Source organism: Vigna unguiculata, chromosome 6 (genome assembly GCF_004118075.2).
Source record: "Vigna unguiculata cultivar IT97K-499-35 chromosome 6, ASM411807v1, whole genome shotgun sequence".
NCBI lineage: Eukaryota > Viridiplantae > Streptophyta > Magnoliopsida > Fabales > Fabaceae > Vigna > Vigna unguiculata.
In genome coordinates, this window is record NC_040284.1 from 2,412,792 (window position 1) to 2,484,880 (window position 72,089).

Sequence of the window (72,089 nt, forward strand, 5' to 3'; positions counted from 1 at the left end):
TTTTGTCGCATAAATTCAATAAGCCCAATTATCACAAATCTTGACTAAATCAATCTTTTAAGCACTAAAATTCAATTAAATCTCAAAATTTAAACATTAAATGAAGGTCAAAATATGCAGTCATCAATAAGGAAAATATTGCACACGCAAATTTGTATTGGACCTCACACCTTAAGACTACGTCTAGTCTCTTAAGCATCACGCTTAAGATATTCCACTAATCAACACCTTTGACTAGCACAAGTATCAACCTCTCCATGTTACAACAAGTATAATCCTCACCACGCAATAATGAGTATCAACCTCTCCAAGTAAAACAAGTTCCAACTTCTTCAAGTATCATTACTATTAACTCTTTAGGTTACAAGTATCATGCTCTCCAGGTATCATTCTCAATCTCCCCTTGAGATTAAAAACTTTCAAATACAATGAACAAAATGTCTATCACACAAGAGAGTACAATCAAATGCACAATGTATACTTCAATATGTGAAGGATATTATAGTTGTTACCACACAACCCAATTTAACTCTACAAAATATGGATTTTACTTTATGCACTCATAGTATTTTTTTTCTATGAATGATTTGATAATTTTGTAGAACTTTTGTATATCTCTCATATTATTTTTTTTTCTTCATCTAGGTCTTGGTATTTATAATCACATTGTGCCATTTGATTATTGATGCATATTCAATTCTTCATATCTTCAATATCTTTTTCTTTCTTCATCTGTGAATTATCGCTTCTTTCCTTTTAGACATTCAATAATTTGAGTTTCAAATATTATGCATTGTGGCTTCAATCTTGATAGCCTCCTTCTCAAGCAAGGTTGGGACAATGCTAGAAGATGGTGGCTATGAAGGTGGATGTTGTGTAGAAGCTAGGATGGTGGTGGTATAAGCTCTCAATTTTATGGTTTTGGTGGTGGGATAAAGGTGGTTGATGGTGCTCTTAGAGAGGTTGGGCCAACTCTAGAGAAGGGTGGCTAGAGGCACCTCATGGGATGCTTTAGCAATGACTAAGATACAAGGTTGTGGCTTAAAATAAATTTTAGCAACATAACATTATACATCTCAAAACGAAAAATACATGGGGGAGACATCTCTATTTATAGGAAAATGTGTCTCCAAAGTGGACAAAGACCCTAAAATGCTATCTTGCACCAAAATTTAAAAATTCCATCTTGGTAAAGAAGAGCATGACATGTGGCACTCTTACTTTTAGGAAAACTCTCCACTTCTGGAATGCCATATGGAAAACTACTTTAGAAAATTTCTCCACTAGGAAAATGGCACATGGTCACTACCTTTGTAAGAAAACTCTTCACTAAGGGCTTTATATTTGTTCAATCATATATTCAATCATCTACGATATTCTTTAGAATCACTTAAAATAATTTTGAGACGTATATCGAAATCTACATAGCTTGATAATCTCTTGATCAATTTTAATGTTTAGATTTTTCTGACGAATTCAAACTTTATCTTTACATCACTTTGTGATTTGATATTTCTCTTTTGCATTATTTCAACTTGACTAGTCTAATGCTTGCATATGCTAACTTGTGTAGTCATTTTTCCATAGGAGTTGTCCACTGGAAGTACTTATCTAATAGGGATATTCAACATTCAACTTAGTGAGTTGACTTTGACTCTACTAACAATGATACTTGTCTAGTATCTTTGTCTTCGTGTGTTGACTCATCTAACATTTTTCTTTGACTCATCTACTGCTTGTAAAAGTCTAATGCATTGCCATATTATGTTGACTCATTTGATCAATAATCTTGTCAACTAAGTTTATTGTTTGAGTTGTCTGGTGACCTTAGTTGTCTAACACCATAGTACTCTTAGGTCGTTTGACACCTTGAGTCGTGTGGTCCATCTTGTGACTCGTATATTCAACACTTCTGATTTAGCTTGTTTAAGCTTTACTTTCTTTAGTGTTTGGTTCAAACTACAATAATCTTTTGCTTTATCTTATTCATTTTTACTATTCTTAGCTTGCACTCAATGAACAAACATTATTTGAACTAAGACATATATTCACAATAAATAACATGGTCGTCTAATGGTCATTTGTGAACGTCTATCATGTCTTTGACCTAGCTAGCCTTTTCTATGTCCAATTCTTATCTAAATATGTAGTCTAATTTTTCTTAGCTATCCTGGAACATTACTATACTAACTTATCTTTCTTGTTTCAGTATAGATTTTGCTATCATCAAAACCCACTTATAATCAAGCTCGTCTAATGGGGTTTTCCAATGTCTAATGTAAGACCCGTAGAATTTAATTAATTAAATAAATAATTAATTAATAAATACGGGAGGGGTAATAATTATGACATTAAATTATGGTTGGTATGACGTGGAAAAGTGCTAGCTCATATGGTTGAGAGCACTTGGATTGTGTGAGAGGACTTGGGTTCGAGTCCTATGCATGATACTTTTTGTGTATTATTATTATTTCAATCTTTGAAAGCATGTTCTATTATGATATGATGCTTGAATTGTGATGGTTAGCATGAAACATGATTGGTTGAAATGGTTATGCACTTGAGTGGTAACAAAGGGGTCATGGGTTCAAACCTTGGAAATGCTAAATGGAAATTATGCTTGTTTTTATTTTGCTAATGGTGACTTTAGAGGGAAATGGGAAAGGTTAACAGAGGCCATGGGAAGCAGTACGGCCAAGGGGGGGCTGCATTCCCATTCATGATGAGAGATAGAGAGTTATTAAAAGGTAAATGAAATTAAATTCGTTTTAATATTTTAAGTAACCTAAAGTACTAGTTTAAAAGGAAAAAGTTGGAGTTTAGGCAAGGTTTTGGAAGGCTGAACTTAGACTTAGAAAAACAGAGGCAAGAGTGAGTGAGAGGGGCTGACGTGAGGGAGTTGAAGGCAGAATTGAGGGAAACCAAGGTTGGCCATTGGTGATCAAGGGAGAACTTCATCAATTGTGCAAATTTAAGCTAAGGAACCAGGTTAGGGGAGCTGGTCTCTGATTTTATTTATTCGTAATTATAATTGCATGATTAGCATGATAATTGGATGTGTGATTCTGTTAAATTCTGCGTTTTTTTCTGGTTTCTGGGAATTTTCCAGAAACCGCCTGGCGGACTACACATAGCCGCCAGGCGACTCATGTTATATTAGAGGGTTTCTGGGTTACCTCGAGGGACCGCCTGGCGGTGATGCCTTATACCGCCAGGCGACGCAAACTGATAATGATTTCTGGGTTTTTCCTGATGAACTGCTTGGCGGGGATGAATACCCGCCAGGCGACACGAGTGGAATGGGCTCGATTTTGGTGTTCTCTGTGTTCTGGAATGATTCTGATCGGGAGAAAATGTAGTTGCAACGAAGGAACGAGGAATTGAGTCATTATATCGTAAGGATCCATAGGGCAGAATGCCAATATGATAAAGGGCTATGAAATCCTTGTTTGGTCGAACGCTGTGATATCCTGTGGTATGATGGAACGCGGAGTGTTATGAACTGTCGTAGGAACTGATGATTTATAGGACTAGATTTCGGTTGCTCTGAACGTGGTTGGAACCTGAATGGAGAATGAAGAGAATCATCAAAGTAGGGTAATTGGCAAGGGCGTGGGTTCTGGAAAAGAACCTGGAATTGGCAGATGGGGTGTACAGCCTGGCGGCACGAACCTTGCCGCCAGGCGCTAACGCGGAAGTTTCCTCACCGTGTTGATGAGAAGAATGCTGAGGGGTTGGAGAATTGGTCTGGGAAGAATTAGTTCATTAAGAGGAAATTGGGGTCGAGAAACTAGGAGGTCATGCGTTGTTTTATTATGTTGCGGTCAAGCATGTTTGACTAGGTCACATGAATAATCGAGTACGAGAGTTGTTCATAACCAGAAGAAAGCTTAAGTCAGGATAAATCAGATGATTTGATTATTGATAGGTGAGTGGATTGGGATAGTGAGTATAAGGATTTAAATTGTTAGGGGCATGGGAGGAAGCGTTGGATTAATATACTCGCAAGCCTTGAAGAAAGAACCGTGAGCAAGTTACTAATAGTACATGGTTAGGGCTTAGAGTACTGAACATAATACTTAAATTGGCATTAGTCACTCTGTTAAGTCTAAGGTTTCAGGCACGACTCATAATTACGTGTTAGAGTAGGGATTGTTGGGATTGAGGACATAGATGGTTGGAGTACATTATTACTGACTGGACTATTGAAACACAATATGGTAAGGTAATATGGTAAGTTTTACATTTAGTGTCTGAAACTCATTGGTATTGAGATAAATCTGAGATAGAGAACCTAAACCAGTAGAGGTCAGCTGTACTGATACAGCGCCTGGCGGCGGGAATGGGTAGCGCCAGGCGATGGTAAGGACTCAGTGGGGTTCTGGATTGATTGGCGCCTGGCGGTGGGATGGGCTCCGCCAGGCGGCGGCGATACGAACAGTGGCTCCTGGACCAGCGTCCGCCTGGCGGTGTAGACTGTTCCGCCAGGCGGTGGTTGCAGACTTTGTGAGTTTGAGGCGCTTGGCGCCTGGCGGTACGTGTCCCCCACCAGGCGGTCTGGAAGCTGTGGCGCCTAGCGGTACGTGTCCCCCGCTAGGCGATTTAGCTGCTGTGAGTCCTAGTTGATGGACTTCGTAGGGTGTTCTACAAGGTTTCTGGTAGTGCTTCAGAGGTGAGGTTGCTGGAGTTCCTTGAGTTGTGGCTCGGAACGTATCCCTTGAGTTGTGGCTCGGGATAGGGGTTAAGCACGTGGTATTCCTTGAGTTGTGGCTCGGAATAGCATCTCTTGAGTTGTGGCTCGGGATGGCGGATGAACACGAGAAACCTTTGAGTTGTGGCTCGGGTTGGCGAGTGTGGCCGGTATGAGTGTGCTGGTTGTGGCCAGTACGGATGGGTCCAGATAGATTGCCCTCCTCAGTTGTTGGCTGACGAGTTTGGTAGTCTTGGGACGATACGGGCTTTGTTCGTATATGGGAACTCTACCTGGCGTTGCGGTGTATGATCCGTAGCATGTATTCCCGCACGTGCTCTATCGGTTGTGGCCGATAGGTATGGCAGCAAGTCACTTTGAAGTAATTAGCAGACTAAGTAGAACACGAATAAACTTATTGGAGATCGAACTGAGGGAATAAAAATATAGGGCAATGTGGAAAGTTAATTTAAGTGGTGTTATGTGTATGTATACTGATTTATATATATGTTTATGGCTTTGTATTTATGTGTGTTTTATCTGCTAAGCTCACCCTATCTGCGTGTGTGTGGCGATGATCGTGTACGCGGTACACGGGAGCAGATGTTGGTGATGCAGGTGGCTCTGGTGTAGCTTAGTCGCGGAGAGGGGATTGACTTGGGGAACTTTTACTTGTATTACTTTGTTTTGGAAACATTTGTAAACCCGGATGGGTGACTTAACAACATTGTGGTTTTAATTATGTAATCGATGCTCTAAACTTTATCCGCTCAATTAATAAAGCTTTAAATTTTCCCGCGTTTTGGGAAAATGAGGTATTATCAAATGCGCTGTTATATTTATTTGTTTTATTTATTTATAAATCAGTAATATCCTGACGGGATGTTACATCTAATGCTCACATGAATTATGTCGACAAGATATTTAGAAGGAGGACGTCTCGGTATCTGTGCTACTTAAATGGGTGAGTTGAAGGTAGAAAGAGGTGATCGACCTAGTTAATCGAGCGAGGATAGCAAAGTCTAACTTCCTGTGGCGATGAGAATTATAGTGGTTATTGGAGTAGCAATTGTGATTGGAGCACCAAACGAGGGACATTAGTATCAAGCTCAAAAGTGATGTCTATAGGCATCGACGAGCTTATGACTGCATATTTATGCCCTCATATAACCTTTAATCTTTGTTTATTAATTGGTTTATATGCTTAAAATGTTGTTTTAATTAGGATTTATTTTAAGATAGCTAAATAACCTTGAGATATAAAAATATGTTAAAAATAAGTTTTTAGTTGCATAAATGTTCTTTGGATCTTTTGAGGTGTTTTCATACAAATGAAACAAAGTTTAAGTTCATGGATTAGCTAAGCTACAAGAAATCAAGCCAACCATTGCATGAAAAAGCAAGAAAAGCATGAAAAAGTGATGAAATTGTGTTTGCTGAAAAACTAGTTTGGCTAAGCTAAATGGAATTTGGCTTGGGCAGAAAGGGGGAAAAGGCAACAAAAATTGGACCTTGCAATTTTCTCTGCTGTTTTTCACAAAAAATGATTTGATGATACAATAATTTAAATGATAAAAGATAATTTCAGGCAAATATATCCTAAGATATTTTATTTGATATTTTTAAATAATTATCTTATTTAATTATATCAAAAGATAATTATCTTAAATATATTGGATTTATTTAGAAGATAATTGGTGGAGATTACGTTAGCAAGAAGAAGATTACGTGTCCATTTTCTCTATAAAAAGAAAAGAAAACAAATTGAGAGAGAGTTTAGGAACCCTTGGGAGACAAGTACGATGGCACAAAATATTTTGGCAGCATAACATTACAAATCTCCAAGTTTTGAAAACATGTTACGCCTTCTTGAAAGAGCATAGGCTACAAAATTTGTTTTTCCTTTCTTGTATTTGATCATAGATGGGAATTTCTCAAAATACTCCATCCATTTTGTATGTCTCTTGTTCAACTTATGTTGTCCCCTCAAATACTTAAGTGACTCATGGTCACTATGAATGACAAACTCTTTGGAGACTAGATAGTGCTCCTAAGTTTGAAGAGACCTTATAAGGGCATACAAATCTTTGTCATAGGTAGGATAGTTGAGAATGAAACCATTGAGTTTTTCACTAAATAGGCAATGGGGTGCCTTTCTTGGATTTCTTATTACGCTTGGCATATCTCTCAGTTTGGTGTTGTATTTAAGACTTCACCCTCTCAGTCATTTTCTTCACAAATTTGGACCTTGATACCCCTTCCTTATGAATGAAATCACTAGGATTTGGTATAGGTATAAGATCTAAAGTAGTGAGAGACTTTGGTGGTCTTGTGAACCACCCTGTTGTATGCAAACTCAATGTAAGGATAGTACTCATCCCAAGATTTATGGCTTTCCTTTAGGATTTCCCTTAGCATGGTCCTTAGAGATCTATTCACAACCTTGGTTTGGCCATCCATTTGAGGATGACTAGAGGTAAAAAAATTGAAGCTTGGTTCCTTGTCTTGACCAAAAAGTTCTCTAAAAATGGCTAAGGAACTTAGTATCTCTATTGAACACAATGGTCATTTGAAAACCATGGAGTTTAACCACAACTTTAAAGAAGAGTCTAGTTATATTACTTGCATTATCTACCTTGTGGAATGGTATGAATGAAGCCATCTTGCTAAACATAAAAAAGATAGAGTCAAATCCCTTTTGGGTCTTGGGTAAACCTAAGATAAAATCCATGCTAACGTCTTCCCAAGGGGATGAAGCAATAGGGAGAGGAGTTTATAAACCATGACGTATAGTCTTAGCCTTATCTTGTAAGCATGCAATGCACTCATGACAATGCCTTTGTACTTCCTTTCTCATATGAGGCCAATGGAATCTCTCTTAGAGAATGCTAGAGTCTTGTCAACTCTAAAGTGGCCTATGAGACCTACTTCATATGATTTCTTGATAAGGAGTTTCTGTTGGTATCGCGCAGCGGAATGTTTGGGCGTGTGGACAAAAACCAAGAGGAGGGTGAATTGGGTTCTTAATAAAAATTATGCTTTTAATATTTTCCCTTTTAATATCAAAGATCAAGTAAAATTCTTTCCTTTATTTTCTAATAAACACAATAAAATAAAGAGAGTAGAGAAGAGAAAATTGCACAAAGTATTTATACTGGTTCGGATCAAAAGACCCTACGTCCAGTTGTTAATCTTTTAAAAACGAGATTAACTAAATCACTAAAATAAACCAAACTTACAATCAATGATAAGAAAGATTAGGGTTTAGAAAACACCTCTCTTGAATCACACAAGAGATGAAGACACCTCCCTTGAAATCCACAAGGGATGAAAACACCTTCCTTGAATCACACAAGGAATGAACACCTCCTTTGAATCACACAAAGGATGATCGGCTTCTCCTAGCAACAGCAGCAGCACTCAATCCCTCAAGATCCACTTGATGAAAGTTATCGCTCTACCCACACTAGGTTTTTCAAAGCCTTCCCACAGAGAGTTCTCAAGTGCTCAGACTTCTCTAACTTCTGTGTTTGATAATGAAAGCCTACCACTCTATTTATAGAAGCCTATTTAGAAATTAGGTTAAGAATATGAAAAGTTAAGTCGCAACTGCCATAAATAATCGATTATCATAAGTGATAATCGATTATCACAGAAACTTTTATGAAAATATTTTTCTTGCTGTGATAATCTATTATCAGTCAGGATAATCTATTATCAGCAGGTGATAATCGATTATCAGCAGTGATAATCGATTATTCCAGAGGCTTTTCTCAAAAATCAGTTTTAATTGAGATAATCAATTATCACTAAGAATAATCGATTATTCTAGTGAATTTTGCAAATATATAAAATCCTCTTAGTGTTCTACTACATGGGTTTTGCCTTTTGACTCTTGACATACTAATTTAACTATTTCAAAATAACATACACATATTACAAAACCTAAATAACTAAACCCATAAGTCTTCAATGTATCTCTTGAATCGAAGCATTCTTTTAAGTCTTCAACATTTTTCCATGCATCATCATCAAGTCTTCCATACTTCTTCATAAGTCATCATCATCATCAAAACTCCTTATTGGAGGAAGATGTTCATCTTCTTCTTTTTGTCAACAATCTCCCCCTTTTTGATGATGATCAAAATTTGCTGAAGACTTGTGATCTGTCCTGTTCTTAATAAATAACTTAAGAGAATAGAGTAGTTAGTCTAAATAAAAGATAATTAATTTTTCTCTCCTTTTTAAAACATAAGGTATTACAAGATATCAATAAACACATATCTTCTCCTTATATAGGTACAACTTATCACAAGATAATAACACAAATATATCTCCCCTTTTTTGATCATAATCAAAAATGAATTCTTTAGACAACTCCCCCTAAATCAGATAACTTAAGTTCCCCTTAAAAAAATTGTTTAAGATATAAAACTCCTCCTACATGTAATATTTCTCCTTTTTGATACAAACATTTCAAGAACAAATACTCCCCCTTAATCAAAGACTCCCCCTAAATGAAAGAGAGACTCTAAAGATTAAAAAATATGGGTTCAAAGAAGGAAATGTTATATTAACAAAATGAACTCCAACGTTTAATTTGCATTTATGAAGTACCTAGTGGTTGCTCATGGTCTAAATTTTTGAAAAGCTCACTCAAACGGTAAAAAAATTTGAAAATATGCGTCCTACTATGCAAGATAATCTATTATCAACTTAAGATAATCGATTATTGGTTCATACCCATGAACAAAAATTTCCAGATTTGCTGATAATCGATTATTACCTGAGATAATCGATTACTGATAATCGATTATCACCTGAGATAATCAATTATCATAGCGGAGTTTTTTGGAAAACACTGAAATTAATGATTTTTACCACTTTTTCACATATCTAATATTCTCAAACCCATTATAAAATCATATAACTCACCAGGATACCAAAAGTTTGATAAATATACTAGATCTTTGAACATCCAAAGGGACTTTCTTGATTTTTTTTTTAAATAACCTGTGAGATAGAGAACAATAAAATTTTGGTCCCCAATAAACTTCTTTTGGTCCTTTGAGGTTAGAAACATGTTACTTTATAATAGGAATCCAAGCATATCTTCCATTAGGGACATCAAAATGTTTGATTCTACATTTATTTGAAATGTGCCCCTTTAGCATACAATAAAAACATGTTACACAATTTATATTCCTAGAATAAGGTTTACCTTTTTCTACCCATACCCTATGGGCTCTTTTATTCTTATTCTTAGGAGCTTGCTTATTGTTACTTAAATCATTTTTCTTAAAATTAGGCTTTTTAACACTTTTAATTTCTAATGCATCTTCAAGTTGTTTTTCTAGAATATTTAAATCAAACATATAGCTTTTACAAGATGCACATTCAATAATTTCAGTCTCTTTATTTTCTAAAATTGAAATTTTATTTTTCAAAATTTCTTCTTCAAGAGAGATTTTTCAAACTTACTTTGTAACTCCTTAAAATCATATTTTAATTTCTTGTGAGAAGCATCTAACTTACTAGATTTATGAAGTAGTTGTTGAAATGCATCATACAAAGAATCATAATCATTGTCATTACTACAAGAACTTACCTCACTGTCAGAAGAGTCATGTTCAGCAATCAAACATAGATTTGCTTCCTCATCAGATTCATTAGAGCTGGATGAGCTTGAAGAAGAACTTGAAGAAGAACTTGAATCGTTATCCTCCCATTTCTTTTTCTTGAAAACCTTTTTCCCCTTCTTTTCTTTACCCTTTTTAGCATTTGGGCAGTCCGCTTTTATGTGACCTGTTTCACCACATCCATAGCAATTTAAATTTGAAACAAAGTTTTCGTTTTCGTTTTTATACCTTTTGTGATGACCTTTGCCATTACTCTTCATAAAATTTGTGAACTTCTTTATCATTAGACTCATATTCTTATCATCAGAGTCATCATCTTCTTTGAGGCTTTTGCTTTTTACAATCTCAGATTTGAAAGCTATGTTCTTTTTCCTTCTTTGGTCCTCTTCTTCATTTAAACGCCCAAGTTCAAGTTCATGCTCTCTCAATTTACCAAAAAGAGTCGCCATGGACATTGTTGTAAGATTTTGAGATTCAGTGATCGCTGTAACCTTTGGCTGCCATGTCCTGTTCAAAGATTTCAAAATTTTAATATTTAATTCATCTATATCAAAAATTTTACCTATCCTAGAGAGATGATTAACGATGTGGGTGAATCTCTCATATTCGAAACATCATAATGGTTTCGCCTTGTTGCATTCGAAACATCTCATATTCTTGAATTAATGAGTTCTTCCTTGCATGCTTAACATCATCTGTTCCTTCATGGGTTACTCGTAAAATCTCCCACATTTCCTGGGCACTTGTACAAACTGAAATTCTATAAAATTCATCAAGAGTTAGTGCAGATGATATTATATTTCTGGCCCTAACATCATATTGGGCCCTTCTATTTTCTTCCACAGTCCATTGGGAAACAGGCTTAGGTTCCTGCAAATTATTAACAGTAATAGTAGGAACAAAAGGACCATTTAAAATAGCATCCCAAATACCTCTATCAATAGACTCCAAAAAGATTTGCATCCTGATTTTCCAGAAAGGATAATTTTCACCAGTAAAAAGTGGAGGTCTGTCAATACACGCACCCTCAGCAAAAGTTTGATTTTGTCCAACCATTTTCGAAAAATTTGAATAACTATCAAAGCAAGCTCTGATACCAATTGTTGGTTTTGCACAGCGAAATGTTTGGGCGTGTGGACAAAAACCAAGAGGAGGGTGAATTGGGTTCTTAATAAAAATTGTGCTTTTAATATTTTCCCTTTTAATATCAAAGATCAATTAAAATTCTTTCCTTTATTTTGTAATAAACACAATAAAATAAAGAGAGTAGAGAAGAGAAAATTGCACAAAGTATTTATACTGGTTCGGATCAAAAGACCCTACGTCCAGTTGTTAATCTTTTAAAAACGAGATTAACTAAATCACTAAAATAAACCAAACTTACAATCAATGATAAGAAAGATTAGGGTTTAGAAAACACCTCTCTTGAATCACACAAGAGATGAAGACACCTCCCTTGAAATCCACAAGGGATGAAAACACCTTCCTTGAATCACACAAGGAATGAACACCTCCTTTGAATCACACAAAGGATGATCGGCTTCTCCTAGCAACAGCAGCAGCACTCAATCCCTCAAGATCCACTTGATGAAAGTTATCGCTCTACCCACACTAGGTTTTTCAAAGCCTTCCCACAGAGAGTTCTCAAGTGCTCAGACTTCTCTAACTTCTGTGTTTGATAATGAAAGCCTACCACTCTATTTATAGAAGCCTATTTAGAAATTAGGTTAAGAATATGAAAAGTTAAGTCGCAACTGCCATAAATAATCGATTATCATAAGTGATAATCGATTATCACAGAAACTTTTATGAAAATATTTTTCTTATTGTGATAATCTATTATCAGTCAGGATAATCTATTATCAGCAGGTGATAATCGATTATCAACAGTGATAATCGATTATTCCAGAGGCTTTTCTAAAAACTCAGTTTTAATTGAGATAATCGATTATCACTAAGAATAATCGATTATTCTAGTGAATTTTGCAAATATATAAAATTCTCTTAGTGTTCTACTACATGGGTTTTGCCTTTTGACTCTTGACATACTAATTTAACTATTTCAAAATAACATACACATATTACAAAACCTAAATAACTAAACCCATAAGTCTTCAATGTATCTCTTGAATCGAAGCATTCTTTTAAGTCTTCAACATTTTTCCATGCATCATCATCAAATCTTCCATACTTCTTCATAAGTCATCATCATCATCAAAACTCCTTATTGGAGGAAGATGTTCATCTTCTTCTTTTTGTCAACAGTTTCCTATGGGAACCTTGAGGCACACACAACTTTCCTTCTTTAAACAAGTACCCCTTGGACACATAGTAACCCTCTTGTGCTCTCTTTTGGCACTTAGCAAACATGAACGAGAAGAAATCATCTTGTTCATGCAACACTCCCATGTGATCAAACCTTAGAATTTGAGCACCCAATTTTGAAAAGAGGTAGTGATTAACAAAAGTCAACACTTATAGCTAACCCAATTTGTAACAAAAGTCAAAACTTTTAACTTGATTTAAATTACATTGTTTAAAACGACACTTGGTCAAAAAGATTCAAATGACAATTGCGAACAAAAGAAAATTACATATATTTGAATATTTGTTTTAAAACAACTAATTAAATTATAAAATCTCCCGAGTTCACCCCAGCCTCTCGTCGATCCACTCCATGCCAAAAGCATATGCATTATCATTTGCTCCCGTATAACACACACGTTATACAATCATCACACATACAACAAACACACAAACAAACAAATAAGGGTAAGCTAACTGTAAACAATGATATTCATAAAAGAAATTCATAAAAAAATATGTCCAATAATACTCAACGTCACATTCAAGTAACACGGAAACATTATGATCACAATCCATCCTTGGTTTGAACACATAAATCCCAAATCCAAACAATCATACTAAACCAAACATAGCATCACATTCATAAAAAAATCTTCAAACATAGTGATGATAATCAAGCTTTGTTTTTCTGCGGCCTTTCACCCCACAACATCTAGTTTCCTAGAATAGATGGTTCAATGTGTCCCACTATCGCGGCCAGACTGTCTCCCTTATTCCTCAAGGAATTATGAGTAAAAAGGTCGATGCATCACACACTGGGCATTATACTCGCAACGAGCCAAAATAAGGTGAAACATTTTTCCCCTCCCCACTGCTTCACACAGGAGATAGGGTACAACACTCAAACCAATCCTCTACCACTGCTTCACACAGGCAAAGATGACCCATTTCCACTGCTTCACACAAGCGAAAGAGTCTTCACTGGGTTCCTAGGTACGAAAAACCTCACACAATATTTTATTCCACCAAGAGCTCTTCAAGCAAGGCAAACACTTCCAACATACAACACAAGAGAGTTACCGATTGCCAATAACACACCACCACATCATGCATAAAAATAGTTCCATAACAAATACACACGACCACATCATGCTTGAAAATATAAAGTTCCATAACATAAACCCGTCAACTTATCAAATAATACATTCAAGCAATGAACTCAACGAATGACATTCATTCCAACACAGGCATAACATCATACTCAAGAAATTATCCTCAAATCAACACTTAAACTCCATACCATGCAACCCATACAAACCAAGAAAAAGCACCAATCACATAACCCATTTATTCACGTCACTCTCCAACCACGAATCACAGCCTTGCACACCTTCATGCCTCAACATCCTCACTTACATCTCTCCCTCTCTTAGAAAATAACTAATTCTTATAATTTTTATCCAATCCAACTTAACAACACATTATGCAAACGATTTGGGTTTTTTAGAAATAAAACTGCAGCTTGTGTAAAACTCCAAAATTTTTGTATTTATATTCAAATTAAAGATGATTGAATCAAGAATCAAATGCAACAATAACCAACTTAATTGAATAACTATAGAGAAAGTTATGCACTAAACAAGCAACAAAGGTCAATGTTGTCAACAACTAAACTACAAGGACCTTGCGATAAAAAATGCTCTCACTACAGAGCTCCAATTCAAGGACCAACCGGTCAAAAAAAGAACTATGTGCTAAGGATCAACTGTTAAACTTTCAGCTTAATCCAACGGTTACGAAGTAGTAACCTTCATTTTACGAAAAGTGTGCAGTCTAGAAAAATGGATAGTGCCTCAAAACGAGATAAAGAAAAGGAAAGGTGGTTGCACCAAAATAAATAGCTCACGTACAAGCATGTGTTCAATCAATCCTTGGCCTCATTGAAATATAAAATCATGTACTGCACCCACATCAATACGCATGATATCAAAAAGAAGAAAGATGAAAGTTAATAACTTTGCACCACATTCACATAAATAAAAAAGGAGAGGTAAAAGAGTTAATCTCATGCAATAAACTTACTCCAGCAGCGTGAATGAAGAGAAAACAATCACATATGCAGGCCCTATATTCATTAAAACCTCATGCACCAATCAACAAAATAAAGAGAAAAAATAAGGTAAAGCTTCAAACAACACAGAAAGCAAACTCAACTTCCCCTACACCACACATGAATACTTTTCAAGTTTCATTCATCAAGCAAACAAAAAGAAAACAAGAGAAGAAAGCAAGGTTGGCTTCCCCTACCTGGACTTGGTTCTTCACTAAGCGTTTCTCCCACAACCTCCTCTTTCACTCTCCATGTTTCTCCAACTCTCCTCTCCCTCTCATCTTTTCTCACATTTTAGAAACACTAAAACTATTACATCTCCTATTATAAAATCTTATCTTTTTGTCTATAATTAACATCTTTAATCTTTTCTATTAATATTCTAGAAGATAAATATAATATTCTTGGCAATTTATTTTATGACAGCACATATTTCCAAAAGATAAAAATGGATTTTGTAACAAAGAGATTAAAAAAAACAACAACCATATATATCTGCTATATCCAATGTGAATGGAGTGGCTTTTATAATAGCATGAAACTACACTTTCACTCTCCATGTTTCTCCAAAACTCCTCTCCCTCTCATCTTTTCTCACATTTTAGAAACACTAAAACTGTTACATCTCCTCTTCTAAAATCTTATCTTTTTGTCTATAATTAACATCTTTAATCTTTTCTATTAATATTCTAGAAGATAAATATAATATTCTTGGCAATTTATTTTATGACAGCACATATTTCCAAAAGATAAAAATGGATTTTGTAACAAAGAGATTAAAAAAAAAACAACCATATATATCTTCTATATCCAACGTGAATGGAGTGGATTTTATAATAGCATGCAACTACACGTGAATTTTAATTATACAGAAGAGAGAGAAAACTAATTGAAAATAAGCGAGCCCCATAACTTAAATGAGAAAGAAAAAAAATATATATATATATATAGAGAGAGAGAGAAAGAGAAAACTAATTGAAAATAAGCGGACCCCACAACTTAAATGAGAAAGAAAAAAAAATATATATATATATATTAAAGAAAATACTTAATTTAAATAAATCCATAATCTCAAACAAGCCATGAATTAACATAAGTAAAATATTATTCATAAAATAAAATAATCTAACATACAACCTTTCTTTTCTTTCCACACAGAGCTTTATACCTTGTGCATTTTCACAACATTTTTTAACTGAAATTATAATTCGTAAATAATAAAAAAAATCAGAATCCATACCATTGTTAAACATTATCAAAACAAAACAACCACCAAATAATTATATAACAACATGAAATTATTTCATACCTTTAACACAAACAGTCCCATATAGAAAAACAACATTATATTACCCACACATAAAACTCACCTCGCCTGAATCCAACATATGCATAACTCATCAAAGATAGATACCAGAAACATGTTCTCAAACCAAAACATGAAATCAACAACATATTACCAATAAGTACTATCTAACGATATGTCATCCTCTCATAACTAACCACTCTACCTTTCTTGCGCAATAATGCCTCGTGGAGAGAACAAGCCACAACCTTTACCTGGTCACCAAAACCCGGTAAGAGCACTACTTTCCTTAAGACTTACAAGCAACCACCCTTGCCTGCTCACTAAAACCCAACAAGAGCACAACCCTTACCTGCTCACCAAAACCCAATAAGAGCTTTGCTTTCCCTAAGACCCACAAGCAACAACCCTTGCCTGATCACCAAAACCCAGCAAGATCACTGTGATTAAGCTTAGAACAAAGTCTTACAGTAGAACAAAAGCCTCCTTTTACCCGACTCACCAAAGTTCTATGGATAAAAGTGCAACCTGATTTTACAGATGTGAGAGAATTCATACTACACATGACACACACAATCAAGCATAACATGCTTCATGACCATAGCACTCACTAAACATAGCATCTCACCCAAGCATGTATCACACTAACATTACCAATCATACCTTACATACCGTGTAAATATCACCAAACAAGGCCCAATACCAAAACAAGGCGCAAGCCCAAATAAAGGCCCAATCACTAGAGGAATGTTTAAGAAGATTCAAAATGCTAGTGATGGTCAAGATCCTTCAAGGCCCAATGGAATCAAGCTAACTTTCAAATGGGCTAAGGAAGATACTAAAATCTAGATGAACATTTGAGTGCATGTTCAACTTTGGCCAATGTAATTGGGCTATCCTTTGTAAATATTTGTTGCTTTGAATAATTGGATCAAATATTCACCAAAGCATTATTTAATTGGGCTCACGACGTCATTAAAAAAGCTTTGGTTGAATAGATGTCTAGAAATCATGTCACACTTAACACATTGAGCACATGTTGAAATGGGGAAGGTGTGACTTGCCACATGACACTTGATCCACCAAATAATGAGATCTAGATCTAGATCTAGAAAGAATTCAACACATGTCATAAACTTAGCCTAGCTGAATTCTTCCTTCTCCTTAAGCTATACAAGAGAGCTCTTATGCATTATGTAAAGGTTACTCTTAATTTGAATGGTAATTGTTTTGATGTTGAGAGCACTTCATATATTTGCCTTATTGAGAGTCATGAGAGCTAAGAATCTCCTTAGATCTCCTCTAGCCTCCTTCCTCTAGGACAGCGTCTCCTTCCTAGTACTTCATCTCCACCACACCATACCATAGCTCAAGGGCCTTCAACCTTGCTTCCATTCCATTTCTGTTGAATGCTCATGGTGTCTCTTCATCAATTTCACGTCCAAGGAGCTCCATCAAGTCGTATCAAGAGCCTCTCAAGCCACATATGTCTTGGGTTTGAATGAGTTCATCAATTTTTTATGTTTTCCGTGTTGCTTCTCTTAACACTAGAGGAACATAGATAGTGCACTAAATGGATACATAAAGGTTTTATTCAACTCACTATTATTACAGAAATGAGGTGCATATATATAGCAACACACTCAGAAAAACAAATACAACAAAACTAACAAACTCGTTAAAACTAATAACCCTGTCGTATTGTTTGACTTAACACCTAACACTCTTCCTTAAGTAAGAGAAACTTTGTTGTTAACAATTCCAACTACATCTCTTTACCAGCTAAACTGCTATGCTCTTAAAGCTTTTGTGAATAAGTATGATAACTGCAACTTAGATTTTTAGTGTTCAATATCGAGTTTTCCGTTGCACACTTGATCACGTATAAAATGGACCATGTCTTAATGTGCTTACTTCTCCCATGCGATGTTGCGTGCTTTGCCAAGTTAATTGCAGATTTGTTATCCACTACCAACCTAGTTCTGCTTGAGAGTTTCACCTGCAACTCACGTAGCATTGTTTCCAACCGGACTGCTTGACAACAAGCTCCTGACGCTGCTATATACTCTACTTCGTAGGAAGACAAGGCCACCATTGATTCCTTAGTTGAGTTCCATGAAATTGGAGCTCCTCAAAGGAAAAAGATATACCTTGTAGTGCTTATCCTATCACTCTTATCCCCACACCAATCTGAATCAAAATATCCAACCAATTCCAATTCTGAATCAGATTTTCCTTTTGGAAACAAGATACCATAGCTAATGGTTCCTTGTAGATATTTTAGGTTCCTTTTGGCAACATACATGTGTGATTCCTTTGGATCTTGCATGTACCTACTTATCAACCCAACACTATAACTCAAATCAGGCCTAGAGTTACACAAATATCTCACACTGCCAATAATCCTCTTATAATATGTTGCATCTACATATTGTCCATCAGTTTCCACTTGTAGTTTATGCCGAACCTCTACAGGTGTAACAACATAATTGCTTTTCTATATTTTGTAACGTTTCAACAGGTCTTGAGTATACATGGTTTGGTGCATCATAGTTCGATGCTTGGCCTTAGTAAACTTAACTCCAAGAAAATAATTGAGTTCACCTAGATCACTCATTTCAAAATCATTTAGCATTTGAGTCTTGAATTGAGCAATTAATTCACTAATGTTCCCAGTTACCAACAGATCATCCACGGACAACCATACAATCAACTTGTTTGTGTCAACCTTACCATTCAAACTCTTAACATACACACCATATTCAAAGCTTCACCTTCCAAAACAAATATGTTTTGGAAAACTATCTATTCATTGGTTCCAAGCTCTAGGAGCCTGCTTCAAACCATATAAGGTTTTCCTAAGCTTATAAATCTTCTCCTTCTGACCTTTTACCACAAACCCAATAGGGTATTGCACGTACACATCCTCCTCGAGAGAGATTCATTTAAGAAAGTTGCTTTTACATCAAATTGGTGCATTAGCCAATTGGATGAAATGGAAAAAATGACCACAACACGCATAGTATCTATTTTGGCCATTTGATGGAGGATTAGCCTCAACCAAGGATAGAGGCACTTGCTTAAGAAGACTAAGCATCTTTAGAAAGGAAGTTAACTAATCCTTCCTCCATGTTCATTGCTTTCATTATGTTTGAAATTCCCTAAGTTGACTTAGTTGAATCAACCTTAGTTGACTTGTTGACCTTTGATTGGGTTTGACTTGTTGGCTAGATTTGACTTGACTTAAGCCAACATGCTAATCCTTATTTATGTGTTTTATAGGTTTAAGTAATGTTGATTATGGTGGATGATGTGGTGCAACACTAGTGGAGATGAGATGGACCATAGGTGAAGAAAGAGAAAGGGCAAAAAACATAAAGTAAAAGGCATAAAGCAAGTGTACCTATGTACCTTTTGTCTCCTCTGTTCTTAGCATACTTTGGCCACTTTTGGAGACATACGAGACACCTTCTTGTTCTCCTTTAGTACTAGTACGAAATTAGCCTTGCACACACCATAGTTAGCTCTTTTGTCTCTCATTTTGTAACCTTATTTGACCTAGTTTCTAGAAGCTAGGGTTAGGTTTTTGTAGAGATATCCTTATGTATCTTTTATTTGCTTAGAGGCCCCTAAACTCTTCTATTTAAGGGGTGCTCTACAACTTGTACAAGGGTTGAACATTTTGAAGTAAAAACACTCATGTGTCTCCACTATTTGTGAGAGTTTCCTCCCTAGGGAGTGAATACTTTTAAGCCTTATCTTGCATAGCAAGTGGCGGCACACATACACTCATCTTCAAGGATGCCATGGCTTCTAACCTAGCCTTGTGGTGGCATGCTTCTCACATTTTTTACCATTCCTTTCCTTTCCATTTTATGTTTTCTTCTTCCTTTAATTATTCTTGGTTTTCTATGGTTTATGTGCATTCCATTTCCTTTTTGTTTAGAATCAATGCATCATCTTCTTCTCTTGAGCTTTGCGAATGGAACCTTCACATCTAGATATCATGCTATCTTAATATCCAGTGGGGATTTCACTTACATTGTGTTTGGATGAAGCATTTCAACAATGCTGAGAAATTGAAATGCATTGTATTTGAATTTTTTGCAATTAAATTCCCTTCATTTTCTAAATAACTTGTTTGGATAAAAATATTAAAATACCTTACATTTCAATTTCTTATTTGGATAAAATAATTGAATATCTTGTGAGATAAAATTTCATTTTAACAATATTTATTTTAGACTTAATTATGAACAGGCTCGACGACCCAAATGGGTCGGTCGACCGACGACTCAAATGGCCCGGAAACCCAAATGGGATAGGTTGGGTCGGCTCCACGGTCCAGGCAAGCCTGGTGAGCTTGATAGCCCATACGGGCCGGTCATGCCCGTCAAGTTCGTCGACCCAGCCTGACCCAACCTGTCTAGGTTGTTGGCCCAACTTGGCCCTACTAGGTCGTCGGGCCTGTCCAACCCATATGGGTTTTTGGGTCATTTATGTCAACGGGCACACCCAGCAAGTTTATGTTGTCGGGCTGGTCGGTATCACCTAGGTCATCAAACCGATTGGGCTCGTCTAGGTCGTCAGGCTAGTCGGGCCTAACTTGCTCATCGGGTCGGTCAGGCTTGTCGGGTCAATGGGCCGGTCGGGTCGTTGGGCCTGCCCAACACGTCTGGGCCATTAGACCCGCCCGACACCTTTAGGTCGTCTGGCCCACCAAACTCATGTGGTGTCATTGGACACGCTGCCCCGTCTTGGTTGTCAGGTCGATTTGGTCTGTCTTTGTCTTCGAGCCCAGCTAACTTGTCTAGGTCGTCAGTTTCGTTTGGGTTATTGGGCCCGCCCAACCCATCTGGGTCTTTGGGCTTGCTCAACTCGTTTGTGTCGTCAGGTCAGTTTGATTCGTCTTGATCGTTTGGCCAGCCCAGCCTGTCATGGTTGTCGGGTTTGTCGGGTATGTTTGGGGTTGATTCTAGAGTGTGAGGTTGAGTGAGAAGAATTTCAAATTCCACCTTTTTAAGGGTATTTGAATTTCTTCTAATTTAGCTAATAGAAATACTTCAAAAAAATGCATGCATTTTAAATGCTTTTTAATTTCTCTATCCAAATAAAGCATTTCATTACAAAGAATTTTAAATTCTCCAAATAAATGAATTACTCTCTTGAATTACCTCATCCGAACACATCATTAGCTTTCTTAATCAAGTCACACCATATTCAATAATCTTAAAAAGGAACAAGATAATCCTTCATCATTTGGTATCTAGAGCCTTGGTTATCTTGAATATGGTGTTTTTCATGTGTCAACTAACCTTGTCTTGTTGTAGCTATCTTGGTATGGTTCAAATCCACTTCCATTATACATAAAACAGGGCTAGCAGAAAACGTGACGATTTTAAAACATTAAACTGCACCAGCTTTGTGGTCCAAAAATTGTGTTTTAGGTGTTAAAAGAAAGCTCTTTGAGTCTAATTTCCAGCAAAAAAAAAAAACCAATGCATTTGGAGCTTTGTGGAGAGAGTTAAGATCTAATGAATGAGCAAAGGTCAGATCTGCCAAGAATACGTCAATCAGCATTTTCAGGTTGTGTTATGGCAGTTTGGCTACAAATTTTGCACCTCTTTAAGCTCCTAAATGTTGTTGGATAACATGTCTTTTGGATGCTTAGTCATTGAGCCTCAAATTCATGAGTTTAAATGCATGATAGGTACATGTTTATGTCTTTGTGTATGTCATGAGTCTTTAAATGTACCTAACTTTTGCTTAAGTCATATCTCATATGTTAACTTGAAGTTTTCTTGTTCTTGTTTTTCCAAGTATTTGAATCTTGCATTCACTTTATGTCTTGCTTGATGTATGCTCCATGAAATTGATTTTGCCTAAAACTTGAGGAACTAAGTGTCCAAGCCACCTAAAACCTTTGTGGAAAGAAGAAAATTTTGCACCAATTTTTGCCTAAATATCGAGAGCAACCTTGCTCCTTGGTGAACTAAAAGTGTTTTTTTTTCACTAGTTGTTATGCTACTAGTTTTCATACTTGAGAATTGGGTGATATTGGCTTGGTTATGATCTTTCTTGGTGTATGCATTACTTGAGAGTTAGTAGTGCATGTTCAAGAATTTTCCATAGAGTCTTTAAACATGTGATTTTCTTGTTTTTGTCTTGTTAAAGTTTTGTCACATAATTTTCCCATCTTAGAGTTAGTTTTCCTTGTTTTTGTGCTTTTCTTGCTTGTCAATAGGTGTTCTTTGTTTTGTCTTAGTAGTTTTATTTTCTTGAAACTCTTGGGGTGTTGTTACCGAATCACTTGTCTTGCATTTGAAGGGTTTTGAACAAGTTTTTAAAAGTGTTTTCTTCACTCCTTTGGAGGATTTTGAGTACTAGCCTTGCATTGTTACTTTGGGGGTGTGATTTAAACACTTGGGTTGCATTTTGGGTTGGATTTGGTCTCGGTTTTCATATTCTCCAACTCCTAATCCATTTATTTTGTCTTGGCTTTGAGTGTTTTGTTATAGGATCATGGCAAGTTCATCAACTGCAATTACACCAAACAAAAACAATATATTGATGAGATTGCTTCGGGATTTGGAGTTGTCTAGGAATGAGGCCTTTGAACAATTGAGAAAAGACAAGGAGTAAAGTGACATAAGAATCCAAAAACACATTCAAAAGCTTGAAGCTAGAAAGCAAGAAAGAGAGGCTAGGAAAAGAGCGCATTCTAAGCGCAATCCATCACAAAATAAGCAAACTCCAAAGATTCCTAAGTTTTATGGAGGAAGTGATCCCAAAATCTTCCTTGAATTGGAAGCTAAAGTTGAGCAAATTTTCAATGAAAATCATGTAAAGGATCAAGCACAAGTTGATCTAGTAGTTTTAGGATTTTTGGAGTATGCCAACACTTTGTGGCATAAAGTTTGTAAGAATTATGACCAAGGGTCACCCACGACTTCTTGGATGGACATTAAAACTCTTATGGGTGCTAGATTTATTCCTCCCTCCTATAGGAAGGAACTTCTTTTGAAGTCCAAAGGCTTCACCAAGGTCCTATGAGTGTGAGTGAGTACTTTAAAGAATTAGAGTCTCAAATGCGTAGGGTTGAAATAAAAGAAACTAACAAAGAGAAAATAAAAAGATTTGTGAGTGGTCTTAGGAGAGACATACAAGACCAAGTACAATTGTGTGAGTACTCCACTCTTGAAAATGTTTTCACACTTGCCCTTGGAATTGAAGTTCAATTGAAAAGAAAAAGAAGGGCAAAGAAGAGTTACTCACCCAGCCACTACTTTAGTCACTCATGGAAGGGAAAGGATAAAAAGAAATATGATAAGTTCCCTTCTAACTCTCATCAAGAACCACCAAGAAAAAGTAAGTCACCAAGTGATCACATTCACCATTCCCCTTCTCCAAGATCAAGTTCCATTAAATGTTTTAAATGTTTAGCTTATAACCACATTGCTTTAAATTGCCCAACCAAGAGGACCATGGTCTTAAAGAAGAGTAATGATGTAGAGAGTGAACATTATTCTCCCCCTTCCCCCAAAAGTACTTCTTCCCGCACTTCTTCTTCAAATGAAAGGATTAAACCCATAGAAGGTGGATTGTTAATGATAAGGCACCAACTAGTACAAGTTTCCAAAGAACTTGACCCTTCTCAAGGACAAAACCTTTTTCATCCAAGGTGCCATATCAATGACAAACTATGTCCCCTCGTCATAGATAATGGAAGTTGTGTAAATGTGGCTAGCACAAGGGTTGTGGACAAGCTTTACTTGAAAACTATCCCTCATGCCAAGCCCTACAAGCTATCATGGCTTAAGGAAGAAGGCATCAAAGTAACTCAACAAGTCCTCATTAACTTTTCAATTGGACATTTTAAAGATGAGGTGTTATGTGATGTTGTGCCTATGGAAGCAACTCATGTTTTGCTAGGTAGTCCATGGCAATTTGATAGAAAAGCCTTTTATGATGGCCATGCTAACACTTATGCTTTCTCCTTCTGAGGAAAGAAGTTCACACTCCTACCTCTCTCACGCAAACAAGTAAATGAGGACCAAAATAAAAGGAAAGATAAACAAAAGATGACAAAGAAAAAAAGAGCAAGTTACCTCCAAAGTGTTACTTGCCTCCAAAAACATTTTTCCAAAGCAAGATGGACATCACCATTCTTTCTTCTCTCCCAAAGATAAAAAAGAAGACCTAATACGCAAGCAAGAGAGGAAGAGTGGTTTAGAAAATAGGGATGGCCTAAACAAAGCTAGGGGTAATACCCTTAGAAAGGATGGAACAAGAGCTCATGAAAGGGAGGTGCAAATCCTCCCCCAAATCAAGTCAAGCTTCATCTACAAAGGCTTACAAAATTTGTGGTCAAATTCGCTCCAAGGAGGGGAGGATGATGAAGAATTGACCCTAACAAAGGATGGAGGCACATTCTTAAGAAGACTATGCATGTTTAGCAAGGAGGTTCACTAATCTTTCATCCATGTTCATTGTTTTCAATAAGTTTGAAATTCCCTAAGTTGACTTAGTTGAATCAACCTTAGTTGACTTGTTGACCTTTGATTGGGTTTGACTTGTTGGCTAGAGTTGACTTGACTTAAGCCAACATGTTAATCCTTATTTATGTGTTTTGTAGGTTTAAGTAAGGTTGATTATGGTGGGTGATGTGGCCCAACACTAGTGTGGAAGTGGAGATGAGATGGAGCATATGTGAAGAGAGAGAAAAGGAAAAAAGCATAAAGTAAAAGGCATAAAGCAAGTGTACCTATGTATCTTTGGTCCCCTTTGTTTTTAAAACACTCTGCCCACTTTTGGAGACATATGTGACACCTTCTTGGTCTCTTTTAGTGCTAGAACGAAATTAGCCTTTCACACACTATAGTTAGCTCTTTTGTCTCTCATTTTGTAACCTTATTTGACCTAGTTTCTTGAAGCTAAGGTTAGGTTTTTGTAGAGACATCCTTATGTATCTTTTATTTTCTTAGAGGCCCTAAACTCTTCTATTTAAGGGGTGCTCTACCACTTGTACAAGGGTTGAACATTTTGAAGTAAAAACACTTTTGTTTCTTAACCATTTGTGAGAGTTTCCTCCCTAGGGAGTGAATACTTTTAAGCCTTATCTTGCATAGCAAATGGCGGCACACATTCACTCATCTTCAAGGTTGCCATGGTTTCTAGCCTAACCTTGTAGTGGTGTGCTTCTCATATTTTTTACCATTCCTTTCCTTTCCATTTTATGTTTTCTTCTTCCTTTAATTGTTCTGCTTTTCTATGGTTTATGTGCATTCCATTTCTTTTTTGTTTTGAATAAATCCATCATCTTCTTCTCCTGAGCTTTGTGAAAGGAACCTTCACATCTAGATAGCATGATATCTTAATGTCTAGTGTGGATTTCACTTAGCTTTCTTAATCAACTCACACCATATTCAATAATCTTAAAAAGGAAGAAGATAATCCTTCATCATCATTGGTGAGAAAATCTCTCCATAATCAACCCCAACTTTCTACAAAATCCCTTTCATAACCAATCTTGCTTTGTATCTCACTATCTCCCCTTTTGGATTTACTTTCACCTTGTAAACCCATTTCAAAGCAATTGGTTTCTTTCCACAAGGAGGATCAACTAAATCTAAGGTGTGATTCTTTTTTATAGAAGTTATTTCTTCTTCCATGGCTTCCCAACCATTTGCATATGTGGCAGCTTCATCAAAATTCATCAAAATTAAGGTACTATAAGCAAGATCGCCTTCTGGTGTGACATCAGTATCATGAAGTAGCTCGTAATCGTTCAGACGAGATTGTTTCTGTACTGTCCTGGATGATCTCCTTACGTGAATATCTTGGTCAATAGACCCCACTTTATTAGCAACATTATCTTCCTCAAGCACAATCATAGGTTGGGTATTTTGTTTTTGTGTCCATTGCCATGTAGAGGTTTCATCAATCACCACATCTCTGCTGATGTGAACCTGATTGGTTACTGGATCCAATAGTTTGTACCCACTTATAGAATGAAAGCCAATTAGAATTAATTTATCCCCTTGTCATCGAGTTTACTTAGTTGCTGATCAGCGACGTGCTTGAAGTAGAGCGACCCAAAAACTCTCAAATGTGCAACGCTAGGTTTTGTCCCACTCCACGCCTCTTTTGGTGTGATGCCTTTGAGGCTCTTCGTAGGGGATCGATTGAGCACATACAAGGTTGTGAGGGTTACCTTTCCCTACAATTCTTTTGGAAGATCTTTCCACTTGAGCATGCGCCTGACCATATTAGAAAGAGTCCTATTTTTCCTTTCGGCCACACCATTGTGTTGGGATGTGTGTGGAGGTGTGATTTCATGCTCAATCCCAATTTCTTCACAAAAATTTATAAACTCCTTTGAAGTGTACTCCCCACACCTCAAGCAAGAAATGATTCTCCAGTGCATGGCCCTCACCCTTCAACCCGGCCCCTTCGCCAACAACGTCTACCTTCATCCACCTGCCTCTATGCACAAGTTAAAGTTGTGTGTCGTCGACTACGTTCGTATGGAGGAAATGCAAACCCTCCATACTAAATTCTGCAATGATTACGCAGCCACCACTACCAACCCCACCCCACAACCCTCCCGTCCTGATCCGAGACCGCGAGAACCCCAACAACCCCGCTTCACCAGATACGCTCCCCTCAATGTCCCTAGATCCTGCCTCCTTGATGAGGCCTTACAAGCCGACCTCATCCCATCGCCGCGCAAGACAACTACCCCCCACCCCCAACGCCGACATGACCAAATATTGTCACTATCACCGCAACCATGGCCATACTACAGAAGACTGTAAAGTACTCTGGGATAAAATCGAAGAACTGATGCGTGCTGGCCACTTTCGCCGCTTTATCCGCAGATAAGATCACTCCTCTTGATCCTGCCATCCTCCTTGTCCCGACCACAGACGCCCTCCTATGACTCTCGTCATGATAAACGCCCCAACCAATCCACCAACCAAGACCTCCAACTGGCTCGCACCGATGTCACCCCCGCCGATCCTCCCCTACGCGGCACTATCAACACCATCTCCTGTGGTTTCACTAGTGGAGGATCTACCTCTTCTGCCAAAAAGAAACACCTCCGCCATATCCAATCCATCAACCACATTACCCATTCCCATCACAGACGCCGCATGCCTCCCATCACCTTCACGGACGACGACTTCCACGGCCTCGACCACCAACAAGACGACCCTATGGTCATCACTGTTGAAATAGAAAACTACGCAGTTAAAAAAGTCCTCGTCGACCAAGGCAGTTCGGTCGACATCCTCTATTGGGCAACATACCAGAAGCTTCAACTCCCAGACACAGCCATGGTCCCATATGATGAACCAATTTATGGCTTTTCTAGAGAACAAGTTTCCACTAGCAGCTACATTAACCTCCACACCGTCTTCCGTGATGGAGCCCAAACCAAGACCATTCTTATCTGCTTCTTCATCGTTGATGCACCCACATCTTATAATGTCCTCCTTGGCCGCCCCTCGCTCAACACCCTTGGCGCTATCATCTCCACCCCTCATCTGTCCATGAAGTTTCCCTCCCCATCTGGCGACATCCTCACCATCCATTGCGACCAACACCTTGCACGCGAATGCTACATGGCCAGCCTAAGCCCGCAACTCCTATCCAGCAAACTAATCACATCAATCAGCCACCCGGCTCTGGGATCACTCTGTCGGATGAGGATCTAGACTGCAGAGTGGGCCGAGATGTTTGCCTCGAACCTGTTGAAGAGACCACCCCCTAGAGCTCCTAAATGGCCACTTCATCAAACTTGGCACCGGATTGGAATCTGAAGAGCGTGCCATCATCACACCCGTTTTAGTCGGCAACACAGACCTTTTTGCTTGGTCAACTGCCGACTTACCTGGAGTGGACCCTCAAGTAGCATCCCACAAGTTATCCATCTACAAAGAAGCCCGGTATATCTCCCAGAAAAAACGCAAACTCGGCGAGGAGCGACGCCTAGCGGCCAAAGCTGAGGCTGATAAATTACTGAGTGCAGGGTTCATTGAGAAGCTCACTACACCACTTGGCTTTCTAACGTAGTCCTGGTTAAGAAAGCCAACGGCAAGTGGCAGATGTGTGTCGATTACACGGATCTTAATAAAGCCTGTCCTCGAGATGCCTACCCCTTACCCAATATTGACCGACTTGTTGACGGCACGGCTGGGAACAAGGTCCTCAGCTTTCTTGACGCATACTTTGGTTACAATCAAATCCCCATGGCCGCATCCGACATGAACAAAACCGCTTTCATCACAAAAGACGCCAATTACTGTTACAGAGTTATGCCATTTGGCCTCAAAAACACCAGAGCAACCTACCAACGATTGATGGACAAAGTCTTCAGTCATTTGATGGGCAAATGCGTTGAAGTATACGTCGATGACATGGTTGTCAAATCTCCGAGCCATCACCAGCATGCTTAGGACCTCTCAGCAGTCTTCTCTGCATTACGACAATACAACCTTCGCCTCAACGCCGATAAGTGCGTATTCGGCGTCGACCGCGGTAAATTCCTCAGATTCATGCTAACCCAGCGCGGCATAGAAGCCAACCCCGAATGTCGTCCTTGGCCGTTGAGTTGTCCGAATTCAACATCCGTTATGAATCTCATGGCCCCATTAAAGCTCAATGCCTCCTAGACTTTGTCAACGGCCTCCAACAAACACCCACAAAGGACCAGTGGACACTTTACGTGGATGGTTCTTCAAATCCGAAAGGTGCAGGTGTCGGCATCGTGTTGGAAGGCCCCAACGATATCCTCATTGAGAAATCCCTCCACTTCTCCTTCAAGACATCCAACAACCAAGCCGAATACGAAGCCATCCTCGCCGGCCTATCCTTGGCCCGCGAGGTTGGCGTCAAAACTTTAACATGCAAAACCGATTCCAAGCTCACTGTAGGCCATCTGAATGACAAGTTCCAGATCAAGGACCCTACCCTTTTACAATATTACCATCTAGTCTGAACAGTCATCCAATCTGCCTTCGACCAAGTCCACATCCAACACCTTCCTAATTCCGAAAACATCAAAGCCGACATCTTATCCAAACTAGCCAACACCAAGTTAAAAAGCCTTCACCGCTCCTTCCATCACAAATACTTGCCATAACCTAACCCAATCCCAAGCCGACAATTGGACCACTCCTTACATCCAGTATCTCCAAACCGATAACCCCCCACCAAATGCTGACAAAACTTGGATAGTTAAAGCCGCCAGATATACCATGATAGGTGATGATCTGTACAAACGCGGATACAGCCAACCACTTCTCAAATGCGTCACTGCAGAACAAGCCCAGTACATCATTAAGGAATTACACGAAGGCATATGCAACTACCATTCCGGCTCATGCACCATGACTACTAGAATCCTTCGCGCTAGTTACTTCTGGCCGACTTTGGAAGTAGATTGCCAAGACTTTGTCAAAAAATGCAAACCATGCCAAAAACATGGCAACCTCATTCATCAGAAACAAGAACAGCTCCATTCTATACTATCCCCGTGGCCCTTCGCAAAGTAGGGGATGGACATCCTCAGCCCCTTCTCCCCCGACAAAGGCCAAGTAAAGTTTATGATAGTAGTCGTCGATTACTTCACCAAGTGGATAGAGGCCAAACCATTAACCACCATCACAGTCCAGCAAGTCCAACAATTTGTTTGGAAGGATATTATATGCCGATATGGTGTCCCACATACCATCGTCACTGACAATGGTCGATAGTTTATAGATAAGGAACTCGCCAAATTCTACACCGATCTAGGCATCAAACACATAACCATATATGTTGAACACCCACAGACCAATGGATAGGCCGAGGCGGCAAACAAGGTTATCCTAGTAGAGCTACGCAAGCGGTTGGACAACACCAAAGGCCGATGGCCAAAAGAACTAGTAGAAGTGTTCTGGGCCTACAGGTGCACCCCTCAATCAGTAACAAACAAGTCTTTGTTTAGCCTAGTATACGGTGCAGACGCCATGATACCCGTTGAAATTGGTGAACCATCCCTGCGTCGAGAACTATATGACTCAGCCCACAATCATCAAAACATGGCCACCCACCTCGACCTCCTACCCGAGCTAAGAGAAAAAGCTCAAATACGCAACTTAGCTGCCAAACAAAGAGCTGCCAGGAAATATAACGCCAACTTATGCCCAAGATCGTTCATAAAAGGAGACTTAGTTTGGAGAATGGCCAACAGTGCAAGAAAGAAGGATGGCAAGTTCTCTGCAAATTGGGACGGCCCATACCGAATACGTGAAGACGTTGGAGGAGGAGCATATAGGCTTAAGCAACTATCTGGGGAGGAAATACCTAACACATGGAATGTATCACATCTAAAGTTCTACTTTAGTTAAAGACATACTTTGTACCAAACACTTGTAACCCTCGGTGTACTCTTTTTCCTCACCTGGTCTTTTTTCCCTAAGGAAGGTTTTGGCCGGGGAGGCACCCCAGATTCAATGAATAAACAAAGGGTTCCCAACTTTACGACCATTCTTTATTTAACTTCTTGCATTCGTTTAAGTTCCCCACCCTTACCACAAGTAAGCGGCCTGGGTCGAACACCCTTAACTTGTTGTTAATTCGTTTAAGTTCCCCACCCTTACCACAAGTAGGCGGCCTGGGTCGAACACCCTTAACTTGTTGTTAATTCGTTTAAGTTCCTCACCCTTACCACCAGTAAGCGGCCTGGGTCGAACACCCTTAGTTTGTTAATTCGTTTAAGTTTCCCACCCTTACCACAAGTAGGCGGCCTGGGCCAAACACCCTTAACTTGTTGTTAATTCATTTAAGTTCCCCACCTTTACCACAAGTAGGCGGCCTGGGTCGAACACCATTAACTTGTTGTTAATTCGTTTAAGTTCCCCACCCTTACCACAAGTAAGCGGCCTGGGTCGAACACCCATAACTTGTTGTTAATTCGTTTAAGTTCCCCACCCTTACCACAAGTAAGCGGCCTGGGTCGAACACCCTTAACTTGTTGTTAATTCATTTAAGTTCCCCACCCTTACCACAAGTAGGCGGCCTGGGTCGAACACCCTTAACTTGTTGTTAATTCGTTTAAGTTCCCCACCCTTACCACAAGTAGGCGGCCTGGGTCGAACACCCTTAACTTGTTGTTAATTCGTTTAAGTTCCCCACCCTTACCACCAGTAAGCGGCCTGGGTCGAACACCCTTAGCTTGTTAATTCGTTTAAGTTCCCCACCCTTACCACAAGTAGGCGGCCTAGGTCAAACACCCTTAACTTGTTGTTAATTCATTTAAGTTCCCCACCTTTACCACAAGTAGGAGGCCTGGATCGAACACCATTAACTTATTGTTAATTCGTTTAAGTTCCCCACTCTTACCACAAGTAAGCTGCTTGGGTCGAACACCCTTAGCTTGTTAATTCGTTTAAGTTCCCAATGATGTGATCCCAAGAAGTTAATACATGGCCCATATGAACCTTCAAGCCCAAGTCCATCAAGAGGCCCAATAACAAGGAGCATGCTCAAAAAGATCCAATTGGACTTCATTCAAGATGGCCCAAACCCACATGGGCTTTTAACACTCTTCACATGGGCCAAAGAAGATGTGAAGATTTGAAGAGGTGTCTCAAAGAGCAATAGAATAGCAATAATACTGGCTCATTGTTTAAGCTTTGCTTTCTAGAATAATAAGTCAAACAATGAGTAGTTGAATTGATAAAATTGGGCTTGACTAAGCCCAATAGGAGATTTGGCCATGAGCTATCAAAAGAGCCAAGGTGGACTAAGTGGAAGTCAACACTTCTTCCTACACCTCATGGATCCAAAGCATCCAAGGGTTAGGAATGCTTCCTCCTTTTCCAAGGCATCATCCAATGGCCAAGATCAAACCTTCTTCTCTAAGCTAGCATCAAAGGCCAAGATGCTTTCTCCTTCTCATCCAAGGGTCAAGATTCCTCATATGTAATGGCTTGAGTATAAAAGCCTTAATTTTTCAGCATTGTACTCACTCTTGAATTTTTTGCTGCAATAGACACTTTGAGTTGAGAACACTCCTCACTATTGCCACTTGAGAGTCATCTTTTAGAGAGCTTACTCTTTTTACCTCTTGCCCCCTTCCTCGGCTAGAACCACCTCTAAATCATTCATCCTTTCACCTATCCATTGCAAGCAAGAGCCTACAAACTTGCCTTCCATTTTTCCATGCTTCCTCCATCATTTTCGCTGCACTTGGAGCTCCAGCACCAAGCTCCATCATAGTGGTATCTAGAGCCATCCAAGCCTTTGGTGCATCCATCCTCTTAGTTTGGGTAAGGTTCTTTGTCCATATTTGTGTCTTGTTTCAATTTTCGTTTTGTCTCTTCTTCTCCACTGTTTTCTTCAATTTTTCTACTGTTTTTTCATGTTCTTGCTGCTCTCCACCGTTTGACATTAAGGCTACATGAATCTCCATTGATTCATCTTGTAGTACTCCTTGTTTCATTGGTGCAAATTTGTTTTAGGTTCCATTTTCGTTTTCCAGCACTTGTTCTTTTCTTCCTTGTTGTTTTTCTTCATTTTAATCGGTGCAGCTTTTAACTTTCAGTTCCTTATGTTGTGTTTTGTCTCAAGTCATGTTTTAGCACTTTCATACATCTTAATTTTCGTTCATATGGCTGAATTCTGCACTTGCTTGATGAGAACCAAGTCCTACATCACACAAAATCAGCTATGAACTTCAAGTGATGCTTGTGGATGTGTAAGGCAATGGTCTCATTGTTTTTCGTCCATTTCACCGATTGGATTGTGCTTATGAGTGTTTAAGATGTTCTTCTATGATTCATACTTGATTTTAGATCATAATCAAGTTCATTCATCTTGAATTTTCATTGAACATCTTACAATTTCCATGAGCAATTCTGCTCCAGTCTGTTTTTCCAGTTTTCACTGCACGCACACCTACTGTTTGAGATTTTTCATGACTCACTGCCTGGTCCAAATTTTGATCTGAATTTTTCTTTATTTAGCTAACATCCAGATGAAAAATACAAAAAAAGAATCACTCAAAACCATTGAGATATGAATTCGCAATAATTCATCAAAGTCTGGCCAACAATCAGTGTTTTCAGGCTTGTTGTGCCTTTTTTTGTCTCTGTTTTCCAGACGCATATTGTTTTTGTTTGATTTAACTGGAACGATCCACCGCACCAATTCACTTGATAATTTTTGCTGATTTAAAGAACATCGGGACGAAAATTTAAAAAAAAATTGTGACAAAATATGTGAATACAAAAAATATGATAAATCCTCAAAGTTGAGGCAGCTGTCAGCGTTTTTACTGGTGCAATATTTTTTCCAGCTTTCTCTGTTTGTGCATTTTGGTGTGTTTTCAGCTCTAATTTCAGTGCTTTTTGTCCATCAATGTCTTGGCCTAAGTGTGTCTCCTTTATTGATATCAAATGTCTTCAATTTGGAGTGGTGTACACCTTCCCATTGGCATCAATGCATAACGGACTATAGGCCTTCTTACAAGCACTGCAGTTTCTGTTTTGTTTTTGTAGATCCATTCTAGTTCCCTTCTAGGATTCTCTTTGTTGTGCTTCCCTCCTTTTGTGCCTTTAATTTTTTGCTTGTCTATTCTTGGCATTTGGTTTAGCATTTTCTAATTCGCTTTTCTTGTGTTTCTTCTTTCATTTGGCAAGTAATGTTGGTTCCAATGCTTATGGATATGAATTAAGTGTTTGATTTTGATTTGGTTGCTAGCATAGGTAGCATCTTAGGGGGTGGTTGAGGAGTAAATCTCTAAAGGTTGTGCTTTCATTTGCAAATTACTTCTCACCCTACACATATATGCAAGATTTGAGCCAATTTTCTTCAAGAGTGTTGAGTGCTAACCATTTGGATTTGGCAAAGTTTTCTTTGTTTTTGTTTTCTATTTTGTGCAGTTTCTTGTTGTTGTTTGGCTATTTGGTGCTGCAATTTTCTTATCCACAAAGTGTCCAAGGGTGTTCAAATTGGTGTGTGCACATAAGCCATCAATTAAGGCTTTCTTTACTAGTGGTCAAAGGAGCTCATTGAACCATCATTTTAAAGACTTTTGATTGGCCATTGTGGCTTGTAATTGTTGCATCTTAATAGTTTCCATCTTTCTCTTCAATTTGGTCACTTATTTTGGCATTTTTGGAGCATCCTAAGTTACCCAATTTTCCTCCCAAAGTTCACTAAATTTTTAGTGTTCTTGGGATTGCTCTTTCTTTGCCATTCTTAGTGCACCAACTTTATTGCATTCTAAACTTGTAAGCTTGGCCTACTTAAGTGTCTTGGGGAACCACAAGGTGTTCAATCTCATCTCCTAAATAGAACCTTTTGATGCTACTATATAGTGAGCGTTTTAGTAGTAAGTGTGTTGAAAGTTCTAAGTGCTTTCTCACCTTACTTTAGGCCGCATAGCTATATTCATGTTTTCACGTTGCATAGAGGCTTAAGTGTGAGACCAAAGTCTCTAATCTTTTGCCATTTAGGGGTCCGTTTTTAGTGTTAAATTTCTTTGAGTCTTGTTTGCTTGTTTTGTGCTTAGTGACTCAACTGATTTTATTTACTTAGCACTTAGACAATTGTGTGATCTTTGAAACCTCTTACAAGTGTATCTTGGCAAGGATTGGCCTTGGTATTTAAGAAGTCTTAAAGACTCACCTCGCCTAACTTGGAGGTCCACTTGTGATTGATTTCCTCTACCACACTTTGTTCAAGTTGCATAAGTTCATTCAATCACCATAAGTACATATTCTACATATAGTCCTAGGTTGCATAAGCATGGTAGTCATGAGTTGCATCATACATTTCATAGTGATATTCCATTCTTTGGAGAGGATATAGGACCAATATCATTTTGAGATTGGATGTGGGATACAGAGAAATTGGTGCAACCATTGTTTAGTACATATAGTAAATTTGACATTCTTAGGCATGTTACTTCTAGGTTTATAGGACGTGCATCCGAGTGGTGGGAAAAGAGACAGCCTAGAGTACAAAAGGGGAGAGAATCATGCATTATTACATTTTATGAATTGAAAGCATGCATGTGGAAACATTTCACTCCCCCTTTATTTAAGATAACTAGAGAGCAACAATCTAGGATAGAAAACTTTATTGACATAGGTGATGCATTCATCCAAAATCTTGCTAAGTTTTCTAGACTAGAAAAAGATTTTAAGAACAATTTGGACTTGCTCTTGAGCGAAAAAGGAGACAGAGAAAAACAAAAGCGAGCACGAGAGAAGCGTGAAAAGTTTCGAGAGCTTGATATGCAAAGAGTAAAAGAAAAGCTTGAGAAGCTTCGTGCTGAGAAAAAGAAAAGAGATGAAGAAGAAAACGCAAAAGAGGATAATATTAGAAAAGCCAAAGAAGAGAATGAGAGAAAAGACTTTGAAGCAAGAGAGAAATTAAAAAAAGAGAGTGAGTTTGAAAGAAAATCAAAAGTGGTCGAGTTAAAGAGTAATTCAACCTCAACGGAACTCATTGTTAGGGATTTGGTGTGTAATCCTTCACCAATTCCTTTCATGAAGACCCAAGTTCCAAATGGAGTTTTCCCATCTTTAAACTCTTCTCACTTTTTCATTAAATCTCTTGTTTTGTTTCCTTCTCAAAATTTTTGTTCTTTATCTCATTCCCTTATTTCATCTTATTCAAAATATAGTGCCAAAATACACTTTGACTTTAAAATTCTTTTCAAAAATCATCCAAGTCAAAGTGTGAAACACTCTTTTTGTGAAGTGAGCCTAATCCCAACCTTTTCCAAATTTATAAGCCCACTTTCACAGATTCCCCAATCAATTATATTGCATGGTCTGCATAATTTTAATCCAATTCTGTTTGATGACTATTGCAGATATGTTTTTGATCCTGGTGGAACCCAGCTGTAGTTGTTGTGAGCCTTAAACAACCCTCTTGATCTGAGGTCAGATCCTCTTCAAGTGGGAGGGGATGATGTGATCCCAACAAGGCTTATAGTTTGGGTCAACGCCTAGGCCCAAATCATGCTCAAGGCCCAATACATGGCCCACATGCACCTTCAAGCCCAAGTCCATCAAGAGGCCCAATAACAAGGAGCATGCTCAAAAAGATCCAATTGGGCTTCATTCAAGATGGCCCAAACCCACATGGGCTTTTAACACTCTTCACATGGGCCAATGAAGATGTGAAGATTTGAAGAGGTGTCTCAAAGAGCAATAGAATAACAATAATATTGGCCCATTGTTTAGGCTTTGCTTTCTAGAATAATAAGTCAAACAATGAGTAGTTGAATTGATAAAATTGGGCTTGACTAAGCCCAATAGGAGATTTGGCCATGAGCTATCAAAAGAGCCAAGGTGGACTAAGTGGAAGTCAACATTTCTTCCTACACCTCATGGATCCAAAGCATCCAAGGGTTAGGAATGCTTCCTCCATTTCCAAGGCATCATCCAATGGCCAAGATCAAGCCTTCTTCTCCAAGCTTGCATCAAAGACCAAGATGCTTTCTCCTTCTCATCCAAGGGTCAAGATTCCTCATATGTAATGGCTTGAGTATAAAAGCCTTAATTTTTCAGCATTGTACTCACTCTGGAATTTTTTGTGCAATAGACACTTTGAGTTGACAACACTCCTCACTATTGCCACTTGAAAGTCATCTTTTAGAGAGCTTACTCTTTTTACCGCTAGCCCCCTTCCTAGGCTAGAACCACCTCTAAATCATTCATCCTTTCACCTATCCATTGCAAGCAAGAGCCTACAAACTTGCCTTCCATTTTTCCATGCTTCCTCCATCATTTTCGCTGCACTTGGAGCATCGTGTCTCCACCAAGCTCCATCACCCCACCCTTACCACAAGTAGGCGGCCTGGGTCGAACACCCTTAACTTGTTATTAATTTGTTTAAGTTCCCCACCCTTACCATAAGACCTGGGTTGAACACCCTTAACTTGTTGTTAATTCGTTTAAGTTCTCTACCCTTACCACAAGTAAGCGGCCTGGGTCGAACACCCTTAACTTGTTGTTAATTCGTTTAAGTTCCCCACCCTTACCACAAGTAAGTGGCCCGGGTCTAACACCCTTAACTTGTTATTAATTCGTTTAAGTTCCCCAACCTTACCACAAGTAAGTGGCCTAGGTGGAATACCCTTAACTTGTTGTAAATTCGTTTAAGTTCTCCAACCTTACCACAAGTAAACGGTCGGGGTCAAACACCCTCAATATACAATTGAGTTCGCCAAATATAACATACATCAAAATTATTGGCATCCGACAAACAATGTAGCAGACACAAAGCATTAATCACATTAAAAGCAAAGTAAAATAGTGTACGAAGTGTTACAAACATAATGTACCAATTATTACAGACATAGAATTAATAACCAGTTTCGAATCATAAAAAATAAAGGTTCTATGCCGCTTTGTAATCGTCACCCTCCACGACAGCTTCCGCTTCCTTCTCCTCCTCTGCCGCTTCCTTCTCTACCTCCTCCTCCAGACTACTCTCAACCTCGTTAACAAGCTGCCCATCAACCACATCTTTGTTAACATCAAACTTTGAATCAGCTGCATCAACATCCTAATAAAAGAAGGTCGCCTGCCTCAATCCCTTCTGGAACCCATTGATGTGCTATTGGATGATACAACCCTTCAAGTCATCAAGCTCCACTTCGGCACCTTCATATTTTTCCTTCAGTTCGTCATAATCTGCCTCCAGGTCCGCTATTCTTTTATTAAGTTTACCCTCTGAATCCAAACAGTGAACCTTCCAGGTTCCCAACCTTTTCTTTTCCTCCTCCCAACTTTCCTTCTCCTTCTTCCATGCAGCCCTCTCCCCCGCGAACTTATCAACCTTCCCCTGCAATTCCTCCACCTTTTCTCGATTTCCCTCCTTTACTTCCCGACGATACAATGAGCCAACCTGGCGACTCAAAATCAACGCCTTGCTTCCAAATTCCACCATAGTCCTCACCAGATGGTCCAGCTCCACACCGTCGATAGAGTTGATGACTGTCTCCGGTAGATTAATATCGATGTCTTTCCTAACAGACGTTTCCGGCAACTCTATCAAACCGGCTTCTGGTCCTTTGGCCCCACTCAATGACCCCGACCCAAGCAAAGCCGCCCTGACCTTCTTCAAGTCCTTACCTTTACCGGGTCGAGCCGGTAACTCAACCTTCCTCTTAGTGCCGCCATGTACGTGCACCTCAACCAGTGACTCCTGTAAATTTGGAACATCAGTGTTCCCAACTGTTTTGGCCTTCGCGGCCATCTCCTTCCTCAGTGCTTGAAAAAGCGCCAAGTTCTTCTTCCCGGACTGAGCCATGTGCCCTACAAAAATACACCAAGATCCGGTTAAGTTAACTTAGAAACATCAAGACAGTTTCAGTCATAAACAGATACATTCAATATCAATAATCGGGTGAACCGAATTATAAACCCTAACTAAGCCCTTAGTAGGCAATTTATCAGAAAACTTCATCAAGACCTCCACCACCACCTCCTTATCCGCCACCGACAACTCGTCGGTGCCCATGTCCTTGTATCGAGAAGGGCTACCCGTCTAACTAAACGGGAATTTTGTACTCCCATCTGCATTAAGGAAATAGGACATGCCCTCCTCCTGCACAACAACCTTAAAGTAACCATCCTTGAAATGCTTGAAGGATTGTGAGAACGCGTCCAATCTGCTAATACTAGGACGGCTCACCAAGGATAACTAGGTAGTCGGCTGGCGGGGCCTCGTGTCATAAAAATATAAAAATGCAAGAGGAAAGGGCTGTAGATACAATGATTGACACAAAACACGAAAAGCTTGCATGTAGGCCCAACTATTCGGATGTAACTGTGTAGGTGCCACGTTGAGCTCACGAAGTACCCCCATGGTGAAGTCATCTAGCGGTAACCTCACATGCAGTTGGGAGAAATGACACATATACATATAAAAAAAACTTCTCGGTCGCCCCTTCTTGGCCGTGACATACGCGTTCAATGGTGCTCACCCGCTCCAAGGAAACGATACCCCGGTTCAGACCTTTCGTGATAACAGGGGTGCAATTCAACCAAGAGTTCAGCAGACGAGACCACCGAAACAAAGACGACTGATTACGAACATCAGCCGCTATCCATTCATAACCGGCCTTGGCCGGCCAGTTACTCTCCGGTATTTCTTCAGGAGGGTCTTCTCGCACCTCAGTCACTGTCTCCATCGGAATTCTGCCCACCACAGCCGTTGGGCTAGTACTCTCCTACTCAACATGTCTACCTACACTCCCCCGGACTCCATACTCTCACTACTGGAAGAAGACAACGACACACTATCACTACTACTAAACATACCTTTTTTTTAAAAGATGTTGGCAATAATAAGGAACTAGTCAGATAGGTATAACGCACGCAAAGTCTCTGATTATGAAATTCTCGCAAATGGACTAACAAACATAAACCCTTCGCGAAATCCACTTTTATAATCGTGAATTCCAAACGATAAAACTTCTTCCCGCCAAAAATCACAACCCATACCAATCGACACAAGGCACACCAAAGGCCATGAGTATCAGGAACGATGGCGCAAAAACCCCTTTTTGATTAGACCTCTAACACCCCTTCACCTGCTACAAACCTTTTCCCGTCTTTAGCCTTAACACTGTTCATCACACTTAAAGGCTGGGGGACTGGTGTATCACACCTAGCCGGCCTCGCTAGCACATCAGCACATATCATCCTTCACCAACATACTTATATCGGCAAAGGCTGGGGGACTGGTGTATCACACCTAGCCGGCCTCGCTAGCACATCAGCACATATCATCCTTCACCAACATACTTATATCGGCAAAGGCTGGGGGACTGGTGTATCACACCTAGCCGGCCTCGCTAGCACATCAGCACATATCATCCTTCACCAACATACTTATATCGGCAAAGGCTAGGGAACTGGTGTACCACACCTAGCCAATTCAACCAAATAATAATAATAATAATAAACGATCACCATATCTACACGCGAAGTAATTCAGGTAACCAGCCTAGGCTAACCTAAGCCTAACCGGCCTAAATCGATAACCTTAGACGCTAAAAGGAATAACCAGCCTAGGACGACATATGAGCCATGGCGGCACAAGCCGCTAAAGGGGTAATCGACCTACACCGACCACTCTAAGAAACTTGATGAAATCAAAGCACTCCTAAAATCCAGTAAGCCCACAATAATCAAGACTAAGGGCCTGGGCTAAGGCCCAGGCCCACCTATGGCCCAAACCAGGGCTCAGCCCATGGAATGGTCAAACATAATTAATAATCTATAAATATACATGGACCCCACGAATTAAAGGTACGCATTCATTACTTCATTAATCACCTGATTTGACTTTCTAGAGAGCCTTCGCTGACTTAAGCTTCGGAGTTCCTTCTACGGGTAACCCCTCTCGGGTCCAAGCAGACATGTGCCAACCGGAAGAGGCCAACTGAGGAGATAGCGGACTATATGGGTAAGGTGACACTTGTGCCTAATGTATCTTATTTGTTCTCTGCAAGAACACTTCTCATATGACAAACTTTGCATTTATATATGCAATACAATGTAATCCTAGAGTCCCAACCTTACTTATAATAAACAATACAAGGACATAATTGTTTATGATACCAACACATTACAACACATGACATGAATCAAATTAAACATAACATCAAAAATATTGATTCTAATTATTACGAAGATTATTGATTCTAAAAATTATAGTTATACCCTTATCTAATTTTTTTTTTTTAAATACCTCTTAGTGAACATATAAATAATGAAGAATGGCATAAAGATATATATAAAATGTTTGAGCTCATGAAAATAGTATGATAATTAAGAGCACATCAAACTCTTTCTTCTTCTTTTTTCTCTTTTTTATGTTAAAATTAGAATGATATAAAGAAAACTCATTTCACTCTTTCTTTTACCACTAAATAAAAACATATTTATATTATTTTTTATATTTTTTTAAAAACATTTACTTATCCAAACGAGATTGAATAATAATAATAATAATAATAATAATAATAATAATAATAATAATAATAATAATAATAATAATAATAAAAAAGAAGAAGTAATATATATATATATATATATATATATATAAATAATATTATAATTATTATTATCTTAAACAACCATCTAACCTTTCTTATGAAATAAAATATTCATTCAAAACAGAACACAAATATAACAACTTTTATTATTTATATATATATATATATATATATATATTACTTCTTCTTTTTATTTTTATTATTATTATTATTATTATTATCTTAAACAACTATCTAATTTTTATTATTAAATAAAATAAAATATCCATCCAAAACCGGTGTAGTACCTTTCATATTTTATATATATATATATATATATATATATATATATATATATATATTATTTTAAACAGCCATTTATTTTTGTTATAAAATGTACACCAAATTTCAACATAGATATAATACCTTTCATTATTATTTTTCTCATATATATATTTATTGTTTCTGTGTTTGATTTTTATAATTTTTATAAAAATTTGAGTTAAAATAAATAAGAAACATATAACTAAATAAAAAGTCTGAAAAGTAAAATATGTACCTAGGAAAACTTTTGAATATAACGATTAAAGATAAAAAAGATTTTAAAATAATAATTAAAGATAAAACGAAAATATCAAATTATGAAAAAAAAAATCTCTTTATATATTATTATAAATTATATTAAACAGTCGTTTAATTTTTGATATTAAATAAAATGTCCACCAAAACTAAACATAGATATAACAGCTTTCATTATTATTTTTTTCATATATATACATATTATTTTGGTATTATTTTAAACAGCTATCTAATCGTTTTTATCATATCTAATCGTTGTTATCAAACAAAAAGTCCAGCCCATACAGAACACAGATGTAACAAACCTTCTGCCACTGTTTTTTCCCATGTATTATATATAAACAATTTTACTCACGCACCATAGTCATTGTCACTGTTTGCATTCTCTTCTATTTTATTCACTCTTTCTCACTGGACTCAGATCAGGTGAGTCACATTTTTCCCTTTTCTTTCCTTTTCTTCAACTCTTCTCTCTTCCTCTCTCCAAACTTTGTGAAAGTTTGTAATTCATTATTCAATCTTGGGGTCTTATTTTTCTCTCCCGTTTCTATATGTATTTTCCTTTATTTGCTTCCGCCAAAATCGTTCTGTTACTCGAAGATTTTCCATAACGGAGTTTATTTTTAATTTTCTCAACAACAAAATGCTGAAGAGGTGGGTTACTTTGATTTTTGTTTGGTCGTTTAGGTTGAAGTCAATAGCCCCGTTACATGCAGTGCTTTTGTTCTGCTAAATCATCATATCATTTATTGAAAATATTAAAATATTGGGTGTGAGTTTCTTTTGTTATTTTTTGTTCTTTTATAACAAAATTAATTTATCTTGGAAATGTTAAATTTTTTCGCTTTTTTGTTTTTGAAATTATAATAATGGATGCCAACTCTTAAATTGATGCAATATGTTGTTGTTTTCTTTTCCATGCCTTTTTAGTGCGAGAGTGTGTATAATCAATTTTTCTAAATTTTTCTTTTTGATGCAGGCGTTGATGGCTTCTGGAATTGATTGAGAGAGAGAAATTGGTAAGAGATTCTTTGTTTTGTTATGTGGAAGCCATTCAAAATATTGGTCTCATTCTTCTTCATTTTTGTTTCTCTGCAAGTAGTTTTCTCACCCTTCTTGTGTCTTCTTTTGCATGTTGTATTAGGCAGTTTATTTTATTAGCAACCGGCAATGGATATGGTTTTGACCTTAGGAAGAGCAGACACTGATGTTAGTGAAGAGACAAAAGGGACCGGAAACACCATCATGCACGAAGAAACCCAGAGAAAACTTGGAGGCTGTAAGATTTTGGTGTTGAACTTATTATCTATGGTGATTGTGAGTTATTTTGGTTGTAGGGTATTCTGTATGGAAATTTGGTTTTCTACTTCTGTACAGGTTTTTAAATAATCTGAGTATCTCCACTGGTGATGAAGGAAACCCGCCTTAGGTTTTATAGTGATTCTAAATTGGGCTCTATTATGTCATATCACATTTAGGCAACCCACATTTGTATACTTTTTCTAACTGTAAGGTAGTTTTTTCCTTCATAATTAACTCTTTCTGATATAAGAAGTTCTACTTAGATTTAAACAATCCATTGTGTTGTAAGATCAGATAGGGGAAAAACAAGGAGTGGTTTCTTAGTTTGCGTTGAGAATCACTTTCCCATACCTTCCAATGTTAAATTTATTATCGATTATTTTGTGCACAAATCATTTTAGTGGTAGAGCTTAGATATGTTCTGCATATTTCATGATTCTGATATATGACCCTTTTACCTGCTTAGAGAAAATGATCTTTCAAAAGTGGACCTTTGGTTTGCGTTTTATTCTTATTTGATATCTTCCTCTCAATTGGTGCTTGATTCATGTGTGGAACAAGCGTAGGAGGGCTTATGTTTATGTATCATATAACTTGCTTTATTGAATGTTGGTATCCTGTGTGGCTTCTTCATGTTCATCATCTTATCATGCGCCGAATGATTGTGAATATAGATTGACAACTGTTTAACAGTGTGATACACATGGCCTCATGCTTTCAATTGGCTAGCTACAAAATATTGATTGAGCAAATTTTTTCCTTCGCAGCAGGCTTTGATTCCAGAGATCGAAGAAAGAGCAAGTACCTGTCTTACCCATATACAAACCTTAGATCAAAACAAAACGATTTATGTGCTGAAACTGAAAACTTGAAGACACAATGTCCATCTCGGAAAAGAGGGGCTTCAAGTTTTGCCACTAGCCCTGCAAATATATCTTCTTTGAATGCTAAATTGGGTAGCAAGAGGTTCCGAAAGAACTGGTACAGAAAGTTCATCAGCTGTAATAATCTGTCTAGCAGTCCGGAATTCATGAATGCATCTATGGTTGATGTACTCTCAGGACTTTTTTCTACAGCCGTTGATTGTATGTTTCCTGTTGGGAAGGAGAGCTTTGGCTTAGTTGAGCAGTTCTTTTGCAGATATAGAATATCAAACTATTGTGATGAGGCTGAACTTGCTACCTTACAAGTTAATGCACAAGAACTGGGGAAACCTGTGGGTAATGATTTGCCAGATACTGTAAGTAAGAAGAGAAAGAACAATAAAAGGGAAAGTGCAGTTAGGCGGAAGAGAAAATCACTCAGTGGTCTATCAGATGTGAATGCAAGCACATCTACCTTTGACTCTCAGATGCCTGGGAAAAAAATGAAACAAAAGAGGAAGATGGAAGAAGCAACTTTGGGGCAACAGCTGCAAAATGTTAAGACAAATTTAATTGGGGGAAGCAGCAAATACAGCTCAACCCCTCAAACTTCACCAAATCTCAGTTGCCTTGCTTCCGAAGGAAAGACTGTGTATAAAAGGAGGAAAAAGATAAAAGCACAAGAGAATGAAAGTGCTCAAATTACTTCGGTGTGTACAGATGCCAAAAAGCTTAAATGCAGTTCACTGGTAGTAGATTTGCAGTTTACATCCCCTCCTGTGCCTGTTGATATTCCTCAGAGAAATAAAAGTGGAAATAAGGAAGAACTACTTTTCATATCTACTAATCCAGGGTCTTGTGTTTCCCAAAAAGGGCCTATTGGTAGGATTAATGATAATAGCTTGTCGGTAATTACTAAGGCGGAGGCTGATACTGTCCTGGTAAGTAAAACAGCATTAAATAACAGCATGGAGAAAGCAGCAGGAGCAGGAGTGCCTCACAATAGCTTGGGGAAAGCAGCAGAAGCGAATCCCAATACTGAACTTGCTGTAGAGCAAACAGGGCTGAACAATAGCATGGAGAAGGCAGCAGAGAAGCCTCTCAATACTAAACTTGCTTTAGGGGAACCTAGGCAGATGGATAGCACAGAAATGGCAGCAGAAAAGCTTCTCAATACTAAATTTGTTGTAGAGATACCTGATCTGAACTGTTCTGGTGCTGAATGCAATTCAATCAGCACAGAATTTGATACTGTCAATTTCACTTCAAATGAATTGAAACCCGAGAAGTCGAGCTTACCTGCTTGTTCAAGGCCTATCAAAACTGCTATTAACAGGAGACGGAAGGACGGTTGTGAATCACTTGGAAATTGTCTTCTCCTACAATTTGCCCCCGTAGCCTATATCCCATCAAAAGAAGATCTAATGACAACCTTTTACCGTTTTGGTCCCTTGAAGACATCAGAAACTCAGTTGCTAAAAGACATTGGTAGTGCTCAAGTAGTTTTTGTCAGAAGTAAAGATGCTGCTGCTGCATTTCATAGTTTAGAGCAGAACAAATTTGCCTTTGGTTCTACTCTTGTTGATTACAAGCTCCATCGTTCTTCTGCACCCTGTCCACCTGTGGAGCAACTCGTGATCCCTGCCCAACCAACTGGGTTTATGGCAATGCCTGGTTTAACCCCTACTCAACCAACTGGATCTATGGCAATGCCTGGTTTAACCCCTGCTCAACCAACTGGGTCTGTGGCAATGCCTGGTGTAAACCCTGCTCAACCAACTGGGTCTAAGGCAATACCGTGTTTAACGCCTACTCAACCAACTGGGTCTATGGCAATGCCTGGTGAAACCCCTACCCAGCCAATTTTGTCTATGGCAAGGCTTGGTGTGACCCCTAATCAGCCAACTATGGCTGTGGCAATGCCTGGTGTGACCCCTAATCAGCCAACTATGGCTGTGGCAGTGCCTGGTGTGACCCCTACACAACAAACTGGATTTACTTTGCCAATGCTGGGTGAAACACCTCCTTCCCTTCAGGACATGAAGCAGGGGCTGCAGATGATGGAATCAGTCCTGGAGAATTCAGGGGGTAGTCTTTCCCCCCAGATGAGAGCCAAGCTGGATTCTGCAATTAAAAACCTTATGAGAAAGGTCAATTCCGTGACCTAGGTCTAAACAGTGGTCTGGGAAGCTTTTCTTTCTAATTTTATCATGGAAGTGTAAATCACAGTAGTTTCAGGGTTTATATTGTTGTCATCTTTCAGTGGTTCTACTGGTTGACTTGCATCCCCATTCTTTGAAGATATTTTATGCACGAGTGTAGTTCGATTCAATATCATTCAGTGCTTACAAAGTCTTTCAATTGTATTTATACATCTATAACAATCTCCAAATTAGTCATTAAGAAATTTAGTTATGGTTTGCTAGTCCTTGATAATTCAAAACCTTGTGACTTGCATGGTTAAAACTCTATTAATTTGAAGAAAAGAGGATTGTATATTAACTCTATTAATTCAAAAATTAATAACAAAACTTGTTTTACGATTAAACTAAAATACTTCCACTGTTTACTTTTCATTGTTGAGAAAAAAATTATATTATAAAATTTAACGTGGTATTAATTATTGCTTATCAATTATACTTATTTTTTAAGGATTAAGTATGTTTTTAGTACCTGAACTTTGGTCCAAAATTGGAATTCGTCCCTGGTCGAAACTTTGATAAATTTTGGTCCCTAAACTTTAAAAATGAATGAATATAGTTCTTTTAAACCAACTTTGTTAACTTTTTTTTAGGTTTCGAACGTATTTCTCAGTAAATATTGGAGTTGTTTACGCCGTTTGACACATTCTCAGCTCAATATTTACTCATTGAGTTAAAAGGACTATATTCATTCATTTTTAAAGTTTAGGGACCAAAATTTATCAAAGTTTCGACCAGGGACGAATTCCAATTTTGGATCAAAGTTCAGGGACTAAAAACATACTTAACCATTTTTTTAAATATAAAAAGCTGATTTTTATTTCATGTCTCTAAGTGGCTGACTGTTTTTATCAAACAATTATTTTATGGATAATTTATTATTTTTTACTTTTTCATCTAAATTCTTATTAATCAATAAAATTATTATTCTTTAAAAAGAAAGACGTTAAAATGAAATTATAAAGAAAAATGAAAACAGAAAATGATACTTCTGTTAAAAAAAAAGTTGAAAACTTATTTAATAAGATACAAGTTGACAATAACACAGTTTTATAAAATCTTTCATCTTTAGTTGAGTTAGACATAACTATCATTTGCTACTAGTTTGCAGTGAAACAAATTGCGAAAGAAAGACGGAAAAACTTATTTAATAAGATACAAGTTGACAACAACACAGTTTTACAAAATCTTTCATCTTTAGTTGAGTTAGACATAACTATCATTTGCTACTAGTTTACAGTGAAACAAATTCCGAAAGAAAGACAGGGAAAAACTTATATTTTACCACATCCCTATTTTTCTTAACACTTTAAAGTCATTTAGTTATAGATAACAAATAATTTGGGCCTTTCGGAAATCTGAATTTTCTAAAAGAACTTTTTCTTTAAAATTTGAGTCGTCAAATAGTTAACTTATCATCTAATAGTTTAAAACATGTCATCTAATAGTTAAATTTTAAGTCGTTTAATAGGTTAAAATTGATATTGTTTAATACACCAAATTTTTAACTCCTCTAATGAATGAAATGAGTTCAAGTATTATTGTCTATGGTCTACTATACAATAACCACTTCCAAAATCTTATTATTTAAAAATAAAATACTTAAACCGAATAACCTTAAGATCTTTATTGAAATTGAGAAAACAAAATCAATCGGTCTCTACATGATAATTTTTAGTAACATGAATAAAAAGAAAATGATAAGCAAGTTGCAAGCCTAGACTCATCACTTGTCTATCCTTGTTATACATCCAAAATATCTTCATCATATGCTCTTTGTGCATATACACGATCATTGTAGGTAGAAACCACAAACACAAGGGTAAGCTAATAAAAAAAATTATTGCAATCAAAGAATTATCAATATCACATACATCACAACACAATATTCAGTAGATTATGGCACTCTAGCCCTAGATGTACTTGCCTTAAAACATCATCTTAAACGTCTAGGAGCACACAGAAGACATGCTCACATTATTCTCAGAGCATTCACGGAGACATGCTCATTCACCTTAGAGCATTCATAGGGACATGTTCAGACGCCTATAAGTACTCATGGAGACATACTCACACTCGTCTCATCATACTCAAATGCCTAGAAGCACTCATGGAGACATGCTCACACTTATCTCATCATACTTAGACGTGTAGGAGCACTCATGGAGACATGCTCACACTCGTCTCATTATACCCATACACTTAAAAGCACTCATGGAGACATGCTCACATTGATCTAAAAGCATTCATAGAGACATGCTCATAACATATCATCAATTCAGTAATGCAAAACATGATAATGCATATTAGTACTCATCTCACAATCACATAAAATATTAACTTCACTTTGATGAGTGCGAATTTTTGCCCTCATTTAATGTTTAATTCTAGATTTTTAATTGAATTTTGTTCTTAAGAGATTGATTTAATTGTGATTTCTTATAATTGGGTTTATTGAGTATGAGATACAAAAATATGTTAAAAATAACTTTTTAGTTGTATAAATATTCTTTGGATATTTTGAGGTGTGTTAGTATAGTTTTAGCTAAGTTGATCTCATGGAGGTGAGGAAATAAATTGATTAAAGTTTCATGACACCTTAAAGATAAATCCAAGAATAGAAAATTATCAAAATCACAAAAATCCAAGCCAAGCATTACATGAAGATGGCAAGAAAAGCTTGAAAACTTGAAGAAGTTTGGTTAAGCCAAAGAGAGGAAACGGACAACAAAAATTGGATCTTGTGGTTTTCTGTATCTTTATGATAATTTGGAAAAAATATATCTTTAGATATTTTATTTGATATTTTTAAATAATTATCTTATTTAATTATATCATAAAATATCAAAAGATAATAACTACCAAATCTTTTTAAATAAGAAAAGATCTTTTTAAATCTTTTTAGATCCATAATAAACAAATATATCTTGAAGATATTGGATTATTTAGAAGATAATTTGAGGAGATTGTAAAAGGCTAATTTAGAAAATTAATACAAAATATTAGTGGGTGATAATTTATCATATATCTTTAAGTAATTAATTTATTTAATTATATCAGATATTGATATTATGAACTAACTATATTTGTCAAATAGTCTATATCTCTCCCAATATTTTTAAATATTCATAATCACTATAAAAATAAATGATATTTATCTTTATCTTTATTTTAAAAGATATTTGAGAGATTTTAGCTACATAACACCTAGTCCAAGTCCTATATAAAGAGACCAAGGCGAAAGCGAAAAAGAGAAGCTCGACACTTCAGAATTTAGTGTATTTAACCTACTATTTTACTCTTTAGAAAAAATAATAGCATCATCTCAAATGGTATCAAGTTTAAATATAGATATAATGATAGTCATGTTTTTATTTATATGATATTGTTAGTTTTTTTATTTGATAATACATATAAATTTATGTATCAAATTAATATTCTTTTCTTTAAAGTGATTGTTAACGGATTATTTTAATTATTTTAATTAATATTCAGTTTTTAATTTAACATTAAGTCATTGGTAAATTATGATAAATTATCAAAGTTTTATTTTATCAATTAAATTCAAATTTTCCTAAATGTTTTTAGTTTTTGTTCTCTAAAGTTCAATTTTAAGTACTACTTAGCGAGAAGACATGTGTTATTACTTACATGTATTTATATTTTATATTTTTATTATATTAAAAAAATTGTAAAAAGAATGTTAAAAAATTATGTAATAATTATTTTATGAAAAATGAAATCATTTAATTATTTTAAAATAAAAAGAATATATTCCATTATTTATTTTATTAAATAAATAAATAGATTTTTATGTATGAAAAGATACCTTAGTAATTAAAAAATGACAATTAAGAAATGATACGTTATTTATAACGTTCGAGTAGTACACCATCTTCTTCATCCCTGTTTGAGTTGCTTTGGAGAAGCTAGCGCTGTTCTTTCAGAGAGACATTGTTGGTGAATATTGAAGTTGCAGGTTCTTATCAGATTCCAAATGGTGTGTGCTCTGAACTTTTCTTTCGAATTTCTTTTAAATCTATGTTTTGTTATTCATTCACATAATAACACTTTGATTGTGCTTCAACTTTAACATTTTCATCCCAATTAGATCTTTTATTTAACTATGTACAAATATTACCACTTGGATTGCATTTTAGGTCCTTCTACCCGTCTGGGTGGTGTTTTTAATTTCAGTTTGAAAATTTTGACGCTGTTGGACTCTTTGGTCAATTTTGATACTGAGAGTTTAAATTGGTCATGTTAGTTTGTAGTTCACGCCAAGCATCTATGCTTGACTGCTAGGTTGTAGATTTTTGGATAGATTTCAGTTGAGTGACGATCGCTCTTTTAAACTTTTCATGACATTATTTGATTAACCTGTGTGGAAATGGTGAGCACCAAGTTTAAATTTGAAAGGGAAAATAATTGAAGATGTATTTAAGTTTAAATCAATCGTAAATGTGAAATGTTAAGAACCTTTGTGCTATTATTACTGTACAAATTTACCATCAAACTCTTTTTATGCGCTCAAATTTTGAACAATTGTCTATCAGATTTTTCACTACATCGAGTCAACCAATTAAGAAAGAACAAGAAAGTTATCTTGTACTAGATTTTGACACTGAATGGGAAATTTCATTGCTTTTTAGAAAAGGGATAACTATATTGATTTAGTAGACTCAAAAGACGGTTGGTACAGTATGGACCGTCTTTTGTGGATATCCCCTATTTTGACTGTCCAAATATTTGTGGAGATCAAGTGCAACCACGGGAGAACATTCTCTTGCTTTTGGTCATATTAATAGACAGTGTAGGATCTTTAACACATCTTTTCACATTGGAGAGTGAACATGAGACTATATATTTATGGACCGTCCAAAAAATGGTCTCATGATACGTGACCAGATAGCCCAACAAATATTATTAGAACAAACTCTTATATCTTTCTAAAAGAATGAGTTTAAGTCTTACTTAACTTTGCAAAACGAACGTGAAAGTACTTTATCTTATCCATGTTACTGGTCAGTGTGAGATACCCCACAATTTCACCTTCATATATGATCCAAAATTTCTATATTCTTCTTTGGTGTTCTCTGTGGGTGAACCCAGCAGAGATAGTCGATAATATTAAGTGAGAGCCACAAAAAATATAATTTCTAATACGTTTCACTCAGTGATAGAAGAAGTATCCGAAAGAGAGTGTTAGGGAGTATGTTATCATTTATGTTGTTTTAAATTGCAGCTGTGGTTATGTCATGATCATTGAAACTTAATGTGGCCATATGTACTGTTACAATGTAGTTGTGCTACCAATTTGTCGCACCAACATGGCAGTGGGGCAACCCCTTGCCCACTACAGGGTGGTGGCCTTTGCAGACCAAATAGCATGTGCAGTAGGGGATGTAACATGCTACCTCTGTACATTATAAAAGGAACCTCCAAATAGAGATATTAGGGCTCTCTTGGGGTTATGTTGGGATTTCAATTTTCAAAAAATGAAATCTACAGTGATATTATTAGTGAAAATGATTAAGTCTTGGATTTAAAAAAGTGATGACTGATAATTGATGATTCCTATCTAGGAAACTTGTATTTGATTTTTTCTGGTAGTATTTATTTGCAAATGTTGTTTAAGAAATCTGTGACTTTCTTTTTGTTAATTACCTGTCATTAATTTTGAGTAATTATTATAGTTTTTGAGAATTCATATTGGTATAGGATACATTGTGTAAAAGTTTCAAAACAAAGCTTATCCTTCTATAGCATTTTTGAGGCTGGCCATGATGATGAAGCGGCAATTGTGGTTGGGGAAAAACGAGCCAGTGGAAGGGGCCTTAACATGAAGGTTACAGATTCAAATCGTTGTAGCAGCTTTGATACTAGCAAGGATAAAGCTGTGTTTATACATTACCTAGACCTTGTTAGGTAGGAAAAGGCTTTGTACTGGTTTCCCTTTATTGGAAAAAAATAAACTAGGTCATCAACATTGTACCCTTTTTGATTCCTTTGTGGCTTTTTCATTTTGTGTTAAATTGGTAATTAACTGTGTAAATAAATTAATCTGTTGTCTAGGTGATATCTGCTGAATAGTGCTGAGTTTTTTGTGATTGCTTGTGCATGTCCTCAAGCTTGCTGAAAAATTGATATATTTGAACTTGATTTGGTGTCTTATGGAGGGGCTTGTCAATGTTCTTTTATACTTTTAGCAAAAAAGTAGGCAAATTTAAGATGATAGGAATAGGATCTCTTTCCCCATTGTAATTAGGATGCAACATGCATCTTCTTTATGTATTTCCAATGTGAGTGAACATGCTTTATTCCTTTGCTATGTAGATCAACTTTGTGCTTCTCATTAGTCGCCATGGGAAGGTGAGACTGACAAAATGGTATTCACCTTATTCTCAGAAAGAACGAAGTAAGGTAACTAGTAAATTCTCTATTCATCTTTTTCATTATTTATATATCGTAGTACTTCACAATTTATTAAAATCTCTATTTCCTAAAGTATTTGTAAATTTTGAGCAGAGTATATAAATTTTACCTCAGATACTATTTTCGTTTTCATATTACATAGATAAAGATGGTGTTAACATGGCTATTGCGTGTTGATCATATTGCATTCTGCAAAGTAATTATCCTTGCGATGCGAATTTACATGTAATTTTATTTGGTGAAAGGTAATCCGTGAGATCAGTGGAATGATTCTTGCCCGTGCTCCCAAGCAAAGTAATTTTGTAGAATGGCGAGGATATAAAGTTGTTTATAAAAGGTATTGTAGCAGAGTAGCTTTTTGTCGTTTTTTCAACTCGTTTTCTGGGCAACCCTTCTGTGTGTTGTGTTAATTAACCGAGTCTGAACTAATGCATATCTGGTGCAGGTATGCTAGTCTTTTTTCTGCATGTGTATTGATCAAGATGACAATGAATTGGAAATCCTCGAAATAATCCATTATTTTGTGGAAATCCTTGATCGCTGTTTTGGCAGTGTGAGTTGTCATAAGCTTTCACATTTGATGGACACTAATTGATTGACTTCAGAGTAGAACTGTTAAAATGGGTTGAAACCCGCGAGTCAACCCGACTCACCACAGGTTTGGGCCGGGTTGGGTTGAAATTTTTTTATAAATTTCAATACAGGTTGATGTTTGACCCAGCCCACCTAGAACCCGGCTCACCCGGGTTGAACCAGTAGTGAGCTAGGTTGGCTAGGTTGGCTCACCAACCCGCAAATAAAGGGTCATACAAGTATTTTTTGCTAAGTTGGACTTTGTATTTGGGTCATGTTAAGTTTGTTTCTTTAGCTAACACATAATTAATTTGTATTTTTGTGATTTTGGTTTGTATTTGGATTGTATTAAAGTTTATTTAAATTTTAATTAGAATTATAATCTAGTTTTGACTAAAAAAAAATAAAAAATTATATTTTTTTAATTAAGTGAGCTCGTGAGCCAATCCGTTTAACTCACCAACCCACGGTGGGCCTGGTCGGGTTGGAATTTTTTTGGCTCACTAATAAGTGAGCCGAGTAGGGTTGGCTCACTAAGTGATCAATCCGTAGTGGGTGGAGTCGGGTCGGGTCGAGTTACCCGTTTTGACATCTCTACTTCAGATATTATCCGATTATTCTAAGAAGTTTTTATAATGACTGTTTCATGTTTTGCAGGTCTGTGAACTGGACTTAATATTCAACTTTCACAAGGTTTGTACGTGCTCATAGCATCTTCATAAGTTGAAACAGTAGCTATTTGTTCACCTTTCGTATTATCACCTTTTTGAAATTGTTCCAACTTTAAGTTAGTTTAACGGATGGAGTAATTTTCTGAAAGGGATATGTGATCATTTAGTTAGTCACTCTAATGTTACAATCTATTTTATTCAATTAGATTGCCAACTAGAGAAGTACACATAAATATGGCAATAAGATTGATTAGGAGCATACGCTTTGATAGTAAAGGCAGCACACCAATAAAAACTAATAACAATACCTTTGATATATATTTGTATTATATATCATATTTAATTTGAAGAAACACAAATTAAAACAATATTTTTAACTTGTTTATAAAAAATATCATAAATAATATAAAAAAAAATGAATTGTGGTCCCTATTTCACCGTGTACCTTGAAGGTTGTTTATAAATGGTCTGGTTTTGATTCTTAAGTATTGTGAAACTTTAGGCTTGTAGGCCAAGAGTGATCTAAACTCTCCGTCTACAGCACTAATGATTAACTAGCCTTAACAATTGATTTTTTTAATATAATTTTGGTTTATGAAATGCTAGTTTGTTTTTGTGAAGTAAGACGCTTTCTGATAAGTGGTTTGTGTTTTGATTTTGCATTGACGAAGGCATACTAGATACCAGATGAAATTCTAATAGCTGGTGAGCTTCAAGAGTCCAGCAAGAGAATAGTTGCAAGATTGATAGCAGCACAGGTATGGAACAAATTTTCTCTTTTCCTATCAGTTGGCTTGAATGAGATGAAAGAGGAGAAAGAAGAGGAAGGAAAGAGAAAAAAAGGAAAGAGGTTGTGGTTTGGTTTGAAAGAAAAAAGAATGAAGAAACGCATGGAAAGTGGGAATGGAGCACAGCATAATTCACTGACTTGTATATATGATATTAAAACACTCAATAGTTGATTATGAGGTTTATAATTAAAAACACTATGTATAAAATAACATTATTGATAACAAATAAATAATAAGAATCAAATAAAAGTTCTCATCATATTTCTCTGTTTTCTTCAATCATACCACTTCTATTTCTAACTTATTTGTTCAATGTACTAGACTAAGCATTAATATTTTTCTTGAGAAGTCTCTTTCTCAATGTTATGTTCAATGCATTTTACAACCATACTGTCTTTCAGGATTCATTGGCGGAGACCGCAAAGGAGGAAGCCAGCTCATTAAGTAATATAATTGCACAAGCCACCAAGTGAGAAAGAGTAAATGTTGCAGTTTCCTAGTAATTTACTATGTTGATGTCCTATTTTACTGATTCAAAGTTTTCTTTCTTTAAGTTGGCCTTCTCATATCAGGTTTTTGGAGGCCTGGACTGTATTGTATTACATGTGGTGACTTTATATGTTACCTTCTGAAGTTCAAATTCAATAGCATGTATCTAAATATCCATTCTTCTTTCTTCCATTTAGTAATGCATTGTTTGCTATAGAGAGTTTCTTAGAATGATAGCTGATAAAAAAAAAAGTTATAATTCTATTTGAAATGGGTGAATTGAACTCTTAATAGGTGGAGCTCCCACATATTTCCCTTATCAGAGTTTTCTTTTTCTTTTTCTTGGAAAAAAAAAACAGTCATTTACATGGATGTATATGATTTCTGCATTAAAAATTGCTTTAGATTAATAATATAGACTAAAAATTATAAATTGATTTTGGAGTAGATGATTCAAATTTCATTTCCTCCGGAATGTAATTAATTTTTAATTTTTAATAATAGCAAATCTTGGGTGGTTGTATATGCATTATTTGATAAAAACGAAATACGTATAATCTACTTATAGGGTGTAAATAGTTGGTAATTATATGTAAATATGTGTAAACAATTAACATACCAACCAAGAATATTATAATATTTACAGCTACGCAGTTCCTAAATAAAATATAACGTGCGCAGTCTTATTTTACAAATTGAATCCAAAAATTTTTAAAACAAATTATTATGAAAGAAAATTTACTGTAGTAATCTTATGTGTTCAAAATGAATTTTAAGTACCATAGACTGATATGTAAAAAAATATTAATGTAATGAATTTGAACATGTTTTAAATTTTGGAAGTTATAATTATCACTTCTTTTATACAAAATTATTGTCTTTTAGACCTTGTTTTGAAACTATAGCATCTAAACCATTTTCTGGAAGTGTAAACCAGTTTTCTAAAGAAATTGTCTAATACAAGTGGACACGTTATTCACATCAAACAATCCTTTCCATAATCAATTACTAAATTTGTTAATTTGTTAAGATACTGTGATGTATATGAAAAGTCAAAATGAAAATAGATGAACAAGTGCATAAAAGAATACCAAAAGAAAAGAAAATTTGTCAAAATATTCTGGTAATCTCATTGTATTATTATGGGTGAAAAGCTAAAATGAGGAAAGAAAATTTGTTAAAATATTCTCGTAATCTCATTGTATTATTATGGGTGAAAAACTAAAACGATGATTGCAGTCGAACATGGATAACCAAAAGGCAGAAAAGGAGAGAGAGAATAAATTCTAACAAAAAAGTCAAGGTTTTGGAGAGAAGAATTCCATACTCATTCCACCCCCTCTCTTACGTCCCTAATAGAACTTAAATGCCACTTGCTAGGCCAAATCATATCCACTCAGCCTAGTGTTAATTATTTTGGCTCTCGAGCTTCTTCTAATTCCTTGATTTAGAGGATCAGCTACGACGCATTCTTCATCATAATTCTTCTGATCTTCCTCATTTGCCCCTACTTGTTATTGAATGGCTTACAATTCCTCCCCCATTAAAAGCAACCTTGTCCTCAAGGTTGAGGTCAGGTTAAGCTTGTTGCAACACTTTGTGATCTTCCCAAGTTGATTGGGACACATCAAAGCCTTCCCACTGAAATAGATGCTGACGAACATGTTGAGAACCTTTAGTAAGTACTTGAGAGTCCAAAATGGTAGTAGGTTGTAGGACATGATAGAAGTCACCAAAGGTAATTAGGGGTGGACATATGGTTGCACATGATCACCTTTACAAAGTTTCAATTGAGATGCGTGAAAGAGGAGATGTATTTTAGCATTAGAGGGCAACAAAAGCTTTTATGCCACATAACCTACTTAATCAATGATGGGAAACAATCCAAAATATCAAAGGCTAAGCTTTTGATTCTTCCTCAAAACAATGGAATGTTGCCGATACGGTTGGAGCTTCACTAGTACCGTGTCGCCAACCTTCCACTCTTCAAATTGATGTTTTTAATCTACATACTTTTTCATATACTGCTGAGCTCGCTGCAGGTTCTTCTTTAATTGACTGAGGATATAATCTTGTTGCAGTAATTGTTCTTGAACTGGAATTGGATCATTACTAGCAGGGTTATATTTCACCATAGTGGGAGGATCACGACCATATACGACTTTGAATGGCGTCATGCCCAAACTTGTATGGAAGGTTGTATTATACCAATACTCAACCCAAGGTAACAATTTAACCCATTCCTTTGGTGTTACAAATGTAAAGCATCTTAAGTACATTTCAAGGCATTTGTTCACGGCTTCTAATTGCCCATCATTCTACGGATGGTATACGAAAGACATGTTGAGCGAAGTGCCACTCAATCGAAAGAGATGCTACCAAAATTGGCTTGTGAAGACCTTGTCCCAATCAAAAACAATAGTCTTAGGGAACCCATGCAATTTCACCACTGACTTCATGAAAGTTTTGGCCACAACTTTACTCGAGTAATCAACCTTTAAAGGGGAAAAATGAGCATACTTGGATAATTTGTCAATGACCACAAGTATGATAGTGTTCCCAACATAGGGGGCAACCCGATGATAAAATCCATTGCAAGGTCCTCCCAAATTTGCTCTGGAATAGGTAAAGGTTGGAGTAATCTTTGAGGCAACACTGTTTGGGTTTTTGCTTGTTGACAAATAAGACAATTCTGCACATATTCTTTAATATCTCGAGTCATACCTTACAATTGAGCACAAATACGAGCCAACGTGCATGCAAAATTAGCATGACTCCCACAAGCGAACTATGATATTCGTACAATATTTTTTAACGATCTCACTAGTAGCTAGAATAACCAATCGTCCTTTCCAAATGAAAAGGTGATCATGAACATAATAGTTAGGATGAGAGGCTCAATTGGTGACACATAAGTCAACAATGCTTTTCAACTTGGGTCAGCTACTAAAGCATCTTGAAGAGTAAAAAGAATAGCCAATTGAGGATGAGACCGACCCATAAAGAAGGAGTGAGAAAGAGAGTCAGCAACAATATTGTCTTTTGCCGATTTGTATTCGATAGAGAAATAATATCCTAACAACTTATGCAACCATTTATGTTGTTCAGGAGTCTGAATAGCTTGACCAGTTAAACTCTTTAGACTGTGTTGATCAGTTCGAATAATTAATTTATAACCTAGTAAATAGTGTTGAAACTTTGCAATCGCCTTCGTAATCACATAAAACTCTCAGGCATAAGCTAAATGAGTTTCCATTCGAGGATTGAAATTTTTGGAAAAGAATGCAATAGGATGGAGGTGTTTGCTCAAAACTGCTCCAATACCCAATCCCGAAGTGTCTTTGTCAAGAATAAATGGTTGAGAAAAATTTGGCAAGCTAAGAACCAGAGCCTCTGTAATAGCAGTCTTGAGAGCAACAAAAGCTACTAATGTTGATGCACACCATGAGAAATTGTCCTTCTTGTGGCTTAACCCTTAATGAACTGGTGGTAATACCCTGTGAGGCCCAAAAACCTCGTAGGTACTTCAAATTATTTGGCTTTGGCCAATCCAAAACTACTTGTACTTTTGTTGTAACCTCATTCCTAGAAATGGTGTAACCTAGATAATGAATTTGTTGTAACCCAAAGGACATTTTGAAACTCGTGCAAATAAGTGATGTTCTTGTAATACTTTTAGCACCTCCTATAAATCATGGAGGTGTAAAGACCACGAAGAGTTGTAAATCAAGATGTCATCAAAGAAATGTGTTCCTGCAGAAGAACAAATAAGATAAGTTAGGCACAAGCGTCACCTTACCACGTAATCCGCTATCTCTTCAGCTGGCCTCTTCCCGGTCGATACGTGTCGGCTTGAACCTAGGGGGGGTTACCTGCAGAAGAATCTCCGAAGCTCAAGTAAGTCAAAGCTCTCAGAGAGTCAAATCAGTGATTAATGAATGCGTACCTTTAAATGATGGGGTCCACGTGTATTTATAGGGCATTAATGACGTTTGACCATTTCATGGGCTGGGTTTTGACATGGGCTGTAGTTTGGGCCATGAATGGGCCTGGGCCCCAAACCAGGCCCTTGAGACCTATTGAACGCGGGGGCATCGATGTTAGCTTAAGTTCATTGGAGTAGTCGGTCTCGACCGGCTACTTGCCTAGATGGCTTATGTTGGTGATGTCCGGGTACTAGGCGGTTTCGATATGCACACTGTTTACTTGGTTGAGTTTGGCTAGGTACGGTACAAAATGTAAAACAAATTTTCGTAAAAATATCCGAAATACCTCATTCACGAGACTCTAAAATGTAGCAAGAGCATTAGAGAGTCCAAATGGCATGACCAACCATTCATAGAGGCCTTGATGAGTTCTGAAGGCAATTTTATGTCTATCCTCTAGTTTCACCAATATTTGAAGGTAACCAGATCGCAAGTCCATCTTGGAGAAATACTGAGCACCAAGCAATTCATCAATAAGTTTATCCACCGTGGGAATAGGAAAATTATCCTTCACTGTAATAGCATTTAAGGCTCGATAGTCGGTAAAAAAACACCATGTGTCGTCCTTCTTCTTGACCAAGACGATGAGGGAAAAAGTGGAGTGGTGCTAAGCACAATAATCCCTTCTTGCAGCATGTCGTACATCATGGTTTGTATTTGTAATTTCTAACTATGGGGGTACTTATAAGGCTGAACCTTAACATGGTCAGAACCGTGAAGCAAGTGAATGGAATGATCGTGGGCCCTAGAAGGGGTAAACCCAAGGGCAAGGAGAAAACATCTCTGTACGTGTGTAGCAACCCTGCCAATGTCGGTTCCATATTTGAGGAAAGAGATAAATAGTGTTCTGGAGGCAATTCGGGTCTAATAGTTTGGAGTATAAATAACTCTACTATAGCATGTATATTGTGTATTCGCTTTAAATCAGTGAATTCTGTAGGACTTGGTAATTGGGACCATTCACCATGTAATGTGATAAACTGGTTATTCAAATAGAACTTCAAATTCAAACTACTATAATCAGAAATATAGAGGCCCACAGTAGCCAACCAAGCAGCACCCAAAACTAAGTCAACCCCTATAATCGACAACAAATATACGAGTAATTTCAAGGAATGCCCCTGAATCTTGACCTCCAAATCTTTCACCAATCATTTTTACATTAAAGAGCTTCCATTGCCAATTGAAACTGGCAAGGTATAGACAATTTCAATAGGTAATTTTAGGTAGTGAGCAAGTTAGGGTTGTAGAAAATTATCGAAGTTGCCACTATCTAATAAGATCTGAACCTGCATGCCATTTATGGATCCTTGAAATTTCATGGTGCCAAGCCTAAACGATCCTTTTAGAGCATTATATGACATATGGTGATCCTAATAGTCCTGAAGAACAATGTTTTCATTACTATTAGGAGGATTGGGTTGTAAGTCTACCAAAGCATCTTCTTCCATTGGAAAAATGAGATACTCTTTGTTGGGACACCTATGGATGGGCATAAACTTGTCATCATAAGCGCATCACACCCCTAAAGCAACATTTCCGTTGCAGTCATGCTCTTGACATTAGAAGGTTTTGGGTTAGTGGTAGTGAAAGGTGGTTTTGGTCTGGGAAGGAGTGGGGGTAGGATGGTGGATTTAACGGATTAGGTATGGCTACTAGGTAGGCTATTTGAAGTGGTTTGTGTTTTAGGCCAAGGGTTGGGATGGAACAATCTATGCTTAGTAGTATACTTCTCTTCATATAACTTGGCAATGGACATAACTCGGATCAAGGTAGTGGGAGCTTGAGCAATAACATCATGACGAACATCCTACTTAAGACCATTGATAAAACAATCTAACATGGCCTCTGGCGTGACACCTTGGACACAATTGGCAAGGGCAGTAAATTGCATATAATACTTAGAGGTAGTAGTGACCTATGTAAGTTTAAACAATTGTTCTCTAAGACACTTATAGGGTGAAGGTCCAAATTCAAGTTCAAGAGCTCGAGCAAAAGCAACCCAAGAGTGAAAAAGGTTGGTGTGAGTGATCAATTGATACCATGGAACAACCTCTTTTAGAAGATGAATGGAGGCGATAGTTAAATGGTGATCATAAGGGGTATTATAGTAGGAAAAAAATGTTTAGCTTTATCCATTGTAGAACATTCGAACCATCGAAGCTAGGAAAATCGAGTTTAATATTTCGTACCTAGAAATGGGGGAAGGCGAATGTGCCTGACCATATGGAGGCTTATTCAATAACAACTCCATGGTTGTTTCCAATGTCTCAAACCTCTTAACATTAGTTGCGAGGTCCTTCATGCGAGTATTATTTGCCATCTCTCCATGACTCTCTTAATGAAAGCACCAATTTGTAATGTATACGAAAAGCCAAAACAAAAATCGAGGAATGAATGCATAAAAGAATACCAAAAGGAAAGAAAATTTCTAAAAATATTCTCTCAATCTCATTGTATTATTATGTGTGAAAAGCTGAAACGATGATTGCAGCAGAACATGGATAACCAACAAGCAGAAAAGGAGAGACAATAAATTCTAATAGAAAAGTCAAGGTTCTGGAGAGAAGAATTCCACACTCATTCCACCCCCTCTCTTACGTCCTTAACAAAACTTAAATACCAGTTGCTAGGCCTAATCATATCCACTCAACCTAGTGTTAGTTATTTTGGCTCTAGCTTCTTCTAATTCCTTGATGCAAAGGATCAATTGCCACGTATGCTTCATCATAATTCTACTGATCTGCCTCTTTTGCCCCTTTCTTTTACCGAATTGCTTACAATACTTTTTTGTATAAATGAGATGCAAAAGAATTTAAAATACAACGAATAGTTTAACAACAATTTCATCTTTCCATCAAAGACAATGCAACTAAGAAGGTTAAATGTATACGAAAAGCCAAAACGAAAATTGATGAATGAATGAATGAAGAAAAGAATACCAAAAGGAAAGAAAATTTGTAAAAATATTCTTAGTCTCATTGTATTATATTGGGTGAAAAGTTGAAACGATGATTGCAGCAGAATATGCATAACCAACAGGCAGGAAAGGAGAGAGAATAAATTCTAACAGAAAAGACAAGGTTCTGGAGAGAAGAATTCCACACTCATTCCACCCCTCTTACGTCCCTAACAGAACTTAAATACCACTTGCTAGGTCAAATCATATCCACTCAACCTAGTGTTAGTTATTTTAGCTCTCGATCTTCTTCTAATTCCTTGATGTAGAGGATCAATTGCAACGTATGTTTCATCATAATTCTTCTTATTTACCTCTTTTGCCCATTTTTTTACTGAATGGCTTACAATAGTTTTTTGTATAAATGAGATGCAAAAAAAATTAAAATACAACGAATAGTTTAACAAGAATTTCATCTTTCCATCAAAGACAATGCAACTAAGTAGGTTGAATGTATACGAAAAGCCAAAACGAAAATTGATGAATGAATGAAGAAAAGAATACCAAAAGGAAAGAAAATTTGTAAAAATATTCTTAGTCTCATTGTATTATATTGGGTGAAAAGTTGAAACGATGATTGCAGCAGAATATGCATAACCAACAGGCAGGAAAGGAGAGAGAATAAATTCTAACAGAAAAGACAAGGTTTTGGAGAGAAGAATTCCACACTCATTCCACCCCCTCTCTTACGTCCCTAATAGAACTTAAATACCATTTGCTAGGTCAAATCATATCCACTCAACCTAGTGTTAGTTATTTTGGTTCTCGAACTTCTTCTAATTCCCTTATGTAGAGGATCAATTGCCACGTATGCTTCATCATAATTCTTCTTATTTTCCTCTTTTGCCCCTTTTTTTACTGAATGGCTTACAATAGTTTTTTGTATAACTGAGATGCAAAAAAAATTAAAATACAACGAATAGTTAAACAACAATTTCATCTTTCCTTCAAAGACAATGCACCTAAGTAGGTTGAATGCTTCCATCACTAGCATAAAATCAGTTTTAAAAAAATGGATTTCCATCTTTTCACCACAACTAATCAATGTACGGATTATACAATCTTTGCTTTCAAGGTTAAAGCATTATGAATGAAAGATGTGTAATTCCTATGATATTTTTATTGCTATTTTTAAACATACTTCCTCAATATTAAATTCAACCATGTCTACCCTGGAGGACTACATTGTACTCTAGGACTTTAGGAACCTTTCTAGAAGGTCTTGTAATGTTAAAGTGTTTGAGATCAATGAGGTTCTCAAAATAGATATCCAGACACTTAATGCTTTGGTAAATAAAGGTGAAAGAGTTTTATCATGATACACACAAGCAAAATTGAAACAGTGGCCCCAAAACAAGTTGGTTGCATTCTTGGATTCATGAAATTAGTAGCAAGAGATCAATAAATGTCATGTAGATCAATATCCCTTAATGAACTGGTGGTAATACCAATTCTATATATAATTGTGATTCTTATCATATATAATTGTGATTCTTATGCCAATTCTAATTCTCATAGGAGTATAGGAGTATTCTATGCAAAGAACAATCCCATCACTGTGATAAATACATTCTTGAAATTCGCTTGCAATAATTCACTTCAAAGATCATTTGTAAAACATAAAGTCTTAAACATAAATCCAATTATTCTTCAATTCTACTAATGATATAAAACATAATCTAGCATATTGTTTTAAGATACAAACATAGCCTCTATCTAAACATTTTCTCTCTAATAATATATGTTGTATTGAAGTGAATATTTACTAAAGTCTCACATAGAGTAAAGTGAATAAAATAATCATTTTATCTCCAATAATATATATTGTATTAAAGTGAATAAAATTGATGAGTTGAGTTGAGAGTTACCACACAACTCAATCAATTATATATAAATAATTGGTAGTTGTATAATTGAAAGATTTGCAATTTATGCAAAAGAAAATTTTACAAAAAGGGTTTACAATCTTGTCCACAAAAAAATATGAAAGATTTGTAATGTTACAACAAATACTCAACAAGTATATTGCATAATTGTTTGTCATAGAAGGGTTTGCAATTTATCCAAAAAAAATTACGCAATAAGGAATTGCAATTTTATTCATAATATTTCCAAAAAAAAAAAATATAGGAAAACTATATCATACTTCTATTTGAAAATTCGTATCCCTAAAATACATTTTAATCTACTTCTAAATCTAAAGTAATTGAATAAAAATGTCATTGTAAGTGAAATTGATGTGTTATAATTTCTTCTTTAGAACAATCCAATTGAAAAGTTTGATTATCTATTTGATGGATACTACTTCTAAAAATATTCTTCTATCCTAAATACTTCTTAAGCCCATTTAGTTGCGAGAAATGTCAAACCAGCCTGAGCAAAAGAGAAACATTTGCCCCAAATCCAAGTCTCTGACTATGTTGTAGTCTTGGATTCATAAATTAACTGGCAACAAGATGAACCAAAACCATGTATTTAAGATCTTTGTTGAAACTACATTGAAAACTCATCCCATAATAAGAGTAGTTGAACTCTTCTCATCATAAACATTTGTTATTCCTAAGATAAAACCCATTTGAAATTATTAACTAAAAGACTATTACTTCAAATAATTAATGCTTTGGCAGATAAAGATGAAAGAGTTTTATCATGACCCACACAATATGAATGAAGCTACCAATCCACCTAAATTTCCAAAAACAACCAACAATATAGAAAGATGAATAAATTGTTTCATAATACATATGACCCAGGTGCACACTATGGTGAACCGGAAGAATACCCAATGACTATTGTTTTAAGCTTATAACAATATTCTATTTATTTATACCATCTCCAAAACCTTCTAAATAACATGAGTGTATAGCAAACTTAGGTAGTTGTATGTATTGAAGGATCCACAATTTGTAAAAAAAAAAAATTGTACAAAAAGTATATGTAATTTTCTCCTCATATAATTGTACAAAAAAGAACTTAACCTTATTATCACAATTCTCTTATGTAGTTGTTTGTTATTTAAGGGTTTGCAATTTGTAAAAAAAAAATGTACATAATTTTTTTTTTCTGAAAATTTGTCCGTAAATATTATAACAAAATAGGAGAACCAAGAGCAAGACTAAAGATGTATGTAAAGAGCTTAAGGTTGCTCAATAAATTTAAAATTAAATTAAATTTATATCAAACATGACCATAAAGACTTAAAAAAAAACTTCAATTTATTTTTAAAAACTAATTTAAATTTATAAAAAAATATTACTGACCAAGTTTTGATACAACTTTTTCATAAGCATATTGTATTAAATATTTTCTGGTAATTTGAAAACTTAATTATACGTAAAAAGTAGCGTAAACCATAAACACATACTCTTTCTTGAAAATTTGAAACCCTAAAATCAAACCTAATCTTCTTCTAAACCCAATATAAACAATAATAAAATTAGTTTTAATGAAGGTGGTTGTTATAAGCTAACTTCAACTATATTTCATGGATAACGAAAGCAAAAGTATATGGTGTGCACAAAATGTCAATACTAGCGAGATTGATATGTTATATATTCGTATACATAAATCTATTTAAAAGAAGCTGAATGTATTGTCAAAAGAATAATCTTTTTAACAAAAATACTTCTTAAACCCATTTAGTTATAAGGACATCAAACTAGCTCCAAGAAAAAAAAAATGGAAACATTGGCTCCAAAACAACTTTGTTGCATTCTTGGATTCATAAAATTAGTAGCACGAAGATCAACAAGTGTCATGTCGATCAATATTACTATTGAAGTTGCATTGAACAATACTTCTAAAATATAAGAGTTGTTAGATTGTTCTCAACATTAACGCTTGTGATTCTATGCCAATTTTATTTTCTACAGGAGTGGTCCAGGCAAAGAACAGTCTTATTACTATGATAGATACACTATTGAAATTTTCTTGCAACAATTCACTTCAAGGATCATTTATATTTACCATCTCCCTCTTCACTCTAGTTGAAACATGAATTTCTCAAACATAAACCCACTTATTCTTCAATTTTACTAATGATATAAAACATAATCTAGCATATTGTTTTAAGGTACAAACATAGTCTATATCTAAACATTTTCTCGCCAATAATATATGTTTTCTTGAAGTGAACATTTACCAAAGTCCAACACCGTGTAAAATGAATAAAATTTATGAATTGAGTTGAAAGTTACCACATAGCTCAATAAGTCTCTTTGGTATACACAGAAGACTTGGGAAGTTGTGTATTATTCAAAGATTTGCAATTTGTGCAAAAAAAAAATATACAAAAATATTTACACTTTTGTCCATAAAAAAATTATTAACCATATGTATTGGTGAAGAAAAAAATATACGAAAATGGTTTACAATGTTGTCTGCAAAAAATTTTGTGAAAAGATTTTAATGTTAGAACAAATATGATAAACTTCTTGGCGCCTATAGATTCAATCAAACTTGATTTCCTCACTAATACTACTTAATATTGCAAAGTGGTCAATCAAGAATCAATCCAAAGGATAGGCAAAGGAAAATTAGTGATTTATTGAACTTGTCTTGTGGGAATGAGGAAATCTAACAAAATATGTTCAAACTAAAACTGAAATGGAATTGAAATTCCATGAAAATATGCAAATGCAAACCGTTTGACGGAATGCCTACATGAACTACAATGCCCCTAAGGTGTTTGATGAAAAGCTACAACTAACTATGTATGCCAATGTATGAATGCAATGCAGTGCTCCTAAATTCAATCTAGCCATGAAAAATGCTTATAATACCTAAATGAAATTAAATTGAACCATTAGAAATGAATAAAAACTCATACACACATAAATAAAAAATCTGCAAAATTCTCGAGAGCGTCCATGTGCATATGATATAAGGTAATATCTGAAATCGAAATCTAGTGAATGAATAAAAAAATGTAATGATGTAGATTATTTAGGAATGATCTCTATTAAACATAGGAACAATAATCACGTAAAGACATTGCGTATGATTCGAGATCCTAAATGACGAACCCTTATTAGCGAAAATTACGAACTTATGCATGAACGTCAAATTGAATGGAACGAGTGATGAATTGGATGCAAAAATGATGCGAAAATATTACGTATAGTATCACGATGAAGATGTGATGAAGGATTGACCCCAACCAAGGATGGAGGCAAATGCTTAAGAAGACTAAGCATGTTTAGAAAGGAAGTTCACTAATCCTCCATTCCTTTCATTTGTGTTTGCTATTTTTGATTCCATAAGTTGACTTAGTTGAATCAACTTTAGTTGACTTGTTGACCTTTGACTAGGTTTGACTTGTTGACTATAGTTGACTTGACTTAAGCCAACATGCTAATCTATGTTTATTTGCTTTGTAGGTTAATTAGGAGTAAGAAAGCAATGCTAGGTGGCGCATGGTGATTGGGCAGCATAAATGATGTGGAGAAGAGAGTAAAGCAAAGGCATAAAACATAAAGTAAAAGGCATGAAGCAAGTGAACCTATGTACCTTTGGTCTCCTTTGTTTTTAGCACACTTTGACAACTTTTTGGAGACATATGAGACACATTCTTTGTCTCCTTTTGTGCTAGAACGAAATTAGCCTTGCACACACCATAGTTAGCTCTTTTGTCTCTCATTTTTGTAACCTTATTTGACCTAGTTTCTAGAAGCTAAGGTTAGGTTTTCGTAGAGACATCTTTAGGTATCTTTTATTTGCTTAGAGGCCCCTAAACTCTTCTATATAAGGGGTGCTCCTAGACATGTAAAAGGGTTGAACATTTTGAAGTAAAAACACTCTTGTGTCTCAACCATTTGTGAGAGTTTCCTCCCTTGGGAGTGAATACTTTTAAGCCTTATCTTGCATAGCAAGTGGCGGCACACATCCACTCATCTTCAAGGTTGCCATGGCTTCTAGCCTAGTCTTGTAGTGGCGTGCTTCTCACATTTTTACCATTTCTTTCCTTTCCATTTTATGTTTTCTTCTTCCTTTAATTGTTCTTGGTTTTCTATGGTTAATGTGCCTTCCATTTCCTTTTTGTTTTGAATCAATCCATCATCTTCTTATCTTGAGCTTTGTGAAAGGAACTTTCACATCTAGATAGCTTGCTATCTTAATGTCCAGTGGGGATTTCACTTAGCTTTCTTAATCAACCCACACCATATTCAATATTCTTAAAAAGGAACAAGATAATCCTTCATCATTTGGTATCTAGAGCTTTGGTTGTCCTTGAATATGGTGGTTTCATGTTCTAACCTTGTCTTGTGTAGCTATCTTTGAATGGTCCACATAAAAACAGTGCTGGCAGCAACGTGTGCGTTTTTGAAAAAATACTGCAGCTAGCTCAGTGGTCCAAAAGTAACGTTCTTTATATCAAAAGAAAGCTCTGTGAGTCTAGTTTCCAACAAAAAAAGAAATAACGCATTTGGAGTTCTGTGGAGAGAGTTATGATCAAATGAGTGAGCAAAGGTCAGAGCTGCCGAGAATACGAAAAACAACGTTTTCAGGTTATGTTGTGGCAATTTTGGCTTCGGTTTTGTGACTCTTTTGCTCCTAAATGTGGTTGGATAACATGTATTTTGATGCTTAGTCTTTGAACCTCAAATCCATGAGTTTAAACGCATGATAGCTACATGTTTGTGTCTTTGTGTATGTCATGTCGAGTCTTTAAATGTGTCTAACTTTTGCTTGAGTCTCTTGTCATATGCTTCTTTGAATTTTCTTGTTCTTGTTTCTAAGTTTTTGAACTATTGCATGAGATCTATGCCTTGTGTTGTTGTATGCTCCTTGAAATTGATTTTGACCTAATTTTAAGGAACTAAGTGTTCAAGACACCCTAAAACATCCTTCTCATTATTTTAAGTACCTAGTTTTGAAAAGAAAAAGTGTTTTCAAGACCAAAAACAGTTTGGCCGAGAGCTTTTACAATGCTTGGTGAATCCATTTGGCAATTTTTACTAGGTGTTATGCTACCAAATTTTATACTTGGATTTTGGGTGATATTGGCAAATTAGTTCCATGTTTTGACTTGGTTATGATCTTTCATGGTGTAGGCATGATTTGAGGTATAATCTTGGCTTGTTCAAATGCTTTCCATAGAGTCCTTAAAAGTGCTTTTCATTGTTTTAGTCTTGTTAAAAGTTTGCGTTTTGTCTCAAACTTTTCTTCTTTAGAGTTTAGCTTTCCTTGTTTTTGTGCTTTTCTTGCTTGTCACTAGGTGTTCTTTGTTTTGTCTTAGTAGTTTTCTTTTCTTGAAACTCTTGGGATGTTGTGGCCGAATCACTTGTATTGCATTTGAAAGGTTTTGAACAAGTTTTGAAAAGTGTTTGCTTCACTCCTTTGGTGGATTTTGAGTGCTAGCCTTGCCTTGTTACTTTGGGAGAGTGATCTAAACACTTGGGTTGGATTTGCTCTCGATTTTCATGTTGTCTAACCTCTAATCCATTTATTTTGTCTCCGATTTGAGTGTTTTTGTTGTAGGAATCATGGCAAGTTCATCAAATGCACCTACACCAAACAAAAACAATACATTGATGAGATTGCTTCGGGATTTGAAGTTGTCTAGGAAGGAGGCCTTTGAACAATTGAGAAAAGACAAGGAGCAAAGTGACCTAAGAATCCAAGAGCACATTCAAAGGCTTGAAGCTAGGGAGAAAGAAAGAGAGCCTAGGAAAAGAGGGCATTCTAGGCGCAACCCATCATAAGAGAAGCAAACTCTAAAGATTCCTAAGTTCTATGGTGGAAGTGATCCCAAAATCATGTAAAGGATCAAGCACAAGTTGATCTAGTAGTTTTAGGATTTTTGGAGTATGCCAATACTTGGTGGCATAAAGTTTGTAAGAATTATGACCAAGGGTCACCCGCGGCTTCTTGGATGGACATTAAATCTCTTATGCGCGCTAGATTTGTTCCTCCCTCCTATAGGAAGGAACTTCTTTTGAAGCTCCAAAGGCTTCACCAAGGTTCTATGAGTGTGAATGAGTACTTTAAAGAATTAGAGTCTCAAATGCGTAGGGTTGAAATAAAAGAAACTAACAAAGAGAAAATAAAAAGATTTGTGAGTGGTCTTAGGAGAGACATACAAGACCAAGTAGAGTTGTATGAATACTCCACTCTTGAAAATGTTTTCACACTTGCCCTTGGGATTGAAATTCAATTGAAAAGAAAAAGAAGGGCAATGAAGAGTTACTCACCCAACCACTACTTTAGTCACTCATGGAAGGGAAAGGATAAAAAGAAACATGATAAGTTCCCTTCTAGCTCTCATCAAAAACCATCAAGTAAAAGTAAGTCACCAAGTGATCACATTCACCATTCCACTTCTCAAAGATCAAGTTCCATTAAATGTTTTAAATGTTTGGGTTATAATCACATTGCTTTGAATTGCCCAACCAAAAGGACCATGATCTTAAAGAAGAGTAATGATGTTGAAAGTGAACACTCATCTTCCCATTCTCTTTCAAAAGAATCTTCTTCCTCTAGTAAAACTAAAATTTTTTAGAAAGACCCTATGTTATTAAGGCGCATGATAGGTCTAGATCAAAGTGAGCTTGAGCCAACTCAAAGAGAAAACATTTTTCAATCTAGATGCAAAATTAACAAATGGGTTTGCTCTCTAATTATTGATGGAGGAAGTAGTACCAATGTAGCTAGCACAAGGTTGGTGGAAAAGCTTTGCTTAGAGACCATTCCTCATGCTAAGCCCTACAAGCTTGCTTGGATAAGTAAAGAGGGAGAAATAGATGTCAATAAACAAGTCCTAATTAACTTCTCTATAGGAAGCTACAAAGATGAGGTGTTATGTGATGTTGTTCCCATGGAAGTCACACATATCTTACTAGGTAGGCAATGGCAATTTGATAAACAAACTTTACATGATGGCCATACCAACCAATACATTTTCTTCATAAATGGAAAAAAGACCACTTTACTACCTTTATCACCTCAAGAAGTTAATAAGGATAGAAATATAATAAGAAAAGATAAAGAAGAAAAAGAAAAGGGGCAAGCTTTCACCAAGGTGTTACTTGCCTACAAAAAAATTATTCCAAAGCAAGATGTACATCACCCTTCCTTCTCTTCCCAAGCCAAAAAGGAAGGCCCAAAGCACAAGCAAGAGAAGAAGAATAGTCTAGAAAATAAAGATGGCCTAACCAAAGCTAGGGGTAATACCCTTAGAAAGGATGGAACAAGAGCTCATAAAAGGGAGGCGCAAATCCTCCCCCAAATCAAGTCAAGCTCCATCTACAAAGGCTTAAAGAATTTGTGGTCAAAATCTCTCCAAGGAGGGGAGGATGATGAAGGATTGACCCCAACCAAGGATGGAGGCAAATGCTTAAGAAGACTAAGCATGTTTAGAAAGGAAGTTCACTAATCCTTCATCCCTTTCATTTGTGTTTGCTATTTTTTACCATAGCTTATCCAAAAGTTCTTCTTCACATCTTATTAAACTCTAAATTTAAACTACTATATGCAACCTAAAAAGAATTTTTCCACATCAAAATGTTGAATCAAAAGCATATTATGTTGTAAGGAATTTGCCTTTTTCTTAATCATTCATTTAAATTGATCATGTCATTTTTTAAAGTGAAGTTAGTATATAAACAACTTATAAATGATTTTAATTGATCTCAACAAGCCATATCAAAATAAAAATAACATCATATTAAACTTTCTCAATATAAAAATATTAAACTCATAAGGTGGATGCAATTCAGGTTGTCATCATAAGAATAAACCTAGATTATAAATTTAAAGGTCTATTAGTGTTGAGTCAACTTCAGTCTTAACACAATTGTCATTCTGTTAGGTTTAGTCTGTATAAATACATGTTAGCTTCCTGTTGCAACCATTCAATTACAAAATACACAATATATTCAGTTCCTTTCTATTAGAAGTGTATTTACTTCTCTCTGTCTTTTCTTTCTTGTTATGGTATTAGAGTTAGAAACTTCCATTAATGGAGTCATCACATCCTGCATTTTCAACCTCCTTTATTCCTTCCTTTCATCTTATTTTTGAGAAATTGAGTGATTCCAATTTTCTTTTATGGCGACAACAAGTTGAACCTGTGATTAAAGTGCACAAACTGCAAAGATTTTTTGTTAGTCCTATTATTCCGGTATGATTTCT

The 72,089-nt window shown here is 36.4% G+C and overlaps 1 protein-coding gene and 1 pseudogene across 5 annotated transcripts; both read left to right on the forward strand.

Moving 5' to 3' along the window:
• The first annotated feature begins 42,041 nt into the window (after nucleotides 1–42,041).
• LOC114187961 (serine/threonine-protein kinase ATM) lies at nucleotides 42,042–46,268 on the forward strand. 5 transcript variants are annotated; one of them, XM_028076411.1, is made up of 4 exons: nucleotides 42,042–42,114; nucleotides 42,668–42,707; nucleotides 42,837–42,967; nucleotides 43,758–46,268. In XM_028076411.1, exons 3-4 carry the CDS (start codon nucleotides 42,859–42,861, stop codon nucleotides 46,019–46,021), a joined length of 2,373 nt encoding a protein of 790 aa, XP_027932212.1. In that variant the 5' UTR covers nucleotides 42,042–42,114; nucleotides 42,668–42,707; nucleotides 42,837–42,858; the 3' UTR covers nucleotides 46,022–46,268. The 5 variants fall into 5 exon arrangements, with proteins under 5 accessions (XP_027932212.1, XP_027932209.1, XP_027932213.1 ...); XM_028076408.1 differs by having other exon boundaries at nucleotides 42,045–42,114; nucleotides 42,833–42,967; XM_028076412.1 differs by having other exon boundaries at nucleotides 42,045–42,114; nucleotides 42,833–42,967; nucleotides 43,761–46,268.
• Nucleotides 46,269–49,964: 3,696 nt separating this feature from the next.
• Nucleotides 49,965–55,176, forward strand: LOC114187962 (annotated as a pseudogene).
• The last annotated feature ends 16,913 nt before the right edge of the window (nucleotides 55,177–72,089 follow it).

Bases quoted from the DNA above. Each gene is read 5' to 3' on its own strand.
- LOC114187961 (XM_028076411.1), top strand. From the start codon at position 42,859: ATGGATATGGTTTTGACCTTAGGAAGAGCAGACACTGATGTTAGTGAA. The intron at 42,968-43,757 runs GTAAGATTTTGG...TTTCCTTCGCAG, and splicing joins CCAGAGAAAACTTGGAGGCT to CAGGCTTTGATTCCAGAGAT.